The 72,089-nt window shown below is 35.9% G+C and overlaps 1 long non-coding RNA gene and 3 pseudogenes across 2 annotated transcripts; 1 reads left to right on the top strand and 3 right to left on the bottom strand.

Moving 5' to 3' along the window:
• Nucleotides 1-17,085: 17,085 nt before the first annotated feature.
• LOC114275340 (beta-galactosidase 9-like) lies at nucleotides 17,086-35,156 on the bottom strand (annotated as a pseudogene). Its single transcript, XR_014333921.1, has 15 exons — nucleotides 35,035-35,156; nucleotides 34,306-34,382; nucleotides 34,092-34,191; nucleotides 33,035-33,101; nucleotides 32,679-32,771; nucleotides 32,198-32,351; nucleotides 31,943-32,027; nucleotides 29,890-29,995; nucleotides 29,131-29,218; nucleotides 28,843-28,964; nucleotides 27,952-28,155; nucleotides 27,266-27,499; nucleotides 27,008-27,119; nucleotides 26,679-26,771; nucleotides 17,086-17,363 (listed from the first exon to the last, which is right to left on the bottom strand). The product of XR_014333921.1 is annotated as a beta-galactosidase 9-like (transcript).
• Nucleotides 35,157-48,703: 13,547 nt separating this feature from the next.
• LOC114275375 (uncharacterized) lies at nucleotides 48,704-50,683 on the bottom strand. The gene is made up of 3 exons (XR_003633701.2): nucleotides 50,596-50,683; nucleotides 50,001-50,149; nucleotides 48,704-49,051 (listed from the first exon to the last, which is right to left on the bottom strand). It is a non-coding gene; the product is annotated as an uncharacterized LOC114275375 (long non-coding RNA).
• Nucleotides 50,684-51,041: 358 nt separating this feature from the next.
• Nucleotides 51,042-58,092, top strand: LOC145793725 (UPF0481 protein At3g47200-like; annotated as a pseudogene).
• A 502-nt stretch (nucleotides 58,093-58,594) lies between these two features.
• On the bottom strand, nucleotides 58,595-59,924 carry LOC114275365 (UPF0481 protein At3g47200-like; annotated as a pseudogene).
• Between the last annotated feature and the right edge of the window lie 12,165 nt (nucleotides 59,925-72,089).

The raw sequence follows: 72,089 nt of genomic DNA, 5'->3' as shown, positions 1-72,089 counted from the left end.
ATACACAATTTCAACACAAATAAGTTTTCACGAACTTATAAAAGTGATACCAAATATCAACTTTTAATTTTTCTATTTTTTTTATTTTTCTTTTATTTTATTTTTTTGTTCTTTTACTTTTATATGTGTAAGTGTAACTCTATAGGAACCATCCCAATGATGAACTTTTCTAATTCCTAGGTTGTTCATATATGCATCTTTCTTGATACTCTGATTGTTTTTATACAAGCTAATGGTGCATGTTTTCGTAAATTTGTCTGATAAATGCTAGATTGTTCGCATAATTTTGTTTCTTGAGAATGTAAGGGATGTTGGTTGAGGCTATATAATATATGATGGTTTGATCTTGCAAGATTAAATTTTTGTGGGTTGTTGGTTGAGGCTAATTTTGTTTCTTGAGAATGTAAGGGATGAAACTCTGATTAAATGACAATGGAATGGGAATTTGGGAAATTGCTTCATGCCATATAACTTATGATGACATAAAGACATGATGATATAAAGAAATTGGCATGGCATGAGAATCAGGGAATCTGTAACATAATATTGATTCAAAAAAAAAAAAAATCATTTTTTGAAAGAGAATTGAACTGACGGAATGTAATTCGGACCCTGAATGGAATGGGAATTGAACTGACGTAGCTTGGGAGTTAGGGCCGAAAACGCCTTAAACTTAGTCGAAAAAGGGCATTCCGGGGATGAAAATTCAAAACAGCTCCCGAACCATCGTGTCGCTCTCACGGACAACTTTCCCATGACAAATAGGACTTTTGACAACTGACGGAATGTAATTCGGACCTGTAGGTTGGAAGTTATAGTCGAATATGCCTTAAACTTAGTCGAAAAAGGGCGTTGAGGGAGCGAAAATTCAAAACAGCCCCCGAACCACCGTGTGGCACACACGGACAATTTTCCCATGACAAATAGAACTTGTGAGAACTGACGGAATGTAATTCAGACCTGTAGGTTGGGAGTTAGAGCCCAATACGCCCTAAACTTAGTCGAAAAATGGCATTTCGGAGGCGAAAATTGAGAACAGCCGTCCGAACCACTGTGTGACTCTCACGGACACCTTCCCTGTGATGAATAGAACCTGTGACAACAGATGAAATATAATTAGCATGTGTAGGATGGGAGTTAGAGCCGAAAATGCCTTAACTTAATCGAAAAAGGGCGTTAAGAGGGCGAAAATGCGAAACAACCCCCGAACCACCGTACGGATGTCACAGCCACCTTCCCTGTCACAAATAGAACATGTAACAATTGACGGAATGTAATTAGCACACGTAGTTTGGGAGTTAGAGCCGAAAACGCCTTGAACTTAACTGAAAAAGGGCATTAAGGGGGCGAAAATGTGAAACAGCTTCCGAACTAGCATACAGATGTCATGGCCACCTTCCCCGTGAAAAATAGGACCTGTGACAGTAGACGAAATGTAATTAGCACGTTTAGGTTGGGAGTTAGAGCCGAAAACGCCTTAAACTTAACTGAAAAAGGGTGTTAAGGGGGCAAAAATGCGAATCAGCCCCCGAACCAGCGTACGGATGTCACGGCCACCTTTTCTGTGACAAATAGGACCCGTGACAACAAACGGAATGTAATTAGCACATGTAGGTTGGGAGTTAGAGCCAAAAATGCCTTAAGCTTAACCGAAAAAGGGCGTTAAGGGAGCGAAAAATCAAAACAGCCCCGAAACCACCGTAGGGATGTCACGGCCAGCTTTCCCGTGACATATAGGACTTGTGACAACAGACAGAATGTCATTAGAACTCGTAGTTTGCGAGTAAGAGCCGGAAACGACTTAAACTTATTCAAAAAAGGAAGAGTTTGATATCCAATAAATGTTCAAGGTTTGTAATGTAGAGGTTCAAAAATGTTTTTATTGGAATATGGGCATTAAATCTCAAAAAAAACCTACTCTACGGGCATTCTCTTTCCCGTTGTGAATAGCATATGATTAACTGGAAAGCAAACAAAGAAGGTGGTTGGAGGGTGGCAGAGTTGTTAGCCCTAGTAAGGTGGCAAGGAAAGCTATGCATTCTAAAGCTATGATTGATGAGGGAAATTGTGCTTCAAATTTTCTTGGAAGAGCAGATTGACCTTATTCTTTGTATGACTATTAGCTCCCTAATCATGAGGACCATTTGACATGGTGTTATTTAGCCAATGGATGCTACTCAGTGAAATTAGGCTATCTATTGGCCCTTGAGGTGCTCAATCGCAAGGGAAGGGTGGCGGCTGGAGAGAGATCTAGTGACAACCCCGGAAAGGTCAAATCTTCTTATCACGTGTGTAATGGTGCTCTCCCTATGGTTCAACGCTTCTAGTTGCTAGGAAATTTCCCATTGTCTGCCCTTGCTGTAGGTATGGATATGCAGTTGAATGCTTTGATGGTTTGTGAGTCTGGGTTGAAGGGGAGTGGTGGTCTGTACTTGGCCGGCATTCTCAACTTTCACTGTAGTTGATTTTGGGGCTAAGTTCAGGAAGTGGTCTGCAAACTGGAAGAGAACAATAATAATTTGTTTGTAATGGCTGCATGGTCTGGTTGGAACAATAATAATACATATTTCATGGGAGAAAGAATCAGAGCTTGCTGGTACATTCAATTGTGGACTACCTCAACCTTTATCATAGTGCGACAGCTTCTGCTCCTCGCGTTGCTGTACAATATCATCGGAAGCCTCCACTGATAGATACATACAAAGTGAATGTAGATGGGTGGCCTTAATCCTAAAGGTAAATGTATATTGGAGTAGGGGTAGTGATAGGTTGCTTATTGCAATTTCTGTGAAAGTGGTTGAGGATGGCAGTCAGGCAAGGTGTCATCTTCGCCGCTGAGGTCGAGCTGTGAAACATCATATTGGAGAGCGATTCTTTGGGGAGAAATGAAATGGAGAGAAATAGATTTTCAATCACTTGTTTGAATTACCAAATAAGAGAGAAATGAAAATAAATACCTATTTGGAATCTCTAGAGTGGAGAGATTGTGAGAGAAATGAAACTAACTAATTAATACTAGTTGGCACCATAAAATATTATTATTATTATTATTATTATTATTATTATTATTATTATTATTATTATTTTCAAGACACGTGGTATCCTCTTATTCATTTGGAAGTTAAAAGAAGTTATAGAGATGATGGAGAATATGAAGGACAAAGTGGATGAGTGGAAGGACACATGGCAAGACAAGAATGAAGATGGAAGAAATGGGTAGTTACTAAGTAGTTATTACTGTATGTTTTCCTCTATAAATAGCCATTAATGGCTGCATTGTAAAGACCTAGAATTAAAATCAAAGACAATTGATTTCAGTATTTCTTGTTATTTTCCTTATCTTAGGAGTAGTTTAACATATATTTATATTTCGAAGCATTTATTTTCAGTATTTCCATTTCGAAGCATTTTATGTACTTTCTTTTCGAAGCATAGGAGTAGAGGTAAGTAATTATTACTTTGATTGTTCACTCAATCATCTTTTTTCGTCCCTCTTTCTTCTTTTACTTTTTCTTTTCTCTACACTTGACAATTTTGAAGTCCTCTTCGTTTTAACGCAAAGAACCGTCAACACAATCGCTTGATAATTGGTTTGAATTTAATCTGTAAGGATTTTTCAATCCTTGCCGGCACGCTCGCATTTATGATATTTTCCTTCGTAGGAAAAATAAGCCAACAATTTTTGGTACGCCCAGTGAGACGTCAAGTGTAATAAATGAAAAATGAATTGGATTTGTCCATTTCAAATAGCCTAGATGAAATTTATTGGCGTAAACAAGAAATTTTAGATCTTCAAGAAGAGATCCATTTTCTTGATGAAATAAATTTTCATCCCTTACAATATTATTTGGTGGAAGAAAAAAGACGCCATTTAATTGGAGAAATTCATCAACTTGATATGGAAATTCGCCAATGGAATGATGAGTTATCAACTCTCACTACCAAGTCTTTAACTGAGGCCTTAATGGCCGGAATTGGTGAACTTTTTCAGAATTTTTCCATGGTTAAAAATAGAAAAAGCAAAGAATTGTTTTCATCAATAGCTCAGGGGGTTCAAGAATCTGTTTGTAAAGAGCCAAATTATGAAATTAACATAACGAAAGAGCATGTTTATGAGCCAAATTTGGCTAAGAATGATGTTCCATGCATGGCTCAGGGGGTCTCAAAACTAATTTTTAGAGAGTCAAGTCATGAAAATAACATATCTATAAGTGATTTTCATAAGCCATTAATGGCTAACATGGAAAAACAACCCACTTTGCCAAATAATCACGAAAATCTATTCGGCAAAAGTCATATTTTTAAAACAAACATGGTCAAAAATAATGAACAAGCCACTGTTCATGAATTCAAATTTTTTGATATTTTTCAAAATGTCAAAAAGTATGAATTTTCATGATTACACTATACCATGACTTTTGTTGTTCAAAACCTACTTTGGATTTGTGGATCACACCAAAATATAATTCTGATGATGTGGCTAATAAAATTAACAAATTGTTCTTATGAGTTTGAAGCACTAAGAACAAGGAATGACCATTTAAAATGCATGAACTTGGCTAGGAAAAGCCTATGCATTTAAATAAGTGGTTGAGAATGGCTTATCTTTTCAAATTGATGGCCAGTTATTTGTATGTACACAATCAAAGCATCGAAGATACATTCGAAGCATCAAGAGTTGTTTCGAAGGTTGATTACTTCACCTTCGAAGCAGTGAGTTCGAAGCACTAAGAACAAGGGATGACCATTTAAAATGCATGAACTTGGCTAGGAAAAGCCTATGCATTTAAATAAGTGGTTGAGAATGGCTTATCTTTTCAAATTGATGGCCAGTTATTTGTATGTACACAATCAAAGCATCGAAGATACATTCGAAGCATCAAGAGTTGTTTTGAAGGTTGATTACTTCACCTTCGAAGCTGTATAAAGCTTTGAAGATACATTCGAAGCATCAAGAGTTGTTTTGAAGGTTGATTACTTCACCTTCGAAACTGTATAAAGCTTCGAAGATACATTTGAAGCGTTAAGCCTGTAACGCCCTCAAAATAGTAATATTAAACCCATCAAATAGGACATTCATTGACATATGAGATAACCACAATCTTTATTACAACAGAGTTTCATTACAAAAGTATTACATGTTAACAACAAAAGCAAAATGCCCTACGGGCTTACAGCTTTCCAAGTTAATACTTGGTTACAACAAAAGAGTACTAACTCATACACGTTAAGCCCTTGGCTTGAGTTTACATGTAATACATCAAAAGTAAATCAACAAAAGTGTGCCTGCCTCTAGCCTCCCAAGCTATGTCCTTGGAGGTGGCATGCTACCTGTACATGTAAATGATATTCCCATATAGGGTGAGCCACAGCCTAGTAGAAATACACTAAACCAACCATGAACAATGACTAAAATATTAGCAATTGATAGATGGCCAACACTGATACATTCACATAAATCACATATTTATGTCATACGACTAATGAGTCCAAGTTACGTTTCATTTTCCCTTTTTCATCAGATAAGCATATAAGCTATATCCACATTCTCAACAGATATGTATAACAACAATATCCACATTCACAGATACGCAAATAAGCTATATCCACATTCTACAACAGATATGTATATCAACAATATCCATAGATAAGCATATAAGCTATATCCCCACTTCACAAAGATAAGCATATGAGCTCTATCTTCACTTTACTAGACAAGCATAAGAGCTGTATCTACGGAGTTCATCCCCTATCTTCTCCCGTCACTATCCGGTTTAGAGGTACATCCCATATCTTCCCCTAAACCGCGGAGTACATCCCCCATCTCCTTCTCTACACATAACGTATACAAACACAATGGTTCTATATACAATCACTCAATACATACAGTTAATGTATTCTATCAACCGTCAAGTTCCATGACACATTCCATTGATTAGTTTCCGTTTGCCTAATCATCATGCATTGTCTACAACAATCACGACTATCCTCCACCGATAGCCCAAAGCAGTTATTTCTAAACAGAAAATAAATGCACAATGGATAATCAATCAACATTTCATTTCCTCATTCCTCACAATTAATTATCCCAATTAATTAAACAATGTAATTAGGTCGATTCCCATAATTAACATTTCAACCCTTAGGTCCCATTTTCATCAATGATTCAACATTTATTCCATTTCTCTATGCTAAACATGCATCTAGGTTTATTATGAATAAAACCCCAACTTTTGTAAAATTACACAAAAGCCCCAACATCTCACAAAATTACCAAACCAAGCCCAACATCTCAAAATACTAAAATTTAAAGACAAAATCCATAGAGAGGAGTAGGATATCCCTACCACGAAGTTTGAGCCAAAAAGGAGATGAAGACTCGAAGACCAACGTGCTCCAAATCCAAACTTTTTCAGATTAAATCAAAGCTCTCAACGCCCTTTATCTTTTTAACAAAGGCCCTAGGCTAGATTCACACTCTAGGGAGATCAATTCTTAGAGAGAGTGTAAGTTTAGAGAGAGTGTGTCTCGGATCAAGGGTTTGAAAGAAAAATAAAGTGAAAAAGTGATGTTTCAAAACGCTACTGTCCGCTGATATAAAACACTCTCGCTCGAGCGAAGACTTGGTCGCTCGAGCGACTAGACACAGAAAACTCTCGCTCGAGCCAAGAAGTTCTCGCTCGAGCCAAAAACTCAGAAGTGTGCTCGAGCGAAAGAACGCTCGCTCGAGCCAACAACTCAAACCCTCAGGTCTGCAACCAGCATGCTCGCTCGAGCGACAAAACGCTCGCTCGAGCGAAGAACAAACCAGACCGCTCGAGCCAAGAAAAGCTCGCTCGAGCCAAGAAATACAACTCTCAGGTCCAGAACCAGACGCCATCACTCGCTCGAGCGAAGCTACTCTGGCTCAATCCACCAGACACAAACTCAACTCTCGCTTGAGCGACCAACTCCTCGCTCGAGCGAAGGTCCAAAAATCTGGGCAGCAACACTAGGCTCCCAAACACAACCAACCTGAAACAAACCTGCCCAACACATCCTATAACTCAATATACAAAGTAAAGAGGATGCAAACAAGCTAATAAATAAATACCAACATCCACGGACACATGTCCGGATCACTGTACAACAAGGGTAAACCTGGGGTTATAAACTTTATTGTAAGTATCATCATCCTATATCAATGCTTCCAACCTTCGAGGGGTGATGTTGTTCCTTCAAAATTGTGTCGCAAGACCTTCGAACGATGAATTTGGTCTTTTATACCACCTTCGAAGCTTGTTATTGATCATCTAGTCATAATTTCATACTTATTCGAAGCACTTTATTAGTGTTATTATATCATTCGAAGTATTTTATTGGTGCTATTACATCATTCGAAGCACTTTATTGGTGCTATTATATCATTCGAAGCACTTTGTTGATATTATTCGAAGCATTTTATTGCTTAGATTAGTCATGTGCTTGGTTCGGCTCTTAAAAAATTCAAGTAAATATCATTTTTAAGGGCCGCGGGGGGTAATGTTGGCACCATAAAATATTATTATTATTATTATTATTATTATTATTATTATTATTATTATTATTATTATTATTATTATTTTCAAGACATGTGGCATCCTTTTATTCATTTGGAAGTTAAAAGAAGTTATAGAGAAGATGGAGAATATGAAGGACAAAATGGATAAGTGGAAAGACACATGGCAAGACAAGAATGAAGATGGAAGAAATGGGTAGTTACTAAGTAGTTATTATTGTATTTTTTCCTCTATAAATAGCCATTAATGGCTGCATTGTAAAGACCCAGAATTAAAATCAAAGACAATTGATTTCAGTATTTCTTGTCATTTTCCTTATCTTAGGAGTAGTTTAACATAGATTTATATTTCGAAGCATTTATTTTCAGTATTTCCATTTCGAAGCATTTTATGCACTTTCTTTTCGAAGTATAGGAGTAGAGGTAAGTAATTATTACTTTGATTGTTCACTCAATCATCTTTTTCCGTCCCTCTTTCTTCTTTTACTTTTTCTTTTCTCTACACTTGACAATTTTGAAGTCCTCTTCGTTGAGGCAAAAGAACCGTCAACACAATCGGTTGATAATTGGCTTGAATTTAATCTGTAAGGATTTTTCAATCCTTGCTGGCACGCTCGCATTTATGATATTTTCCTTCGTAGGAAAAATAAGCCAACAATACTATTTTGTTTATAATACTTAAACTAGCCTTTTAGATATAGAATAAACTAGATTTTATTTTGTGACCGAATTATTTGGATGTGGCCTGCCATTTGGATGAAATGTAATAATAATGATAATTTATCATAAGGATAATTTTATAATTTACTAATATAAATTTTTTTTTGATTCTTAATAAGGTCTGAATAATTCACATTACAAAATTTAAATTATTTTTGTAGATTCTTAAAAAGGAGTAATGTTATGGTGATCATGATTTACTAAAATGGAACTAATTATTATATTACAGATAGATAGATACATATTGCTATAGATATAATAGATAGTTTTTTTAATTAAATATGAATCAAATTCCATGTTTAACTTAGCATTTGAAGATTTTTTTTTTTTTTAATTCCAAATTTGATATGGCTTAGGTACTATTACAATTTTACTTATTATTAGTTCAATGTTCCATTCTCTACTTCTTTTGGAGTATAAAATATTGGAAGAAATGATGATATCACATAACAATATCATTATTCAAAATACATTATAAGCGATGCAAACATTTGAATTCACAGAACCCCAGCCCTAACCCTCTCAAAATCACAATTTGAATTCACAGAATTCTATTCTACCCACATTGGTATCAATTTGAATTCACAAAACAATTTGAATTCACAAAACTATTCTATCTTCCAAATTGTATTCAATCTATTCTATTCTATCTTCCAAACTGTATTCAAACTATTCTATCTTCCAAACTTCCTCAATTTGAATTCACAAAACCCCACATTGGTATCTTCCAAACTTCATCCCTCACTATTCTACCCACATTCGCATTTTCACAAACAAATCAACATAAATAAAATTCAAACTGAGAGAGAGAGAGAGAGAGCCAACATACCTATGAGAGAGACAAGCTCAAAAAGAGAGAGAGAGCAGAGAGCGACCCACAAAGAGAGAGAGAGAGAGAGAGAGAGAGAGAGAGAGGGCAGAGAGTGACAGAGAGAGGAAGGAACTGGTTCGGGTTTTGGGGAAAAGAAAGAGAGGTCTTTAAAAGCGTGGTTGCAAATGAGGGGGGGTGAGCCATTTTATAACGGCTTTCTATTAAAAGCGTGGTTACAAATCACGCTTTCTGTGAAAAACGTGTTTCCAAATCGCGCTATTACGCTTAAAAGCATGTTTCCAAATCGCGCTACTATTTAAGCCTGAAAAACGCTAATAGCATCAGCGGTTTCTTAATTGAAGTCGTGTTTTCTAATCATGCTTTCATAATTTTGTTTATTTTGTATGCCTGGGTCAGAAACATGCTGAAAGCATGTTTTGTAAACACACTTCAACTTAGTTTAGGAAATTCGGCCAAACTAGGCTTAGTTTGGGAAATAGTTTAGTATAGGGGCTTAGTTTAGGAAAAGCCCCAAAAAAGGGCAAAAAGTAAAAGCACAAAAAAGAAAAGAAAATAGAGGTTTTTTTAAGGGCCATTGATGTGTTTGATTTGAAAGACATTTTTGCTTCGAATACAGAAGTAGTGTGCACATGTTTACGCAATGTTTAGCATGAAAGATAAGTGTGTCTTGGAACCAGATTGGATGATTGTTTGGTTAAAGCGAAAAGAGGATAGAAAGGAATGGAAGAGGGTATAAAATTGGTTTACACTTGTACCATTACAAATTCATACATTTAGGGTTACTTTGGGAAATTTCGCTTTTCAGTGTTTTTTTAATTTTTTTTTATTAAAATATAAAGTGAAAAAAATTAAAGTGTTTAATACTGTTATGATCATACTTGATTTGCAATGTTCAAAAAAAAAAAAAAAATACCCAATTTGTAAACCTTAAGGGATTTAACTTAGTGGGAGGAGAAAACGACTAAAAAGTTTATCATTCAAGAAGTTACATGTTCAAATCTCACAAACGTCAACATACATCCCATACCTTGGGACCACAATAGGTTTGCCTGCCTATTAATTTCAGGGCTCCATTAAAATACAAATTACTCTTATAATTTGGAAAATTACAAATATTTCCTTGTAATTTTTTTTATTTAATAGAAGTAACTAAAAAAATAAAATTCGTAATTACTCTCATATACAATAATAAAATTATCTAAATTATTAATTAAAAAATATTTATAATATCATTAAAATTATTAATTGACTTGATAATTTATTAAGCTCTATTAAAAATGTTTCTCTTCCTCATATAAGTTTGGATAAAATTAGGGTAAATTACAAATACATTTCCTGAGATTTACTTAAAATATAAATTGTCTTCTGTGATTTGGAAATTAATTATCAGATTTTTTTTATTTAACAAAATTAATTAAAAAAATGAAATTCTTAAGTGCTCTCTTATACAATAACAAAATTACCTAAATTATTAATGAAAAAATATTTATAACATCATTAAAAATTATTAATTGACTGATAATTTATTAATAAAATGAGTGATTTGTTATGAAATTAGAAAACTCAAGGGATGGAATGTAATTTTCAAAACCACAAAAACGACTCATATTTTAAGCAAATCTTTTAATTACCCATAAAATTATTGACCATGAAAATGTGATAACAAATTTACATTTGGCCTTCTTGTTTTTTTAATTAAAAACTGAGTAAGCCCTGTTGTACTTTATTAAAATTAAATTTATAACCCAAGACTCTGTTGGAATAATCTTTTGTATAAAATAAATAACTTGAAACTAAATCAAACAAATAAGAAATAAATTACTTACAGAATTTATTTACCGAAATAAATAAGTACAAAATTGATCAAGTCGAGTGTGTAACACTCTGTCCTTAAGACAAATTTGCCCCCATTCTGGTGCTTACGGATAAATAGTGTCTATCTCCTAAGATACAATGATCTACACAAATTGTAGCAACACTCCAAACAATCTGTACGGCGAACTAGAACCTGTGTTCTATACTCTCAAAATTTTCTCTAAAAAACTAGTATGAAGAATATACGTATGCAAGAGAGCAAAATGGAAGGAAACAAGAAAATTTCGGATGCCCAAACTGCTAGAAAAGTTGTAGTATTTATAGCATAAATGATGAGCTTTAGGAAAGGGCTGAACAGGTACAAATTGAAGTGAACGGGTGCAAAATTCAAACTGAACAGGTGCAGAAATTCAAATTTGTTTGAAATAGATTTGAATCTGTTTGGGAAGAAATAAAACTGTCCGGTGTAAATCTGTTTAAACGGGTTGAAAGAACTGTTTAAACTTGCTCGAAAATGGACCTGGAAGAGGCACTGTTTGGACAGGAAAATCGAATTCAAATTTGGCGCAAAATTTGAATTAATTTTGTTTAGGAAAAATAATTTTCCTGCAAGAATTTTCAAGAAAAAATTAATATTATGACCGACCCGACCCACAACCGTGCCCGGACCGTGGCGGCGTGCACGTGTGGTGGTTTGAGCCAATGCCCACTTTGTCCATAACTCCCCCCTTCTACAAACTTAGGGTGCCCCTTGGGGCCCAACTCAAGTTTGTCCACCCAGAGCTTATATACTCACACAGGCTTTCTTTAAGTTTCAATGTGGGACAATCAATTTTAAGGAAAATCATATTTTACTTCTTTAATTGTCCATTCCACGAACCTAAAAACAACGTCAACTTCCCATTCACTCATAAATGGTTTTGATGAACCGTCTTCATTGTGTGACTTGCCATGAGGTAAGAAACACGTCACCTTTTTGGACCCACCCCAAAAGACGTATGGGACCTACTCAAATTTGAGCTCAAAGTTGACTAAAAATAAATCTACAAAAATCATAATTCCAACCGACTCCTCTTTTTATCAATTTATAATTTTCCTTTTAAAATTTCTATAAATTTTCAATATTTCCTTCAAACATTAAAAAAAATAAACAAATAAATTACACTAACCGTTCTTATAATTTGAGATTGTGTCATTTTAGTCTTTGTTTTTTTAATTATAATATATTTAATCCTGAATTTTGAATCTTATTCCAAATAAGGACAATCAAAGTTTTTTTTTTTTTTTTTTTTAAGGGGCAAAGTTGTCATACAACTTATTTTGTGTTAGTTAACTTCTATGTTGTTTGAAATGTAATGGTCTTTTTTTAATGAATAATGTTAAAACTTTCTTGGTTAAAATATTTTTTTGAATATTTATTTTTGTTAAATTATTTTCAATTTTTTCAAAAGTCAAACATGGTTATAACTTTAATGTTATTATTAAATCAATTCATTAAATCAAAAAATTCAAAACTAAAGTTATTTCATATATTAAACATATCGATTACATATTAAAAACTTAATAACTATCCATTATATGATAATCATCCAAAAATACATGTTAACAACATATACAACCATCTATTACATGATAACTATGAAAAACATCAATAAAAATAATCACACATTACATTATCATTATCCAAACACATATTAAAAATTAATTTGATAAAAAAATAAAAATGTAAAAAATTTATCATTTTTATATAATTTTATCTTTGGTGGATAAAAATAATTTTTTAAAATTCAAAAATAATTTTGATATTTGTATTTATCAAACTAATTTATATTTTATCAAACAGTGGTGCTACATGCACCAATTAATGTACACACTAGTGTACTGACTAATGTTATACCATTATTACTGATCTCACCTATCATATAAATTACAAATATCCAAAACCTCTAAATTTATGTCACCTCATCTGTTAGTATACTAATTAGTACATATGACATTATTCTTTATCAAATTGACGACTTTGCTTTTGAAATGAAATAATAGTGTCTTCAATTGTCATTATTTGGAACAAGATTCAAAATTTATGGTCAAATATATTACAATTGAAATGTGAGGGACCAAAGTGACACAACCTCAAACTACAGGAACCATTAGTATAATTCGCTCAAAAAAAAAAAAAAAAAAAAAAAATCTATCCTCTAAGGTATGTTTTGGGAAGTGCAAAAAAAGAATAGTCTTATTGACTTATTTGAGTCATATTACCTCTCTATTTTTTGTACGTCTTTATAATAAATAAAAAAAACTAAATTTTATATATATATATTTTTAGCACTTCTCAAAATAAGCTTAAAATAAAAAATAAAAAAATTATTTGGCATCTAAAATAACACACTTTTTATCTTTTTGAAGTCGCACCAACTTCTAATTTTTTTACATATTTTTTTTTATTATAAAAAATCAAAAAATACAATTACTTAAATCATTAAAACAACCCTAGAAATAGGTTTGAAGAAACATAAAACGACAAAGAAGTACACAGACAGATTTTGGGAAAAAATTAAGTGCTACTTTCATTACACAAAAAAGAAAGCTTACTAATGTATGAATAGACCTTCTTTTCCAAATCAGAAAAACATAAGAGCCATAATGGAATGATTTTAATGAAAATTTTCAAATCCCGATATTATTTTCCTTTCCCGGAAAAAGAATAATCGAAAGGCAGCAATTGATTGAAAATGGTTACAAAAATTATATCAAATTGGGAAGGAAGTCCAAGCGTGCATTTCCCTTCCAAACTAACATTTTCGTAGGGAAGCGTGCTTCTTTTTTTCTTCTACTTATAAGTAAAGTAATCTCTTTTTGTTTTCTCACTTCATACATAATGCATTTATTCGATCATTGCGAGTCTTAATCATCTTTCGTGAAAACCTAGAGGTATGATATGATCTTCTCTCTCTTGATTCATTGATACGAAGCGTATTTCAGTTTTTTGTTTTGATTTGATTTGACAAATCAATTAATCTGTTGGAATTGCTTGTGATTGTTTGTGGCTTGTTGAGTGATTTTGATTTTATAGTTTTTTTTTTAATTAATTTTTTTTTTGATGATTGATTGTGGATTTGATCAGTTTGTTTTGATCGTTCGACTTTAGTTCTAGCTATGTGCGGTAGTTTCTAATCTCTCTCTCTCTCTCTCATGTGTTTGTGGTTTTTCAAATCTGTTTGTGTGTTTGTGTTTGAGAGAGATTTTAATTTAATTTTGTGATATGGTGTTAATCAAGTGGGTAAATTACAGAGAATTGGTGGAAAGTGAGAAAAGATTATGTTTTATAATATTGAATCTTTATTTTTAAAAACTCTTTTTCACTCTCTGTCTAGAAGAGGAAAATGAAAATGAAAAAATGATTCTACATACATCAGAAGTTTTTATTTTTTTATTCTTTTAAATTTTATTTTAAACAGTGTTTCCATAAATTTTTCTGCAAAACTTCGAGATTACTTTTATTTATTTGTTTATTTTTTTGGAATTTAATTTGAAATTTAAAAAATGAAAAATGTTCACTGTTTTCTTTAAATCCAGAACCTAATTTTTCTATTATATTCTCTCTTTCTCTGTGTTGGTTCACTAAATTTGAGAACTCAACTCCTTGAGCTGAAGAGTCGCAGGATCTTATGAATTTTATTTAGCTCAGGTGTAGGATAATGCAAACCCAATCAGAGCTTAGTTGGATGCTTTAGAGTTCCTTGCTTTTGCTAATACTTCTCTTTTAAAACCTTCTAAAAATATTTAAACAACATAATGATTGGGTTCTAGTAAAAAATACTGATTTAACACAAGACAAATCCCATTTGATGAAGTTCATGATGGAAACAACTGGTATGGTCTTACTTTTTCAAAAATGTTAAACATGCATCCAACATGTCTTTATTATTATTATTAATATTTTCAGAAACCTAACATATTCGCTTAGAAAAACACGAAACATGTACCTTATAAGTTTGAAGAAATTGATTTTGGAATCTGACAATAAAATAAAATTAATGAAGATTTATATCTATTAACATTATCTCATCCATTAGACTTTTTAAATTTAAGAGCCCTAAAGCCCAAGTCTTATGATTTGTTTATAAAAGCAGTTTTTAAAATAGATATTATGATTAGTTCACACTTATTTTCTAAAACGTAGGGAATGGTAAATGACTTCTTTAGTATTGTCATGCAATAATATGTAAATGTACTGGCAATGGAGAAAATTAATAGATAATATTTTATTGTATAAATATAAAAATATATACGTATTTGTTTTGTGTCCTTTCTATGTCATGTCAATATAAGAATATATATATTGTTGTGTCGACATGTCCGTATTATGCCATATTTGTGTCTTGAAAGGTTTCAAAATGCGGCGTTACGTAACGGTTGCGACGGCAAGTACCACACATTACCCCCGCTTTTGCGATGTAATTGAAATTCACAGGTGTGTCATAACGGCCCATTAAGCACCATTACGTAACGATTCTAACTGCATCTTTTAAAAAAAAATAAAATAAAATAAAAAACTAAAAATAGGGGATGAGAGATTGAGAGAGAAAAATGAAGAGGAAATATGACGAAATCAGAGATAGAGAGAGAGAAGGACGATGAAGAATCTGTTACTGATTTGTTAAAACTGTAAGACTTATGCTATTCTAATCGACTGCTATTACTCAACCACTTTGTTTGTGTTTGTCTATCTATAACTCTTACTTATTCTTACTTTTGTCATCATTTATTTTATATATAATATTTAGTGATTGATTTTTTTGTAAAATATTTGGAAAGCATAACACCTATAATTATATATTAATATATATTTTATACATGCCAATTTTTGTTGATTAATTTATTTTATTTTTATTTACAGGTTATCCAAAAGGATTATTCAAGTGATCCAAGCTTAAAATTTATTTTTCTTTATAATTTATTTTTCAATTTTTATATTATTACATTAACAGGTATAATTTAATTTTTAAAACTATTCAAGTTAAAATTTGCTTTGTATATACTTTTACAAGTATAATAATTAAAAAAATAATTTTATACATCCAAGTCCAATAGTGATTTAAAAATAGAAAATATATTGAATCATATTTAAAAATTTACAAAAATTGATCAAAATTTATTTTAAAACCCAATAAATATGATTATGGGAAAAAAAAATATACGTATTGGTAATTTTTTTCAAATTGTGCAAAAAATAAAAAAAAATCACGATTCCAATTACCGCAATCATTACACTACGGCATTCATATCCTGCAACCGCAATTACACCACCGCTACCGTTACAGCGACCTTAACCGCTTTTTAGAATCTTGCTTCTTAGTAAAGTTGATGCAGAGTTACCAGTGTGCCATGTGGATGGTGAGTTTATCAAAATGGTATAAATTTTCTTGAACTCACCCTTGAGCCCAACTTGAAGCAAAAAGTAATACTATTCTGGACATAAATAATCAAGTAGGAGGGCTTGGCCACGCTCATGATGATATAAAGTTATCCCCTTTACAAAAGCTAAAGTCAAGATATGAGAACAAATAGGAGGTTAGTAATTGTTGTGGGGTAAAGTCATGATGGTTTTTTCTGGAGCTAAGGCATTTTAAGTTCATCATCTATAGCCATGCGTAAATGACAGTTAAAGGCATGACGAATGCAGTGTGAACACTAAATTGATATGATATGAAAGTGGAGTAAGTTTTAATATGGTCTCCAGGATTAACCAAAAAGAGATCTAACCTTTGCCACAAGGATGCATTTGAAACCACTACTTTTCAGATCTAGGACAGGTTAAGAAACTTAATTATGTTTGCAATTATTTTATCAATTTATTTTTTGTGGAGGGTAGTGTTACTAAAAGTTTCTAGGTTTAGGATTCTATTCAACGCTCACAACATTGGCCAAGATGTCACAAAATCACCGTAATTGCATTGTTCTTCGCATCTGGCATGCCAATATTGCAACATGATAAAGAGAGAATGCAAGATTATCATGACTAGCAAGATAAATATTGGTCCATATATCATAATACGGTAAAATACTGCAATGTGTCTTGATGCTTCAGTCTTATTCCTGCATATTTGTCATTTCGAGCAAGTCACTAAAACATATTTTGCAAGGTTCATTCTCTAGCAAACTGGAAGTCAACATGGAAACAAGCATGCTTGCTGATAAAAACTTACGTTTACTAATTCATTGGAAATCTACTAAAAAGATACCCTATACACACAGGTATCTAATAGACTGATTGCATATTGGAAAATTTTTAGACCAAAATACAGAATAGAAAATTGCAATAATATAATAAAAAAGAAGTACCTAATAGGTCCATAATGAGTTAGAGAGGTCAATATCCCCATTTCTAAACCCAGTAAGCTTAATTGGACACTTAAATCCTACCCAATCTTTCTCAAGGAAAGCACCATAATTCTGTATAATAAATGAAAGAGAATGAACAAAAAAGATGGAATTAGTATCTCTCGGAGGACTATATCACTGCAAAAAAAATGCATCAAAGTAATTTCCAATTCATGAAAAGAGATAAGACTCTGAAGAGAATTGGCCCAGCAATAAGCATACAACCAGCTCAAGCTAATGACAAGAAGCATGGCAGAGCTACATGTCCCTGAGTGGGGTCATGAAACCCCACTGAAATTGTAAAATCATTTTGGGTAACTCAATATTCTTTCCATTTTTTGACCTTTAACATCACTTATGCTTCCATTTTGGCTCCGGGAAAATTTTTGTGAATCATCTTTTAGACATTTCTTTTACTTCAAATTACTCATGCCAAGCCATAAGAACAATAATTGTTAACACAAGTTTACATATTTGTGGTGTTCTCTTTTGGGTTTTAATCTATTCAATTTTTTGTTTATTCGGGAAAAAGTAATATCGTGTAGACTCAAATTGTTAGAATAGTTCTATTAGTTATTTTTGTTCTGTTGTTAATATTTACTTAAGTTGAGGGTACGATGGTCATATTGCTACTTTAGGTTTAAAATTCACCCACTATCACCTACCACACTTCACCTACTCTCCACCTACCACTACCACCTACCACACTTCACCTACTCTCCACCTACTCCCAAACACACTCCTATATAATAGGAATCCTTGTAATTGTAATATAGTACAACAACATATATCAATCAATAATACATATATTTTTTTACATGGTATCAGAGCAAGGTTGACAACCTAGTAATTCCGCTTCACCGGCGGGTGGCAGCCTCACTTTGGCCGCCCGCCGGACCTCAACCTATTCCGCTTATTTTCTACACATACTCAAACGTTCATCCCTTTGCTACATCTGCATACTCTCTCTCTTTCTTTCTCTCTCTAAAACCTCTCTCTGGCATTTTGTCTGTAAGACGCCATTTTGTCTCTCTCTGATCTCCGGCAACTAAGAAAGATACGCATTTTTTAGCACTCAAAATGGTTATGGAGCAGTATCTTCAAGAGGCTGAAGCACAAAATGAATCCGTTGAATATGGGGCTTCTGTAGAGAAGTGGAATTCTGTCTCAGCCACAGTTGATGAGTCAGAAGATAATCCTTCCATTGGTTTTGACTGCAACATTTGCCTAGACTCTGTGCAGGACCCAGTTGTCACGCTTTGCGGTCACCTCTATTGTTGGCCTTGCATTTACAAATGGATCCATTTCCAGAGTGTCTCTGCTGAAAACCCTGACCAGCAAAAACCACAATGCCCTGTATGCAAAGCCGAAGTTTCACAAAGATCCTTAGTCCCACTTTATGGCCGTGGCCAAACTGCAAAATCCTCTGAAACCAAATCCCCACATCTGGGTATAGTTGTACCACGAAGACCTCCTAGCCCTACTAGTTGCGGAGTCCACACACTGATAACAACTGCAGACACCACTAATTCTCATCCAGCACAGCAACTTCGTCATCGTAGGTCTCCGCCATATCCTTTTATATATATATATATATATGAGTTTCTTATATTTATATATTATGTATGTGTTTTCAAACACATGGGTATTTATTGTTTTGTTTTAAACTTGAGCTGATTAGCACGTGGGGCAGATCAATATGGTGGCTGGTTTTCTAAATTGGTGGACTGAATTTCAGTTTTGTCTGCCATACAATATACACACAGCTGTATGATTCTTTTCTTTATTCTCCACCCACACAGCCCAACACTCTCTCTCCTCACTTTGCATCCACCGCCCAAACTTTTGTTTATAAAATTTATGGTGCACTCCTTGTTCCCCACTTTCGTTATTGTATATATATATATATATATTTTTTTTTTTAATATATTTTTCGTTATTCAAATCTATTTTTATTATTTCTTTCTTTATTTTTCTTTCACATTATTTTTAATCTTTTTCCAATTCCATTCATACCCATATAGCTTTACACACCAAACCATCTTTTATTCTTCTCACCGATCAACCCCGATCACAATTTTACATCATAAAAAAAAAAAACAAAACAAAACAAAACCACCAACACAACAACCACACCCACAGTGGGATTTTTTCTCTACTCTGCCGCCGGTCTTTTCTTCTTGCCTCCGTCCTGGCCGGCCCTTGATGGTGTTGCCTCCGTGTTTCCTAGACCACCAAGCACGTTCACTCCTCCCTGCTCCTCCACTACAGCATATGGTGGACCTCCAAATCGGAACATCACGGTGGCCTTCCGCTTCAGCTCCTTGTTTTCCGTTTTCAGCACATTTATCTCTGCTCGCGCATCCTTATACATGCGTTGGAGCAGAGCCAGCTGGGAGTTTAACTGTTGCACCTCATTTGTCCTGCTCTGCAGCCGGTGCGACAAGTTTGTGACCGCAGTCATGGTTTCCACACATGACTTCAATGTATACTGATTGGCCTCCACATCCGACTGCACCGCCAGTTTTTGCTCCACCGACCGCATCGGAAAGTTCAAAGGAGCAAACCCAGAAGTGTTTGGTTGGGGTTCACTGGCCACCGCACCAGTTATTTCTCTTGTGGACTCGTTCAGTTCTGGAAAGAGCGTAAGCAGACCACGGGAAGAGGAGGCCATGTTCTGGGTAGCTGGACGGAAAGAAGAGGCCATGTTATGGTTGCTGAGTGTTTCAGAGATGGGTTAGTTACAGATTGTTTACAGAGTATTACCAGTGTATCTCTCTCAGCCCACGAAGAGTTTTTCAGAGGTTTCAGACTGGTTTGATTTCCACATGTTCTCTCAGCCTCCGCCTTCATTTATATAGCACATGACGAAGAGGCCGACACGCGCACTGTCGATCACGTGCATCGCCGCGTGTCGGGCACGCCTTTTGATGGCACGCCTTTTTATGGATTGGGCACGCCTTTTGATGGCACGGCTTTTTAAAAAATTGGGCACACCTTTTGAGGGTGCGACTTTTTAAGGGTCCGACAAGACTCTGTAAACTGTCCCGACATTGATTCCGGTTAGTTTCTACAAAGGTCCGACAAGACTCTGTAAACTGTCCCGACATTGATTCCGGTTAGCTCCTTCATGGGTCCGACAAGACTTTGTAAACTGTCCCGACATTGATTCCGGTTAGTTTCTACAAGGGTCCAGCAAGACTCCGTAAACTGTCACAACATTGTCTGCTACAACGGTCCGACATGACCCCATAAACTGTCTTCTACAACGGTCCGACATGACCCCATAAACTGTCTTCTACAACGGTCCGACATGACCCCATAAACTGTCTTCTACATCGGTCTGACACCCCCATACAGTGTCCTCTACAACGTTATGACACCACCATCCAGTGTCTTCACCAATGGTCTGACACGACCATACAGTGTCTCCTATCCTTTTTTATTTTTATGTATTTTCTTGTTTTGTTCCTCTCTTCAAACTCAAGTTGGTTAGTTTCTATCCTCCTTGAGTTTGCGGGGGCTATTAAAATTCACCCACTATCACCTACCACACTTCACCTACTCTCCACCTACCACTACCACCTACCACACTTCACCTACTCTCCACCTACTCCCAAACACACTCCTATATAATAGGAATCCTTGTAATTGTAATATAGTACAACAACATATATCAATCAATAATACATATATTTTTTTACATTTTTTATATATATTTGAGTGATGTACAGTTGAGGGAATTAATTGGTTTTTAATATATACAAAGTTCTCTCTTCTTCTTCTTCTTCCTCCTAACTTTCAACCCTAATTTCTCCATTTTACATTCTCACTTGGTATCAGAGCCATCTCTTCTTCATTAGAAAGGGTTCTACAGATTCTAAAGATCGATCTGAGGTGACCGAGACGTGCTGATGTCATCAGCCGTACGATGACGTCAGCATGACGTCAGCAGTGTACGGACGGGTCCTTCACCCCTAGACTCGAAATTGCCTCCTGAGATTTATGGTGATTTTTGTGGAATTTTTTGATCATCCCTGATGTGAGTTTTCGATTTTTGAAACTATTTCGTGTTTTTGGGACTGTTTTTTTGAATCTGCCTTTGGGACTATTTTTTTCTGGTTTTTCTTGCTGGGCTCACTTCCCTAGGAGCCGAAAATCACCCCTCTAAGGGTCCTTGATCTTAATTTGTTGTTTTACTCCTGTGGGGTTGATATTCTGTTCAATTTGTGGCTGTTTCTGGAGCCGAAAATCACTTGTGGCTGTTTCTGGAGACGAAAATCACCCCTCTAAGGGCTGACACCCTTCTAGCAAGGGATATTTGTCCTCTCTTTATTGATTGCTACTGTTGAGTTGATGTGTTGGTCTCATTTGGGTCCAAACTTGGTTGTTGAGCTAGTTCTGTGTTTATAGTGGTGATTGTGGGTATTGACTGTTTGCAAGTCTGGTTGATCATTATGGTTGAGATTGAGGCTAAGGCTATAACTATGGGTAAAGATGATGATATGCCTAAATCTATCACTACAAAGAAATTGAATGGTGCTAATTATTTGGCTTGGGCCCATGCTGTCAAGATTTTCTTACGAGGTAAGAAGAAGTCCCGCTATCTTAGTGACCTCCCTCCTTCTACTGATGATAAGGATTATGATGATTGGTGTTGTGAGGATTCTTGTGTGATGGGTTGGATTTGGCATAGTCTGGAACCACAGGTTGCTACTACCGTGGAATTTTGTGATACCTCTAAGGCCATTTGGGACTCCCTTGCTGAGTCTTTTTCAACTCAAAGTAATGTCTCTCGAGTCTACGAGTTATATGAACAGATTTTTGCTATGCGTCAATCTGGCCGGTCTCTTCCTGATTATTATAGTAGTTTCAAGACTTTGTGAGATCAGTTACTGCAGCATCGACCTTTCACAACTGATGTGACCACCCAGAAACAACATTGGGAGGCGTTTATGATGGCTTCTTTACTTTCTGGCTTAGATCCTGAGTTGCGAGGGTTCAAAGATCAGATTCTTGCCAGTGACACTCTACCTTCGGCTGCCAATGCCTATTCTAGGCTGTTACGCTCTTCATTGGGACAAGCACAATCCACTGTTGGGTCTTCTTTATCATCTTCTGCATTGGTTTCCAGTAGTAGTGATCATGGGTCTACTCGCGGGGGTTTGAATAGTTCTTTTGGTTCCCGGAGCTCTTCTTCTGGTTTCCGGGGCTCTCGTGGAGGTGGTTCTCGTAGTGGTGGCTCACGTGGTGGTTTCCGTGGTGGCAGTTGTAGTGGACCTGGTTCTCGTACACGTGGTGATCGCAAGTGTACTCATTGTGGTTCCCAAGGTCATACTGAACCTTGGTGTTGGCAAAAGCATGGCAGACCTGATCATATCCATCAGGTTATGGATGTCCCCTCCTCACAGTCTTCCTTGTTGTCCACTGGCTCGGATGCTTCTCCTGTTACTTCGCATGAGACACTCACTACTCAAATTAGTGAGCTTACTGCCCTTGTCCAGTCTCTCCGGCCTAGTCTACCTTCTTCCTCTACTACCATGGCTAGTTCAGGTAATATTGCATGTGTGGCTAAGTCCTCTCAGCCTTGGCTCCTAGACTCTGGTGCTAGTTCTCATGTCTCTGGTAATTCCTCTCTTTTTGATACTCTTAGACCTGTTGATCATACCATTATACTTGCTGATGGATCTTCTCGGCCTGTCTGTGGTCAAGGTCCTCTTCATCCCACTCCATCCATGTCCTTACCTTCTGGTCTTTATGTTCCTAAATTTCCATTTAATTTGCTTTCTGTTAGCCAATTGACTCAAGCTCTCCATTGTTCAATAACCTTTTCTCCTACTTCATGTGTTTTGCAGGACCTCCAGACCAAGAGGATGATTGGTTCGGGGCATGAGAAGGATGGCTTATACTTTTTGGACGCTGAGACGTCTCCTCCTTTATCTGCTGTGTTGAGTGCTAGTGTATCTCCTCTTCAGTGGCATTTTCGCTTGGGTCATCCCTCCTTGGCCAAGCTCAAGTTAGCTGTTCCGGGTTTGAGTCATGTTTCTCAAATTGAGTGTGAAGCCTGTCAATTTGGGAAGCATCATCGTAGTTCTTTTCCTCGTCGTAGTGTTAGTCGTGTGTCTAAGTCTTTTGCTCTTGTCCATACAGATATTTGGGGTCCTTCTAGAACTCCTACTGTTAATGGGTTCTTTTATTTTGTTATTTTTGTGGATGATTACTCTCGGATGACTTGGTTGTTTTTAATGAAACAAAGATCTGATTTGCCTTCCATCATCTCTAAGTTTTATAATGAAATCTTTACTCAATTTGGCAAATGTATTAAGATATTTCGGTCTGATAATGCCTTAGAATATGTGCAATCTATTGTAACTACCTTTTGTGATGCTCATGGTATTATTCATCAAACTAGTTGTCCTCATACATCCCAACAAAATGGTGTTGCAGAACGGAAACACCGCCATTTGCTAGATGTTGCTCGCACCCTGATGTTTAATATGCATGTCCCCAAACAGTTTTGGGGCGATGCTGTTCTCACTGCTTGTTTGCTTATCAATCGCATGCCCTCTAGTGTTGTACACACATCTCCTTATTCTCTGCTATATCCCACCACATCTCCTTTTCCCTTGCCTCCTCGCATTTTCGAGTGTGTGGCCTTTGTCCATGTTCTTGACCCTGGGTTGGATAAGTTATCTCCTCGTGCACGCAAGTGTGTGTTCTTAGGTTATTCTCGCACTCAAAAAGGGTACCGGTGTTATCATCTTGAGTCTCGTCGCTACTTTGTCAGTGCTGATGTAACGTTTTTTGAGTCTACTCCGTTTTTTTCTTCCTCTGGGCAACAGTTATCTACTGATCTTCTCTCTTCTCGTGAGGGGGAGCCAGCCTCTCTCGCTCCTACTCTTCCCTCTTATGCTCCTTCCACATCCACTCCTCTATCCTCTCTCTCTCCTCTCACTTCTACCCCTCCTTTGCAGGTTTATCAACGGTCTCAAGCTCGTCGCATTGTGTCTTATGGCCCGGCCAGTTCATCTCCTTCGTCTGAGGCCCCTGTTCCACCTGCTGCTCTACCATCTGATGACCTTCCTATTGCCCTCCGCAAAGGTAAACGCACTTGCACTCAACATCCTATTGCTCATTTCGTTTCTTATGATCGCCTCTCTCCTGGTCTTCACTCTTTTGCTTGTAGCTTGTCGAGTATTTCCATTCCTCGCACCTATCTTGAGGCTATGTCCATCTCTAGTTGGAAGTTTGCCATGGATGAGGAAATGCATGCTCTTCATCAAAATCAGACCTGGGACCTTACCCCTCTGCCCTCTGGCAAATCTATTGTGGGTTGTCGTTGGATTTATACTGTTAAGTATCTTCCTGATGGAACTGTTGAGCGCCTTAAGGCTCACCTGGTAGCTAAAGGCTACACCCAAACCTATGGTGTTGATTACTTGGAGACTTTTTCTCCTGTGGCCCGTCTTAACTCTGTTCGGATTCTTCTCTCTGTTGCAGTTAATCAGTCTTGGCCTTTATATCAACTGGATATCAAGAATGCTTTTCTCCATGGTGATCTCCACGAGGAGGTCTATATGGATCAGCCCCTTGGCTATGTTGTTCCCGGCCAAGAGCATCTTGTTTGTCGATTGAGGAAGGCCTTGTATGGTCTTAAGCAGTCCCCTCGTGCCTGGTTTGATCGCTTCAGTGCTGTTGTGCTTGCCTATGGCTTTCACCGTTCCACTTTTGATCACTCTGTTTTTGTTCGCCACTCGTCTACTGGGAGTATTGTTCTTATTGTCTATGTGGATGACATCATCATTTCAGGGAGTGACTCCAATGGTATTGCTGCTTTGAAGCAGTATTTGGGACAACAATTTCACACCAAAGACTTGGGCCATCTTCGGTATTTTCTTGGGATTGAAGTTGCCCGTTCTTCTCAGGGCTTGTTTCTTTCTCAACGGAAGTATGTTCTTGATCTTCTTACTGAGACTGGTCTCTTAGGCACTCGCCCCAGTGATACTCCCATGGATTCTAGTGTCAAGCTTGCTGGTGACACTGGCGACTTCTTTCCTAATATTGGTCGTTATCGTCGGTTGGTTGGCAAGTTAATATATCTCACTGTCACTCGTCCAGATATTACCTATGCTGTGGGTGTGGTCAGTCAGTTTATGCATGCTCCCCGCCAACCCCATTTTGTGGCTGTATGTCGTATCTTGCAATACTTAAAGCGTGCTCCAGGTCGGGGGTTGCTCTACCGCCCCTCTTCCTCCTTGTCTGTCGCTGGCTTCAGTGATGCTGATTGGGCTGGTAATACGACTGACCGCCGTTCCACCTCAGGCTATTGTACTTTTGTTGGTGGTAATCTTGTCACTAGGCGTAGCAAGAAACAGACCGTCATTGCTCGTTCTAGTGCCGAGGCTGAATATCGCGCCATGGCTCATTCTGCTTCTGAGATGCTCTGGGTTCAGTCTCTTCTCCAAGATTTTGGCTTTTCTGTTTCCACTCCTATGCGCATGTTTTGTGACAATCAGGCTGCTATCTTCATTGCCAATAACCCTGTGTTTCATGAACGCACCAAACATATCGAAGTTGATTGCCATTTTATTCGTGATCTCTTACTCCGCAAGCAACTGGTGACTCCTTATGTTCGTTCTGAGGATCAATTGGGTGATATTCTCACCAAACCTTTGGCTCGGCCTTCATTTCTTCGTTTGTCTGCCAAGCTGGGCATGTTCGATCTCTATGCTCCAGCTTGAGGGGGAGTGTTAGAATAGTTCTTTTAGTTATTTTTGTTCTCTTGTTAATATTTACTTAAGTTGAGGGTACGATGGTCATATTGCTACTTTAGGTTTTTTATATATATTTGAGTGATGTACAGTTGAGGGAATTAATTGGTTTTTAATATATACAAAGTTCTCTCTTCTTCTTCTTCTTCCTCCTAACTTTCAACCCTAATTTCTCCATTTTACATTCTCACTCAAATGTTTAGTTTCTATTTCTAGTAAATCAAATTGGTGGTTCTGGTTCAAGATTTTAGTTTGATTATTGTGAATTGTGATGAAGGTACACAATTAGACATTTGGGTAATCAATTGGTTGTTGCCTGACTCTACGAAAGGAAAATCCTGGCTCCACCCTGATGATTAGATAGTATACTTTTCGGGAAGAAGCAAATGCAAGAATCTGCTCAAACCCAATAAATACAAAATCAGAGTTGACATTCCTAAATATTTAACTCGACAGGTACATGCAAAAATTCCATCTAAGAATATTTTACACATCATAACCTAGTTTCAAAAGATGACAAAGAATTTAACACTGTAAGCCTTCTTGGAAAGAAGAGTCATGAATATATTTTATTTAGAAAGTGGCTTGGGATACAACCCACTCTAAGAAATATTACCTGCAAGCCAATTGTCTCAGATAATAACATCAAATCATTGTATCCTTGCTTAAGTTGAACAGGTTGGTCCACCTTTACCCAATGGCCAGCCGCACTGCCATCACTTTCAAAAGACAGATCACATAGTCAGAGAAAAAATCTTGTCTATAAGTATATATAGACACACACATACAAAGGCACAAAGTGATCATAAAACAAGAGAAGACAAGGGAAGGGAATGACGTATAGAAAGTAAAATAAATTAAAAGAGAAGCCTATTGCATAAGTGAACTTCTGTCCCAGAACGAAGAGAATTCTGAAAGGGATACACAAATAAAATTAAATGTACCTATAAGCTTCCCATTAATAAATATGCGCACCAAGTCACGCATGCTATCAATTGTAAGTGCTGGCTCAACTGAATTTTCATCCCAAAATGAGATTTCATCATCAGAATATATTCTGCAGTTAGATATTGAATAGGCATCGGCTAAAATAAGTTGTACTAGAAAATGAGTTGTAAAAAATTTGTCAATACAAAAATGATATTTCTACTTATACAGCTTGATCTTAATGTACCAAGCTGTAAGACTTGGATAAAGATGTACCTGGTCGTATACCACAAATAATCAGAACGATCCTTTGTCACATTTAAATGCTCCAAAATGCCTTGGGACAGCGAAATTGTCCTCACCCCATGCACCAATTGGCTCTTTAACAGTCAACCAAGTTTTTGAGATATAGGTAACTTCATCCTGACTCGGTAATTGTCGAAGTACAAAAACATTTGTAGAAAGAAGAGAACTGAACTCTGTTGTCTTAATGGAAGTCTGAGCCCCACCCTGCTCGAAATATTGAAAGGACGAGAGGTGTCTCAGAAACTGGATTAGAAAATAAATATTTACAATTCCTATGGTAAGAACCACAAGCAGGACTATTAGATAGCTTATTATAATATGGAAATCTGATAATGTATTTACAGTTAATAATATACTATGCAAATAATTAAATTAGCTAATAATATACTATGCAAATAATTAAATTAGCTATAGCATATTATATCGCTAATTCACTGCCTTCACATGAATATTGAATGTCCAATTACATATAACCACTCTATCAACTATCAAGTAAATATAACTGCCAAATTTTTTGCATGAACATATGTAGACATATGATACGTCAAAGGTTATCTTTTTTTTTTGAACTGACATCAAAGGTCATCTGACATGCTGCTTGTTGATCAGTAAACAGTATAATTTTCATACATACAATATAACAAATACTAACATACCTTGGCAGTGTTAAAAACTGTGTTCCTGCAGTCTAGCAATATACTCACTGACCATGGTGGTAAAGTATATACTTGACCAAAGAATGTCACAGCAGCCGCATTATGTTCATCAATATTTGTAAGAAATGCTAAGCAGGTGCTTTTATTTCCTGACAAAGTTAAGGTCTGGCCTTCACTATGAACATTTGTACCATACAAATGCGCCTGAAGTTAGTCCTATCAACTGTGTTAATTTCTAAAATGAAGTACATTGAAAGGGTAAAAGAGGACAGGAAGAATAAGACATCTAATGGCAATTTTTACGAAAAAAATAAATTGCGACGAAGAAAACAAAGTTCCCTCTGCCCAAAGCAACTGAAAAAATTCTAGTATATCTGCAAAACAAATGGCATAACTACATAGCTATTTTAGGTTAAGCACTACAAAACCAGGTTGTAAATTTATTGCAAATTTGAATGTCCTAGGGGAATTAAATTATTCATTTGCAGTATACAACAAGCACTAAGAGGCCTGCTTGCTTTTAAATTGCCCATACTAATGATAAGTTCAGATACTTATCATTTCATCTCAAGAGCTTTACACATTTACACTACCAACAAACTGCAGTGAAACACTGTCACCTCAATGCCACGAGCATGGAAACAGTTTCTTTTCAGATATCATTACGTGAGAAACACAGTCAACAATGAAAATTCCAATCCTAGAACTTCAAAAATTGGGTCTTGCTTGATGCTGAACTCTACAGTATGCTAGTAGGAAAAACATCAGAGGCTACAACTTGACATCATAGAAATTGCAATATATCTTTTGATACTTCTAGCTAACGAAAATAACGAAGCTAAGATAACTTTGCCATTAATAGTTAAAGTAGATCGTGCAGTTAAGACAAACCTCCTGCTTTGGTCCCAATTTCATATACTGAGGTGAATCAACAGCAACTAGAGCAGGTTCACAAAGCTTTGTAGCATCATGCAGATCCTTTAAGTGCCCCCATCTTGGCTGTCTTAGTAATCCTGTATGAAAAATAAAGAGATAAAAAGTGAGATTGGTGAACAACCATTTCAATGAGAATGCCGATAGTGATATGAATAAGCAACTAAACCATATAATTGTATCCAAGTTATACATCAGTTGTTAACCCAAAAAAAAATTATCTTATTTAAGTAAAGTTTAACTTACCATATTCATCAATTGGAGCATCATAATCATAACTAGTAATATAGTTTGGGCCCCCTGCAGTCCGGCCAAAATTCGTCCCACCGACAAACTGCAAGCAGAAACCAGGGAAACCATGCATTTGGTGGTCAATATGCAGCATATGCGTCATCACCCCTTCAAAAGATAGGTCTTTTTGGAGGTTGTGCTTGAATTGTGCCTTAGTGTCCTTAACTCTACTGTTTTGACTTTCTGCCTTTCCATCATGTTAATACTTAGCTGGAAAAACTGTGGCCTTGTCCCACATTGTCGCTGATACAAGGCTGCCATGAGTATATAGATGCCATCATCCATTCAAAAGTTGTGCTCTTTCAAAGGTGGTGCTTGGACTTTTCCATAGTGCTCTTGGCTCCACTGTGTCCACTATCCTCATTCCCCCTTGTGTTAAAGCTTAGCAGGGGTGAGGAGAAATACATATATACATAAAAATATGTATATCATACATTGGTAACCCATGATTACCAAAATAAAATATGGTGCTCATAATTTAAAAGGTTCACTTGCCCTTTAGGGTGTCTTGTATCTTCTGAGCAAACCACGGAAATCATGCAAGTTTTGATGGTAACTAATATAAAATATTCTAGCAAAGGAAATTTGTTTTAACCCTAACAATTATTGAATATCAATTAGCCAAAAGATTTTTTTTTTTTTTTTTTTAAATTCACAGCTCAATGATCTGATTCTATTATTAATTGTATTGCATCTTAGAATGCATTAATTTACCATATAATAATTCTGAAAGCTCCCTCCACGTTCAAAAAGCCGAGCGACTGCAAATGCAAGGTCTTCAGCAGGTCTATGGGGCCATGTTCCACCCCACTCCGTGTACCTTCAAAAAGAACCCATGTAGATGAATCAATTTCCTATCAACTTGTATGAAAAAACCCTCAGCCTAAATTTTAACCTTGAGAGATGAAATTGCCTTAATTTGAACAGCAGGAAGCAAAAAAGAAGGCAGTGGAGGGATAACAATGGTATTTCATCAAGAAGAGACTCGGCATTCAATAGAGCCTCATGTAATATGAACAACTAGCACTGAAAAAGAATATTGATTGCCAAATCAAGTTTATTGGATACAAAGATACTCATAATTGAGTTTGATTTTGTTTCACAAATAACTGAATGCTTGAAACATGTTTTACAGTCCCCCAGCCCAAGTTGCCTTTTCTCTTTCTTCTCTTACACGCAATAATCAATACCTTATGATCAATCTTAATTCAAAAGATACATGACTTGCTGACTTCAACCTCTTTAATTTGCCATGTGAATAGGATATTTCACAAATGAGAGGCAATGTAATCGTGTCTTGATGCCTTATGACTCTTGTCAAGATGTCCTATAAAATTTAATTACCAAATAGATTTACATTCTATAAAAATATTCTCATATGTGATCAGATTTCAGCCCATCATTATACAAATAACGCAATTTATATAATGTGAAAATGTCATATCAAGAACAAGAAATGGGAAACTTGACCAGAATACAGGCAGGAAATGCTGCAAGAAACCATTCAAATGACACCTGATAAAGCCAATTACTAAACTAATATAGAAAAGAAAAAGTAAGCAACATATATGAAGAACCTCAATGGATAACGGGTTTCATGTAATATCTACAAAACATTGGAGATTTTATTTTCTAGATGGTTACGAAACATGCTTCATAATGGCTATCTTGAAGTGATTTAAAATATTTCCAAAGAAAATAAGTAAAGTTCTGAAAAGCGGTTGCGGTCGCCGTAACGGTGACAGTGGCACGGTTGCGGTTGCGGGGTGTAAAGCCCATAGCGTAACGGTTGCGGTAACGGTTGCAATAACCGGAACTGTGAATTTTTTTATTTTTTGCACAATTTGAAAAAAACTTACCGATACGCATATTTTTTTTCCATGATCATATTTATTGGGTTTAAAATAAATATTGATCAATTTTTGTAAATTTTTAAGTATGATCCAATATATTTCATATTTTTAAATCACTATAAAATGAGTTTTTTACATTTTATTTTAATAATTAATGACTTTATATTATACAAAAAATCAATCACTAACTATTATATATGATATAAACAATTACAAAAGTAAGAGAATAAATAAGAGCCTAAATTTATATATATATATATACATATTTTAACCTAACCAAATAGAGAATGACCACACTTATTATTATTATTATTATTATTATTATTATTATTATTTTCAAACAATATATAGATAGACACACACAAACAAAATGGTTAAGTGATAGCAACTGAATAGAATAACATAGGTCTTACAGTTTCAACAAATCAATAACATGTTCTTCATCTTCTCTCTTCTCTCTATCTCTTGCTCCTCCATCTTCTCTCTTTATCTTCCTTCTTCTCTCTATCCCTCTTTCTCCATTTTCAGTTTTTTTTTTGTGTTTTTTTGAAAGAAGCAGTTCAAAACCATTACGTAACGGTGCGTAACAGGCCGTTACGGTTGTTCCTGTTACGCACTGTTACGACCGCTACGGCTGACACATCTCGCAAGTTAAAGAGGCATTCCACAATGGCTTGGAAGAAAACTATTATTTGACAATTTTGCTTCATTCTACAGTTTAACCTTCTATGTAAACTCCACTCATTTGAGACAAGATTCCAATAGATAGCCTAGTGGAAAAGATCCAGCCTATTTATTATTGCAAAAATCTTTTGGTGACAAAATTTTCAAAGAAATCATGCAACATGTAGGCTCAAAATTAACACAAATAGAATGATCAGGAACCCAATGACATTGTAAGAAATTGATCATACCATCCATCCCAATCCTCCGTCCAAATTGTCGGTTTCTTGTAGGAATTTGGCTTGTAACCATCACAATAGTATTCATTGCAGGTATCTGTGAGAGAGCATAAATGGAAAATAAAAAAATAAAACGGACCGAAGCACCATTCAATTTTTGTTGATAAAACCTAACAATCAAATCAGGAAGCTGTCTATCGACTGCTTTATGAAAATTAAATGTATTACGATAACAAGAAGAAACTGAAATGCCAAATGAAAGGAAACAAGTATTTACAACATCTCCCGGAGCATCGACTGGCTTGCACATGACCCATGCTACACCAGCACCAAGCCCAGTAGCCATTTTAGGAGCCCATTTAACGTAGGCCTTCCCTTTTTGACCATAAGAGCTTTACATATTCCCATATTCATTCTCAATCTAATACAATTTCATGTCAGCAAGGGCATGTCAATTAACAGAAGATATTATTATTTATCTATTCCCCAGTTGGCAGGGGGGCACTGATTGGGAAAAGGGTATTAGAAAGAAAAAATGAAAGTATTGAGCAGCAGTACCCTGGTCATTATGTTCATATCCTTTTCATATAATTGGGAGAAAATCAATAAATAAGTCAAGGAACTCATAATCTTGTCCATTAGATTACAATGTCATAGGAGTATATCAAGCTAGGTTTATCTAGGTGCCTCAAATATATTTAATTATATTAACAAACTTCAATCTGTAAGTTAAGAATTATCCTACAACCTGCAACATAATGATCGGACCACCTTGCCAAGAGAAGAGCATCTCTTCTCGCATCAGATCCACAATCTTCCTAACAAACCGCTGCATCTCATCCTGCAAAAAAATGAGGTATTGCCAATCTGTTAAGCAAAACCACCAATACAAAGTAAAGGTACCTCTGAAGCAAAGGTACTCTGCATGACTACAATCACACAACTCATTTATCACCAAACTCTATATATTTTAACCTCCTTTTCTTTTAACAGTATCACATCAACTTTAAATCATACAAAAAGTTTTAGCACAGACAATCAAAAAGCATCAAGCAACAAACTTTGTGAATGTGAAAAAGAACAAAGCTCTTGATGATGCTTTACCTTGAAGGGTGCATTGTCTGTTTGAAATACTATGCCAGGCATATCACGTAGCCACACAGGGAAGCCCCTGCAAGTTTATTCATCTAATATAAGGAAATATTGACCTAAAAGTACTTGTTGATAATATAACTCTTTATAAACCTCATCAGGACAATGATGTCATCTCAAATATTCTTTCATAATATCAAAAATGACAGATAATCTTTTTAAGTATCATTACCACAAAATATAAAACTTTTAATTTTTGCTACACCATCTATGCAAAAGTTTACTTGGCAAGTTATGGCCTGTAGTGAGATCAACTCTGGTTAATAGCCTCAAAGTCATCAAATGAATAAATCAATTATGGCATATTGCCATTTTTTCCCTAGTTTACCTATAATAGCACAATCTAGAATGCTTTAAAATGTATACATTTTTTCATTTCTTTTAAATTTGTCTATAACATATTGCATGCATATTTTATACTCCCAACCATCAGCTGCTACCATAAGTGGTCTCTCCCCACCCCAAAGGTAAAGGTGCAAGGTTTGATTTCTATATTCAGTACTTTTTATAAATGCACCAAGGGCAATACCCCCAGCCATCTATAACCTGTAACCATTAGGTTAAATGCCCAAGACTCTAACAACATAGCTAGATACCCAAAAATAGATGTAGAGTGGTTAATAAGGATCGTATGGAAAAGAAAAGAAGGTCCCTTCTTCCTGTCATCATATAAAGGGATGAGGCTTGGTATGGTACTTGGCTCAACTTATTTGTATAAAGAATTAAAGTCAAGAGGCACAAGTGATTCGCACCATTAAACAGAATTTATTGCTTTTCACATCCGAACCAGACTATTGTCACAACATAGCACACATAATAGCAATAGACCATCATCTAAGTACCTAACAGTTATTGCATTCATTAGTTTACGATGCTGAACTTTCTTGGCCAGACAACAATTTGTTGAATTGTAACAAAATGAAAAGGTATCATCTTTCACGGTTTAAATTGTAAGTTTAAGAAGAAAAAAAATAATGAACTGGTATAATCATAATAAGGAAGGTGAGACCCAAAATTCCACTCGGCACAGACGTAAGGATCTATTCGAAGGTGAAGATAGAGTCCACTGGATCCCACTAGCTTCACAAACTTGACAAGATCATATCTCCCTTCAAAATTATACCCGAGCAGACAAGTCAAAAATAAAAGAAACCAACAAATCTAATTTGTTGAACTCAACCATGCAAGGCTATTACCTCAAATAGGATGGCAAAAACAATTACCGCACCTGTCCTCTGACTGGTTCATGTCCATTCCAAAATGTATAAGTTTGGATGACATCTGCCCCACCTTCCTTGCTCTTAGCAATCAGATCAGGCCACATCTAACACCATTTGAGATATATCAGTTGGGCTTTCTAATGATTTCACAACCAAACATGCAGAAGAAACCTTAAAGAATCTTGAGGGAAGCATAATATTTTCCAAGGAAAAGAAGTGCAGAACATATTATATGAACTACAAAAGGATGGCGTAAAAAAGAACAATAAAAGATAAGACTAACAGATGGTACAGATAAAGATAATTAAAATAGACTAAAACTGTTAGAATTTACCATAAACCTACCACCACTACCACCTCACCTACTCCACTAAACCTAACCCACTACACCACTACCACCTCCACTTCACCTACTCTCCACCTACTCCCAAACACACTCCTATATAATAGGAATCCTTGTAATTGTAATATGTACACAACAACAATCAATAAATACATAAATTCTTTCATGGTATCAGAGCAAGGTTAAAGAAGCTAGTAATTCTGCTTCCCCGGCGGGCGGCAGCCTCGCCTTGGCCGCCCGCCGGACCTCTACACACTAACCGTCTCTCTTGAATACTGCCTTGATGCTTTTCTCCAATCCGTCCCGCCCTTCATCATTGATGCAAACTCTTCATGACTTATACGTCCATCCTTGTCGGTGTCCACATCCTGCATGATGGCATTAATGACTTCTTCATTGTTGGTCTCGACTTCATCAGCCAAGAAATAGCAACAAACTCCCCGTAATCCAAATGTTCATCCTTATCCACATCACCAGCTTCCATAAGAATCTGGAGATCTGATTCAGGCATCTGACTGCCAAGCTTCTTGCGTGTATTCATCAAGATCCGTGGGCGATAGTTTCTTGTCGGCAGACTCTTCCTTGCGTGGCTCCTCCCGATACGTCGGTGGCGTAGATCCGCTGGGAGGATCGGCATCCATGCTATTCAGTCAAAGCGATGCCCTCAGGTTCTCCGCCTCTGATTACTCGGCCGCCAGAATTTCCACGTCCGCATCTTCTCACTCTCGGCACCAACCCAGTTCCAAACAAGCCTTTCTCTGCTTCTTGCCTTCTTCATTATTATCAAGATTAGTGGGGGGGAACAAACCCAGAAAGTACATAGTCCACATGGACCCTTCAAGACTAGAGAAATTTGAGCTGTCGTGAGAATTGCTGCCCATACCTCATCCTTTAAAATAATAATTCTCCACACACACTCCCACTTTGTCCCATTCTTTTTATTATTATAATTATTATTATTATTATTATATATATTTTTTTAGACCCATTAACTTGTCGAACAGTCTGTTCCCCACCTTTATTCTTTTTCTTCATCATTTCATCACCATCCCCTTATTTCTTTATTTATTTTATTTTTCGATTCCCTTCTTTTCAAAAAAAACAAAAAAAACAAAAAAAACAAAAAACAAAAAAAGAGGCCTGGAGCCATAATCCAGCGCACTTTCTTTTATTTTACTATATATATATGTTTGTTATAATATATTATTTTGACACATAATTTTTCCATTCAAAAAAAAAATAATAATAATAATAATAATAATTTACAAATTTGCACAACAAACCATATTTTATTCATCTCAGGGATCAACCCCGATCACATTTTTTACATAAAAAAAAAAAAAACAAAACAAAACAAAACAAAACAAAACAAACAACACATCCACAGGCGGGATTTTTTCTTATCTACTCTGTCGCCGGTCTCTTCTTCTTGCCTCCGTCCTGCGCGGCCCTTGACGGTGTTGCCTCCGTGCTTCCTAGACCACCAAGCAAGTTGCCTCCTCCCTGCTCCTCCACTGCAGCATATGGTGGCCCTCCGAATCGGAACATCACGGTGGCCTTCCGCTTCAGCTCCTTGTTTTCTGCCTTTAGCACACTGATCTCTGCTCGCGCATCCTTATACATGCGTTGGAGCAGAGCCAGCTGGGCATTTAAATGCTGCACCTCATTTGTCCTACTCTGCAGCCGGTTTGACAAATTTGTAACCGCAGTCATGGTTTCCACACATGACTTCAATGTATACTGATTGGCCTCCACATCCGTTTGCACTGCCATTCTTTGCTCCACAGACCGCATCGGAAAGTTCAACGGAGCAAACTCCGGGGCGCTTGGTTGAGGTTCCAGTGCCACCGCACCAGTTATCTCTCTTGTTGACTCGTTGAGGTCGGGAAAGAGAGTGAGCAGACTACGGGAAGACGAAGCCATTTTTTTCTGGGTTACAGAGTGTTTACCGAGTCTTTCAGAATGCAAATTTTCAGAGGTTTCTCTCAGTTTCTTGTCTCAGCCTCTGCCTCGGCCTCAGCCTTCGTCTTGGTTAAATAGCCAAGGCAGCCACGCGTATCGCGCGCCCCTTGACGCCAGACGACAAACGGACGCGCCAGCCAAGACACTCACGTGCCTCGCCATCATGTCCGGCACACCTTTTTATGGATTGGGCACGCCTTTTGATGGCACGCCTCTTAAAAAAAAATAGGGCACACCTTTTGAGGGTGCGACTTTTTAAGGGTCCGACAAGACTCTGTAAACTGTCCCGACATTGATTCCGGTTAGCTCCTTCATGGGTCCGACAAGACTCTGTAAACTGTCCCGACATTGATTCCGGTTAGTTTCTACAAGGGTCCAGCAAGACTCCGTAAACTGTCCCAACAACTGTCACAACATTGTCTGCTACAACGGTCCGACATGACCCCATAAACTGTCTTCTACATCGGTCTACCATAACCATACAGTCTTCTACAACGGTCTGACACGACCATACAGTGTCTCCTATCCATTTTTTATTTTATTTTATTTTTCTGTTTTGTTACTCTCTCCAAACTCAAGTTGGTTAGTTCCTATTCCCCTTGAGTTTGCGGGGGGCTGTTAGAATTTACCATAAACCTACCACCACTACCACCTCACCTACTCCACTAAACCTAACCCACTACACCACTACCACCTCCACTTCACCTACTCTCCACCTACTCCCAAACACACTCCTATATAATAGGAATCCTTGTAATTGTAATATGTACACAACAACAATCAATAAATACATAAATTCTTTCAAAAACAATCAAACAAATTGGTTCAACAATTGGCCGGTTAACACAAACCAACCTCAGACATGTATACCTTTGCCACAATGCATAACCTTAGGGCTAGCATTAGATAGGGGTGCAACTCGGGAGCACTCAACCCGAACAACCCGTGCCCAACCCGAGTTTTTTTAGGACTTGGGCAACAATATCTTGTAATCTAGACGGGCCTAGGTAGATTTTTTATGCCCGAATTGTAATTCGGGCCGGGCCTGGGCAGAGTCAATCGCTAACCTGAGTAACCCGAACCCGAATTGCATTTAATATATTATATAAATTATATAATATATGTATAAAATAAATTAAATAGCTGGCCCTTAATTTTTTTTTTTTTTTTTGGGTGGTCTTTGGCCCTTGGATTAGCATCTTTTATTTGGACCATTAGATTAAAACTAAAAACAAAATCCTACCTTAACTATTCTTTCTTCCCTCTCTTTGAGACTCTTGTGGCTGGGATGATGTTTAAATTTGTTGTATAGACTAATGGACTTATATATATAATAAAGCACAGCTTGTTGTATGGAAAAATTCAGAAGCTGTTTCTTGCCTCGTGAAATTCGGACAATTCGAGCTAACCCGAGTTCGAATTATGAATCTTGGTCCGGGCTTGGGCAGCAATGCTCGGGTTGATGGTCGGGCTTGGGCACTGCCAAATACAATTCAGGTTAGGCTTAGGTAAACCTCCAATCCGACCGACCCCGTCCGAGTTGCACCCTTAGCATTAGATGTGCATCTCATTCCTCTCTTGGGGTTGGTGATAGCAAAATCACAACACAAAGTTCTATCCTTGGACATGCTGCCAATGACCTTATTCATAATGAGTATTTAAAATATATTATATATTTTCCCAAATATATAAAGGTTGGAAAAAAGCTTGTGAGCGAAGAGAATCACAAGAGCATGCACGGTTACAATGTCACCTGCAGATGGTATTAGAGTAGTTAAATGCTGTGACTTCTGATGATATTAGAACAGTTCCATTGCATTTAAGACTACTTTTTAAAGTTGAAGAAGTAATAAACACACCTTTGCCTATTCAAGAATAATGTTCATTTTTAATTGGTGAGTTTCTAGGAGAGGGTTGATTTCTTATTTGTTCTCAATTGGCAAACTTATTATTATTATGCTGTCTATTCAAATTTGTCACAAATATTTTCCTATCCCGAAACTGAAAAAAACCCAAAATGCTGAGCTCCTTTCAAATTTCTGTCCAATTTCAACCAATTTTTTTCTCCCAGAAACAACCCAAGTTTTACTCGAGCGTCTACATCGAGATTGAACATTCAGATAAACAACAGACAAATCAAAACATAAAAAATAAAAATAAATTGAAATTGAATTAAACATAAACAAGACATATGATCATTATTAGAAACTCACCACGAAGATTGAAATTTAAAAAGTTGAATTTTTTTTTTTCCTGGGTACCTCAGGAGTGGCGCGAGGGTAGTGAATTCCAGCGGAGTTAAGCATCCGACGCTTGCCATCGATGATCAGAGCACGGTGGTCGTAGGTGACATTGAATGGCTTGAAGAACTCGCCGGCGATGACTGCGATGTGTAATGTCAACGCAAAGGCCAGACATTGAAGCGACGATCGTCGAGTCCCAAACATTTGTTCTCCACGGAGAGAGACAGAGAAGTTGAATCCTTGAAGAAGAATTGATTCGGATTACGAACAGATGAGTAGGAGAGAGTCAGAGAGATTGGAGACTAATGCTGTGTTTGGATTGAATGTTTTAGAGAGAAAAGAAAAGAAAAGAAATAGAAATAGAAATAGAAATAGACATAGACATATGTATTTTTCTTATTTGTTTAAATAAATTAAATAGAGAAAAATAGAGAAAAATTCATTTATCTTATGAGCCTCATTTCTAATTTTTCTAAAAGTGAAGAGATTGTAAGAGAAAAGAAACTATTATTTTTATAATACTAATCACTATGTTTGGTTGTGGGTTTTTGAACACGATTTTTAGAAAATTTTATACAACTTGTTTGGTTATTCTAAAAATTGAGTTATGTTTTTTTAAAAAAAAATGTAAGATGTTATTCCTCACATGATGTGAATAGCCTAGTGTCACGGACTTGGTTGTTTCCAAGCTAATCGTGCGGCACTTAGACAATATCAAGTTGTTTCCAAGCTAATCGTGCGGCACTTAGACAATATCAAGCCTCATTTGATGATGCTAAGTCAGCCTAACTTACACACTTGTAGGAAAGAGAAGTTTAGAAGAACACAAAGAGAGTTTCAGAGAATGCTTTTGTATTCACACTTGAGAGAAAGCTTACAACTCTTGGTGGTTGGATCTACTTGGGTGGTTTGGCCAAATGAGGGCCTCCCCTTTTATAGGCTACAAATGAACATTCTAGAACTACTAAGGTGGAGAGTGTTCTAGACACTTCCTCCTCCTACATCTACTAGACTATTCTAGATCTACATGGATGGAGGGGATTCTAGATCCTTCCCTCATCCTCTCAAAAAACCTATTCTAAAATATACAAGTAGTATGTACAAGCTTCTAGAACTATGTACAAGATCTACCATTCTCTTGAATGTTCTAGAGAATTCCAGCATCCTCCATGGTTTCCATACTTTCTCAAGTTCTTCCAGGAGCCTCTAGAGTATTCCATTGGCCACTCTTCCTTGAGAATTCCTTTTTGTAGACCATTTTGCCTTGGTATTTCGGCGGGACGTGACATTCTCCCCTATTTATGCTCACGACGCCCTCGTCGCGTCTTCTCTCTTGAAGTCGCAGGTTTGCTACTTGACTTGTGCCTTCTTTGATTTCCTTTGTCCACTGTTGGCACCATGTAAGGACCCCCGTCCATAATGCACCTAGTGTTGTTGCGAGGTAACTGTGCCACGTTGAACTCTCGCAATAACTCCATCTCCAGCACCACGCCACAGTCATTGACTTTTTCGCGCCACTCACCAAGGTGCAGCTCAACCCCTTGAGCCATGCCATCTTCGGGCTTTACCTTGGTGTTTTTCACTTTCATCAATCCTTGACCCCCGTCAAGGTTCAGACCAACCCTCTTGGCCTCTTCCGCATTAATGAAGTTGTGCGACGCTCCGGTGTCGACCATGACTTGGGTTGCCTCCCCATCGACCTTGTCATCCCTGTACATTAAACCCTCATCCCCTTGGGTTAATGTAGTAGGCTTTAACTCGGTGGCACCAAATTGCTGTAGAGATCCCATGCATGCCTGCTCTTCCCTTTCTTGCTCCTCCAGCATTGCAATGAGACTCCTCCTCTTAGGACAATCCCTTGCCCAATGTAGCTCATTGCAAAAAAAGCAGTTATGCCTGGGCTTCATATCCTTCCTCCAATCTTTGCCCAATGTTGGCTGGCCTCCAACTTCTCTGCTTCTTGGAACCTTAGAATCCTTAGCCTCCTTGGCCCATTTGCCCAAATCAGCATCAATCTCCCTTCCGCGGTTCTCTTCGGTGTGAGTTACTTCCGACATAGTGCCCTTCCTTCCTTAGTTACGACGCCTTCGCAACCTGCTCTGATACCAACTGTCACGGACTTGGTTGTTTCCAAGCTAACCGTGCAGCACTTAGACAATATCAAGCCTCATTTGATGATGCTAAGTCAGCCTAACTTACACACTTGCAGGAAAGAGAAGTTTAGAAGAACACAAAGAGAGTTTGAGAGAATGCTTTTGTATTCACACTTGAGAGAAAGCTTACAACTCTTGGTGGTTGGATCTACTTGGGTGGTTTGGCCAAATGAGGGCCTCCCCTTTTATAGGCTACAAATGAACATTCTAGAACTATTAAGGTGGAGAGTGTTCTAGACACTTCTTCCTCCTACATCTACTAGACTATTCTAGATCTACATGGATGGAGGGGATTCCAGATCCTTCCCTCATCCTCTCAAAGAACCTATTCTAAAATATACAAGTAGTATGTACAAGCTTTTAGAACTATGTACAAGATCTACCATTCTCTTGAATGTTCTAGAGAATTCCAGCATCCTCCATGGTTTCCATACTTTCTCAAGTTCTTCCAGGTGCCTCTAGAGTATTCCATTGGCCACTCTTCCTTGAGAATTCCTTTTTGTAGACCATTCTGCCTTGGTATTTCAGCGGGACGTGACACTAGGTTTTAGTACAATCTACTTGTACTCCTCTGCATAGCCTTGCCTTGCCTCTTTATTACCTTTACATATAGGTGCATTTTTTGTTTTTTATTATTTACGCAGACAACTCAGAACTATTTTTCAGTTTGACTATTTATTATGAAAATTCTACGATTTCGAAAATAAATATAAACATAAATATATGATGTTTTAAATCATGAACTTGTAAAAAAAATGTATGATTTCATAAATAAATGGGAAAATTGGTCTAAGGTCCCTGTCCAACTTTTAGTATGAGGAGAGATCCACAATAATATTTTCTGGTGTCTAAGGTCCCTCAATGTTAGTTTAGTTTATAAAATACCTATTTTACCCTTTTGTATATTATACGTGGTTTTCAATTTTGGAATCTGAAGATTACGTTACTATTTTTGTGAAAGATTACTTTGGGATGAACTTGGTGATCGATGGAGATTTCGATGATGCAGATTTTGTGGAAATTTTATAGGAATTTTGTAGTCGTATAGTAGTTGAGTTTCGTTGATCGTGTAGAAGTTGAAGTCGTGTTAAAGCTCGAATTTCCAGTAGAGCTGAATCAGGTAAGTTTAATAATCAGTTTAAGTTTTTTATTTTTCATTTGATTTGTATATATGGACTCCGATTTCAAATAAGTTTTTGTAGTTTATTTTGAATTAGGTTTTTATTTTCAGTTTTGATCAAAGTGATAGAAAAGCCAGCTTAGTGAATTATTTTTTGATTTTTGAAGTTGATTTTTCATTCTTTGTTATTGACAATGGAGTTGTTTTTCATTCAGTGTTACATGTTTATCAATGATAAGTTTTGTTCTTCGTGTTTGGAGACCGACTCTGTTTTTCTTCACTGTCTTAAGTTTTGTGCTCTGTTTTTTTCATTTATTCTGTACTTTTCATTTTTCTACACTTTGCTTTGTATTCCAGAGAAAATTATATGTTCATATTCCAGAGAAAATTGTATGTTTATATTCCAGAGAATTTCTCTGCATTCTGATTTGAGTCAAATAATGCACAATCACACAGAGAAAATTATAAACTTGTAGTCCAGTGAAAATCACAGAGAAGCTTATAATTTGATAACTGATCTTCTGTGTGATTTTTGTCTATGATTGTGTTTAATAGTTAGCATTAAATATCTCTGTGATTTTCTCTAGATTCATTAATTCTTCTGTAATTTTGTTTTTGTTATCTTGAAGGTGAATTTAAGTTTGTAAATTTCTCTGGACTTTTATTTGAGTCCAGAGAACATTATAAGGTAGGTATTATAATCCAGAGAAAATTATAATTATTAGAAATTTCTCTAGACTTTTATGTTGTTCTTGTGAAATATTTTTATATTGAACAAGTTATTTTTGGTATTTTTTGTTTTAGTTTAGATGGATAGTGCAGTGTTGTTGCTGTGTAAATATGGGAATGATACTATTATCATTAATGTTTCATGCGAATTGAATTGATGATGCTATGATTTTACTTGCATTGAGTAAGAGACCAGCTGGGAGGCCAAAAAAGAACAAAATTGCTTCTACTGAAGAGTTTAAAAGGGTGATTAAATGTAGTCGATGTGATAGGATTGATCGCCATAATAAGAGGACATGCAAGGAACCTTTGTTAAATAGTTGAGGATATTACATTTATTGATTGAATAATACATTTGAGAATTACTTTGTGTATTTTGTTTTGTGAAATGTACTTTTTGGACAGTGCATATATAATACCAATCAAATTCATCCAGAGAAATTTTTTAATAGAAGTGAAAATTACTTTTTGTGTTGCGTTTTTAGAAACATACTTTGGGAGTGCCTTTATAATACCAATCAAATTGATCCAGAGAAATTTTCCTATAGCAGAGAAATTTGCTATGTGCATTGTGTTTGTTGAAATGTGCATTGCGTTTTGTGAGGTCAAATTCATCCAGTGAAATTTGTCAATAGTAGAGAAATTTGTGAGGTCAAATTCATCCAAAGAAATTTACTATGTGCATTGTGACAAATTTATCCAGAGAAATTTGCCAGTAACAGAGAAAATTACTTTGTGCACTATGTTTTGTAAGGTCAAATTCATCTAGAGAAATTTGTGAGGTGAAATTCATTCTGAGAAATTTACTATGTGCATTGTGGCAAATTCATCTAGAGAAATTTGCCACTAGCAGAGAAAATTACTTTCTGCACTATGTTTTGTGGGGTCAAATTCATCCAGAGAAATTTGCTAATAGTGCACTGTGTTTTGTGTGCTCAAATTCATCCAGAGAAATTTACCAATAGCAGAGAAAACTACAATGTGCATTGTGTTTTTTAAATTTGATGATTGTTTCGTACCAACACAGTGCATTACAAATTACATGATCATATAGGCACCCTTTTGGCACGATACGAGTTAAATTTTTTTGTGAAATTCTGGTAACTTCATACAAGAAAATTTTCTTTAGACAATTTTCTTTGCGTGGATTGTGTTGATAATCACCACTAAATATGCATTATAAAAAAAATATTTAACCATTGATAGTTATGAAATTTACATTAGTTAAAACAATATATATACATATATGTCAAAAACATCATTTCTTCAATGTACGGGAAAAAAAAAATTTGAAGGGTCATTCCTAATTACATTGTGTACATTGTCTTCATTTCACTAGTATACTTTCACTATTATACTTTTAGTTCTTCTTTTGGTGATATTTCAATTGGTTCTGTCCATGACCGGCCAATTTCGGTCGCAAATCTCTCTATGATTTTCTGTCCTCGTGAACCTTACGTCTTGTTTTGACAATGTTGAGCTGATAGGTTCATGGTTGCTATATTGTCTCATTATGTAGCAAACGAAGAGGTCACAATCCACACTGCATACAAATTATAGGTATAGTTAGTTTTAAGAAATATTCAAATTAGATTATCTTATTTATAGAGTTTTTGTTTCTTACTTGGTGTTTATGGTGTTTTGTTGCTTTTACGTTTCGTCATTTTTAGACAATGAAAACATAAAGATGTCAACATTAAATCCCAGAGAAATTTACAGACAACAAGAGAAAATGGAACATGACAAACACACACAAAGGAGAAAAGTGATGTGGCCGGAGAAAATTCAAGAATGGAACAAACTAAACATATATCAGAGAAAATTACACATGGCAAGCCAGGAGAAATTACATATATGCCAAAGAAAATTAACAAGGCAAGCTAGAGAAAATATGCATTCCATAATATAAAAATCCCAGAGAAATTTACAGACAACCAAAGAAAATAGAACATGACAGACACACACAAAGGAGAAAAATGATGTGGCCATAGAAAATTCAAGTGTGGAACAAAATGAACATATCAGAGAAAATTACACATGGTAAGCCAGAAAATATTACACATATGCCAAAGAAAATTAAACAAGGCAAACTAGAGAAAATGTTCATTCCATAATATGAAAATGCCAGAGAAATTTATAGACAACCAGAGAAAATTGAACATAACAGACACACACAAATGAGAAAAGTGATGTGGCCAGAGAAAATTCAAGAATGGAACAAAATAAACATACCAGAGAAAATTACACATGGTAAGCTAGAGAAAATTAAACACGTGTGTATTCCATAATATGAAAATGCCAGAGAAATTTACAAACAACTAGAGAAAATGGAACATGACAGAACCACACAAAAGAGAAAAGTGATGTGGCCATAGAAAATTTAAGAATGGAACAAAATAAACATACCACAGAAAATTACACATGGCAAGCCAAAGAAAATTACATATATGACAGAGAAAATTAAACATGTCAAGCCAAAAAAAATATGAATTCCATAATATGAAAATGCCAGAGAAATTTACAGAAAACCGGAGAAAAATATGGAATAACCAGAAACAAATGGGGGAATAAACATGCCAGAGAAAATTCAAAGAAAACACATAGATCAAGCAAATACCAGAGAAATTCAAATGACAGAGAAATTTACAGACAAAATCACACAAACATCTTCAAGAATAAGTTCGAAACTTAGAGAAATAACATTTTTCAAATTCATGTAGGTTTTTATTACGAAATTGAAATCCTAATTAATGGAAGGCTAGTCAACTGTGTTTCGGAGAAAAACTAGTTGGATTGGAGAAAACTTACCAGAGTGATGATGAAAACCCTAATTTCGAACTGAAATGGCTTGAGATGAAGATGCAATGAGATGAAGATGAACTGAGATGACGATGAACAATGAAAACGGGTCAGAGAAATTTGTGAGGAACGAATTGAAAAGAGTTTGGCAGAAGATAATGAAACCGTAATGGCGACAGTGAAGATGATAGTGAAACCCTAATTCTCATGTTCTCTTACTCATGAAAATGGTTGGATGTTTGGAATGAATTGAGTTGTCGGAATGCAATCGAGTTGAGCATTCTATGTTGATCTGTGAAGGGTATTTTGATCCAAAAAAAAATTAAAAACGCGCCTGTCGTTAGTGAGGGACCTGAGACATCATTCCTATTTTTGGTGTCCTTTATGCTGTAAATTACTCTTATTAGGGACCTTAAAAAAAATTCCCCTAAATAAATTTACACATCGGTTCACATTTTTTTTAATGCCAATTTGAAATAATTGGGCGTTTTTCTAAAATTGCGGTTTCCAGAAATTTGTACATAAATTCACTGTGTTTTTTAGAATCTTGTATAAATTTATGTTTTTTGGAAATTTGTATAAATTTACCATTTAAGCAAATTTGTAAATAAATTTTGGTTATTCTGAAAATTTTGTACATAAATTTGCCAAGCGTACGATTTTGTGAATACGAATTTATGATTTCATTTTGTGCATAACATTTATGAAAATTTGATTATACGAAATAAAATTTTGAATGCCAATTTAGGAAAAAAAGTTCACTTTTCTATGGTTGCAGTGAGTGGAAATTTTATAAAAAAGTGATACAGTTAATGTTGAGATATATACCCATAAATGGATACATGTCACATTATATTTTCATACAACCAAGCATGTATATATATATATATATATATATATATATATAATGTACGTGAGAGAATGTTTTGATGTAAACTTTTTGTGTTTTTTTGACTTTGTTTGGCAAGTGGGTTGGGGCTAAAATAGCCACAAAAGACAAAACAGGCTATTTTAGCCATAACAAACAAAACATCACATCTAACCCATAATCATTACACTTTTCTCTCACAAAAAAAGTCAAAAAAGCCAAAAAGCCAAAAAATCCATCCCAAACCAAGCTTTTTAGCCCAGGCTAAAATAGCCAAAAAAGCCAAAAAGCCAAAAAGCCAACTCACTTCCCAAACGGAGGCTTTAATTGTTTCAATCATTAACTTGGAGGGAAATTTGAAATTTTAATGATGTATTGTTTGGAAAACCAAACAAGGATTTTTTTTCAAAAAAGAGTTTTCAAATCATTTTTTCAAAAAAAGTTTCAAAAAAATGCAACCAAGCATAGTGAATTTTATCTTTATAAAAATAAAAGAAATAAAATGATTGAAAATATAAAAAAATTATTTTGGTAATATAAAATAAAATAATTTTTTTTTCTTTTCTCTTAATAAAATCTAACTAAAGAAAAATGAGAGAAATTACAATCATTTTTTTCTTTTTATTTTATTTTTATCTAAATAAAAAGGAGAAAAATTACAATATTTTTTTTCTTTTTCTAATCTTATAACTTAAGTAATAATTTTTTTCCTTTTCTGTCTTAGATTTTCTAACTTAGTGTAAGAGGAAGAGCGAATAAAAAATTAATTAAAAGTAGATAAGAACAAACAGAGAGAGAGAGAGGGAGAGAAAAAAAAAAGAAAGAAGTGTGGCCTGATGGTGCAACGTCACGAACTGAGACGAACTTGGGAGTGAAGGGATGCTTGGATTGTGACTGTTTACCGGTTGGTTTTGGGTGTTTGGTGTAGTAGTTGAACTGGTGGAGTCAATCGGAGAAAGTCGAGGTCACTTCGAATATTTTAATATTAAGAATTAGTTTGGCAAGATACAAAAAAAAATTTAAAAAGTTTAAAAGTCACTATCCTATTTAAGTCACATCATTTCATTTAAATCATATCATCTCTTTACCACATCACTTCAATCCCAACTCGTATTTCATGTTTTTTCATAAAAAATCAAAAAATATACTTATCTAGATCATCTCAAACAACCCCTTAAATGCACATTTAAAACATTTTATGAGCATCTCCCATTCTTTATACTTCCTTTCATCAAAAAAAAAAAAAATATATATATATATATATCTATATATATTAAGGGAAAAAAAAAGGTTTCTAACCCTTAAAAAAAAAATCAGTATTTATTAATTTGGTCAAAATCTTTTAATTATTATTTATTAACTTTTTTCAATTCACATATCTTTCCACATACTTGTATTTATTGATTTGTTCAAAATTTCCTGATCAGCATTTAAAATTCCCTCATATAAATAATTATAGATTCAACCCGTGCATAATTATTATAGTACCCTTTTCAACTTCTCTTATACAGTATGGTTAATGATAAGATTGTTAAATTATTTTTATAAAAAATCTTAAAAAACATAATTTATATATTTAAAAAAAATCTAAAACATATATAAATATTTATAATTATCTCGTGCATAGTACGAGTGATAAACTAGTTAAACAATTATTTCCAATCCTTTTATCAATTGTTAATCAAATTAATGGTGGATTATTTTTTTCATTAAATCTTTTATCAAATTTAGATTTGATGAAAATTTTAAAAAATGAAGTATTGGAGATGACTTTTTTTCATCAAATTTGATGGAAAGGGGATTTTGGAATAAAAGAAGAAATTTTAAAAAAATATTTTAATGAAAATATTGGAATAGTTCATATCAAATCAAAAATTTTACTTAAATTAAATGAAAAAAATTGGTGAAAATGTTGGAGATTGTCTTTATTTTGATACTAGTTATAATTTTGTCAAAAAAATGTTAAATAGAGTTCATTTTAAACATTTATCCAAAAACACTTCAACTCGAATTGTTGAATCTGAATTTAATTTATTAAGGTCAGCCATGTTTGTGCAAATAAATTTGAATTGAAGATTGAGAAAGAGGGGTGAGAGACAAAGGAAAGTAAAATTTTGCTTCATTTCTTTCTTCCATCATTTACTCATTTTTTTTTTAGCTTCATAAAAAAGATAGGAGAGGCGATGAACCATAACAACAATAATATGTCAAACTAATTACTAAAGAAGAGACAATACTTCTCAGGTATAATATAGGTCACAAATTTCTATTCCATATTTACATTTCAATGTTTGTTTTGGTATATTCAAAGTTGAAATTATTTTTTGTTTCTTCCTTGTTAGTTGTTGGGTTGATGATTGGTTAGCTGGGAACCCAACAGTTCAAGTACATGATTTTCTTTATAGACTCCTCCGATTGCTCCTTCGCCTTCTCTTCCCTGGTTGTTGTGTTCGCAATCATGGCTGATGATGAAGAGAGCTTCTTTCTTTGAAAAACTGCACTGGGCGTGCATATGATTGAGCACAATGCCACCTTAAACAACATTCCCAAATAAATAAAAAGCTATAGATACACATAAATAAAAGTGGTGATAATCTCTTTTAACAAACCATAAATCTTGGGATAATGTAGACGATTTAAAATTTTCAAGTTTTGGAGCTCCAAAAACTTTTTGTTCTTGGAACTTTATTTTTGCTCAGTCCGTCATCAGATTGGAACGTGCTGTTAGGTTGTGAGGCTCATCACGAGTACCGTTTCGATAATTTGAACTGTTCAATGTGTAAAACTCGTCAAGTACTTTATCCTTGTAAAAAATCACGTTGATCGAATATCGATAGCTACTTGATCGAATCAGATTTCTGTCAACAGTAAATATAATTTTCAAAATAAATTGTTGACAAAAATCTGATCCGATCAAGTAGCTATCGATATCCAGTCAACGTCATTTTCATAAGGATAAAGTACTCGACAAGTTCTACATATTAAACTATTCGGATCTTTGAAATGGGACTCGTTGTGAGCCTCACAAGCCCAATAACGCCATCCAGTCCACAAAGTGAACAGGAGACCAACAATAATTCTATGAATAAAAAAAATTAGTAAGTTCTATTTTTCTAATGAAATTTTCCTTAAATGTTGTTAACACTGGTGTGTTAATAAAACTCAGTGAAAATTTCATTCAAAAAATAAAACTTATTTGATATTTTCCCTTTTACCAAGCATGCTGTTAACTTTTCTTTATAGCATTCATTCACAATAGAGATTCTCCTAACTTCAATGTCCCTACACTTTGTTCTTGAAAAATGTTGCATTTTAATTTCTGACAGAACAATAACATTACAACTTGACTTAAATGAAATTGATTATCGCAATTATAAAAATAAAAATAAAAAAGTCCAAATTTTTTTTTTAATAAAAGTATAAGAATGTTAAATATAATTAACCATGTGAATAGTAGAAAAAGAAAAAGATTGTAACTTACATGGAGCTTAATCATATCATCAAACATCCTCTGTCTAGTTGTTCTGAAAAATGAAGGGCAGATTGATACCATCGACCTAGTAGCTGTTGGTGATTGAGCTTCTTGTACTTCATAAATTCCTTCACCATCATCAATCTTGCAACCATGAACTTATTTATTTATTTGTTTTGAAATTAGAAACAATTGAACAATAAATTAGACTTTTAACCATTGTAATTTGATCCAAGTTTTAGTTTGGTTTTTATTGTTTTAAATGAAACAATTTGGTCTCTACATTTTAAATCTACTTACAATTTGATTCTTCCATTTAAACTAAAAGTTAAATTTTTATTTTAGAACACTTGTTTTTTATTTCAGAACACTTGTCACTTTTCTAAGGTAGTACACACATGGAAATATTAACGAAAATTTAGATGGAATAATGAAATTAAAACAGGATTTAAAGTGCAAAGACTAAATTATTTAAATTAAAACAATAAAAACCAAATTGAAATTTGAATCAAATTATAAGAGTAGAAGTTTAGTTTATCCACACACAAATAAATAAATAAATAAATAATAGAAATCTGAAAACCTATGAAGAATCTTCACTGACCTTAGTGTTGACCTCCATGCTTTCCTTTCCTGTCCTCCAAAATCAATAGGTTTACGGCCGAGAATGGAGGGAAGATGATCGATGATCCATTTTCCATTGGTATTTCTAGTTGGGAAAAGGAGTGCATTTTCTCGGGAAAGAAAATAGCGAGAAACTTCACTGAAGTTTCCAGGAACTGGAGACTAAAAAACACTTGGCCCATTGAATAGAAGTCTGGGTGGGAAAGATCTGAGTTTTTTCCTTGGAAAGTAAAGAGGGAGAAGCTTCACCAAAGTTTTTTAAGAACTATACAGTAATTCCAACACTTGACCCATTCAAAAAAATTGTGGGTGGGTAAAAGGAAGGCACTTCCCTTGATATTGTTAAGTGGAAAAGAGTATGCTTTTTGTTGAATCTCACCATATTGGGATGGCTTTCATTGGATAGATACTTTAAAAAATTCTCAAATGGGTTGATTGGCACCATAATGATGTAGTTGATTGAGCGATTTAGAAATAGATTTGGAAAGAAAATGAAAAATGTATGTGAAATTAGGTAAAATGTAAGTATATTTTATTCATATTTTACCTCTCTTTTCTCTTTTTCTTTCCAAATCCCCAACCAAATACAGTTTAAGGGAAAAAGAAAAGAAAAATAATGCTCTCTTTCAATTTAATTGCGAAGATATAAGATCCTAAACAACTAATTGTCGATCAAGAAAATAGAAAATAAAAGTCGACCAAGACTTGGTGGGGGCGACATTGACCCACCTTAAGCAGCCATCATATATTCATATTAATTTGATTTTGGAGCATTAAAATTAATTTTTTTAACAAGTTCTTTGTAGTTTGTTTGGAACAAGGTGGGTACTGTGTTGCTTTCTTACATAAAAATGGAACCCAATATTAGAGCAGATTTCTGTTAGCATTGTTGAAAAGCTTGCTTGTCTTGTCTCTCCCATCAGAGTGTTACATATTTAAAGTACATAAATGACTGTCGGGGTAAATGAGAAGGCCTATGAACAGAGATTGTTGCAATAGGCCCTTATCATCATGGTAAAGAGAGCCTACAGATGATGGAGGAGCAAAAGTTACGGTATTTGCAATTACTTCTTAAAAGTAAAAATGAGAATAGTGCAGATAAGTATGTCACTGCTATTAGATTGCTAGAACAAGAAGCATGTAGATGTTATGCTGAACCAATAAGCCCAACTGTAAATGAAATGATTGAAATGATGCTACTGGAAGGTTGCTTTATCATTGAATTGATGCAGAAGTTTGAGATGGAATTCTTGAGAGACAAGAATGATTCTATTTTTGAAATGGACTGGATGGTTAATAGCTTGCAGGGTGATTTGATGTTATTTGAAAGCCAACTTCCATTCTTCGTACTCTGCAAGGTACTCGCTGTTGGAAAATGAAATATTGTATATTTAATTTTGGAATTTAATTTTAGGATTTGATTGTGTAATTATTTAATTCCCTTTTTCATGTATTTTGTATTGATTATATATAAACATTGTCTCATCCAAATTAGGGTAAGCCAATATTTTACAACGCTCTTCTTGGTATCAAAGCCAAACCCTAGCTACCCACCCAAACCCTAGCCACCCACCACCCTTATCTTCTATTGCCAGCAGCCCTAAACCACCTACCTAGCCACCCGACAACCCTTTTTCTTCCCTCCACCCAGCCAAAAGTTTTCCTCTTTCTTCTCAGCCGCTCGACTATCCCTTTTCCTCACTGTCGCGGCTTCCTTAGGTGCTGACTAGACCCTCCTTGCCTTGGGTCTAGTGCTGCTTCCCCTCCTGGGCGTTATTCTTCTCTCTTTACCCTTCTAGGGTTCATGTGCTGATGTGGTAAGCACTTTCTAGTTTGATTTTCTGTTGTGTTGGGCTACTGGTGTGTTCGGTAGCATCTCTTTTGTGTAACGCCACTACTCCGGCTTCGTGGTGTTTCAGTATGTCTAACTTTGTTACACAAACTCAGAGTATTATGCCTCGTTCAGATGTTTCCTTGGCTTTCCATGTTCCGGTTAATCGGATTACTAGTGTGTTGCTCACTGGTTGCAACTTTGCGGCTTGGAGTCAGTCTGTACGTCTTTACCTTGAGGGTAGAGGCAAATCTGGATGGCTTTTGGAAACCGAGATATAACCTCTCGTTGATAATCCCAAGCGAGTTCAATGGGATATTGACAATTGCACCTTACTTGGTTGGATGTTCAACTCTATGGAAGAACGCATCTACAATATGTTTATGTACTGTGATATAGTTCCTCGGTTGTGGAGTGCTCTTACCCAGATGTATGAGCATGCCCACAATGATGCTAGGATTTTCAAGTTCTATCAGGATATTTCTCATGCCTCTCAGGAAGCTTTGGGTTTTACCGTTGCTAAATTTTTTGGGTATCTTCAGTCTTGCTAGGAGGAGTTAGCCCAATATGAGCCATTGAATGATTTTCCAGCTGTTGCCGCTTTTATTGTGTCTACTTGTCTTGCTCACCAACACACTTATCAATTTCTGATGGGTTTAAAACCTGAATTCGAGTCTCTTCGTATTCAGATTTTGAATGCATCTCATATGCCATCCTTATATGAGGCTTTTGCTACTATTAATAGTGAGGAGTGTCGTCGTCAATTGATTCAACCAGTGGCTCTGTTTTCTTCCTCTGTTCTTGCATCATCTTCCGTTTTAGATCAAATGGCTCTTGTTGCCAAGTTTAGTTCTCGTGCTTCTAGTAGCAAGGTTATTTGTCACCATTGTGGTGTAGTTGGTCATGTCCAAGCACGGTGCTTCAAACTTTATCCTGAGTTGAAGCAACGCTTTGCAAGGGCACGCCCTTCAAGCTCTCCCCATACTGCTATTATTGCAGACACCTCTAGTACTTCTCATCCAACTCATCATATTGATCTTCATCAGCTTCAATCTCAGATCAGTCACCTTCAAAAGCAACTTGGTTCATTCACTACCATGTCTTCAAATGTTCCTTCCACTGTAACACTCGCTATAGGTACTCCTACAGCCTTTCATGTTCGCACTGCACCTACTTGGGCATTGGATTCTGGGGCCAATAATCATATGACCAGTGAATTTTCTTGTTTATCATCTCCTGTCTCTACTATTGCTCAAACTGTATGTCTTGCTAATGGGTCTATTTCACATGTCCAACATAAGGGTGATGTGTCTTTGTCGTTTGCTGTTACATTTACTTCTGTCTTACATGTGCCCCATTTTGCTTATAATCTTCTCTTTGTGAGTCGCTTTGCTAAAAACCTTCATTGTGCTGTTATTTTCTTACCTACTATTGCTTATTACAGGACCTGACTTTGAAGAAGATTTTTGGCAGAGGGTTTGAGCGCAACAGGCTATACTACTTCGGCGACCCACCACTTTCTCATCCTACCACTTCTGGCCTGCAAACAGCTGTGTTACCTGAGTTGTCTTTCTATGTGTTTTCTTTTCAAACTTTAGCCTTGTGGCATGCTCGTTTAGGACATGCAAACTCTAATTATTTATATTTACTTTTTTCGTCACTTAATAAAGCTTGCAAGGATCATCAGTTTCATTGTATTGTTTGTGAACTATCTAAACATACTCGTACTTCTTATATTCCTCACATGCATCGTGCCTCCTGTATGTTTGACCTTATTCACTCTAAAATTTGGGGTCCTTCTCCTCTTTTGGATTTTTTTGGGCATCGCTATTATGTAACTTTCATAGATGACCATTCTAGGTGTACATGGGTTTATTGGCTTAAAAAAAAGTTTGATGTGCTTGCACTTTTTATTCAATTTCTCCAAATGGTCAAAACCCAATTCCACACCGTTGTACGCAATGTTCATTCTGATAATGAGAGGGAGTACATCTCTAATGCATTTAGCTCCCAACTTAATCAGTAGAGAATTTTGTAGCAACTCACTTGTACTTACATCCCTGAACAAAATGGGATTGCTAAACGTAAAAACTGTCATTTTATGTCTGTTGTCCGGTGTCTTCTTTGTGGGATGAATGTCCATAAGTCCTACTGGCATATGGTTGTGCTTACTGTTGTTTACCTCATTAATCGGACACCTAGTCGAATTCTTCATGGGTTGACCCCTTTTCAATTACTTTAACTAGATACCATGTTATTTCCTCTTGTGCCTCGTGTGTTTGGTTGTACTTGTTTTGTTCAGGATCGTAGTCCTACTCAGACTAAGTTATCTTTTAAATACATCTTCTTGGGGCTATTCCGTTCTCTTTAAAGGCTATAGGTGTTATAATCCATTGTCTCGTCGTTTTTATCATTCTATGGATGTCATATTTTGCGAAGATGTGCCATTTTTTTGTTCTAACCCTATATTTCAGGATACCGCCTCGCGTGCACCACCTCCTGCTGTGTCACCGAGTGCTCACCCTGTTCCTATCATTGATTCCTTTACTCCTTCCTCATCGCCTGTCTCTGCACCTACTAGTCCACCGCCATTGCAAACATACTCTTGTCGCCCTCGTGCTCCGCCCCCTTTAACATCTTCTTCACCCTCAGGCCAAGGTACTCCCTCTACTATTCCTTCCCCCAGCTCCTTCTTGGTATCCAACTTGTGAACACCGTCTCCCTAATCAGTTTGGTTGGTTTAGTAGTACTAATCACCCTATTTCCTCATTTTTATGTTATGATGCCCTTTCAGCTTCTCATCAGTGTTTTCTTGGCCAACTTCTATCCCGCGGTTTGTGTCTGAGGCTCTCCAAAATCCCCAATGGGTTGCCGCTCTGCAAACTGAAATGGCTGCTTTAGAGCATAATCACACTTGGGATCTTGTCTCTTTGCCTTTTGGTAAGACGACTGTTAGGTGCAAGTGGGTTTTTACTGTCAAATACTTGGCTGATGGCATAATGGACCACTATAAGGCTTGTCTTGTTGCTAAGGGCTTTACATAGGTTCTTGGCAAGGACTTTGGGGCTACATTTGTACCAGTTGCTAAATTAACCACTGTTCGTTTACTTATTTCCTTGGCTGCCTCTTCTTCTTGGTACCTTCATCAACTTGATGTCAAGAATGCTTTTCTTTATGGGGACTTACTTGAGACGATTTACATGGATCCTCTACCCGGGTTTTGGGCTGAGGGGGAGTATGCTGGCAAGGTCTGTCGTCTGTGTAAGTCTCTCTATGGCTTGAAGCAATCTCCTCGTGCATAGTTCCATCATTTTAACTCTGTTATCCTATCCATGGATTTTACTCAGTGTCATTCTGACCATATATTCTTCATTCATCGCCAGCCCACTGGTCAATGTATTATTTTGTTGGTCTATATGGATGATATCATCCTTACAGGAGATAACACCATTGGTATTGCTAAGGTAAAATAGGAGCTTAGTCGAGTTTTTGATATCAAGGACTTAGGTCCTCTCAAATATTTCTTGGGGATTGAAGTAGCTAGTTCTCGCAGTGGGATATCATTGTCCCAACGGAAGTATACTTTGGATCTTTTTCGGGACACTAGTATGATGGGGTGCAAGCCTGCATCTACTCCTATGGATCCGAATTTGAAACTTTCGGCTGAGTCTGGTGAGTTGCTTTCTGATCCAACTCGTTACCAAAGATTGGTAGGACGTTTGATCTATTTGACTAATACACCACCAGATTTGACATTTGCTGTAAGTGTGGTTAGTCAGTTTATGTATTCACCTCGTACTGCTCATCTTGATGTTGTTCACCACATCTTGAGATATCTCAAGTCATGTCCAGGTTTGGGTTTATTCTTCAATGGTGGGATTCAGACAGGATTGTCATGTTTTACTGATATAGTCTATGCAGGCTCATTGACTGATAGACTTTCCACTTCTGGGGTATGCACCTTCTTTGGTACCCATCTTCTGTCATGGAAAAACAAAAAACAAGCAGTTGTTTCTCGATTATCTACTGAAGTTGAATACCGCACCATGGCTCATAGGACATGTGAGTTACTATGGCTTCAGCCCATTCTTACTGAGTTAGGCTTTGAGGAGAATAATCTCTCCAAGCTATTTGTGACAATAAATCTGTCATCTTACTTGCCTCTGACTCTGTGCTTCATAAGCGTACTAAGCATATTGAGGTTGATATTCATTTTATCCCGAAAAAGGTTCGAGCTGGCATTGTATATCCTTCGTTTGTTCTATCTTTTGATCAGACTGCCGGCATCGTCATCAAATCTGTAGGACCATCCCTACTTCGATCTTCCATTGGCAAGCTGGGGTTGGTTGACATCTTTGATCCAGCTTGAGGGGGAGTGTTGGAATATGGAATATTGTATATTTAATTTAGGAATTTAATTTTAGGGTATGATTGTGTAATTATTTAATTCCTTTTTTCATTTATCTTATATTGATTATATATAGACATGGTCTCACCCAAATTAGGGTAAGCCAATATTTTACAACTCTCTTCTCTTGCCATGCTTGAGGTTCCAAACCAACATAACAGGCTCATATGTCTTGCCTTGCGTTTTTTTCATTATCTTTTTCCAAGTTCAGGTTATAGAGAATGTGTCGATAGGAATTCAAACTTCAAACTGATGTTGCGTATTGAAGAAGATGCCTCAAATAGAAGAGGGAACTGGCCTTTCATTCTTAATACCACAGAGCTTCGAGAAGCTGAAGTCAAGGTAGAGAAGGTTGTTGAGGAAGGTAACTTGTTTGCTATCAAGTTCCAAACCGGTGTGCTGTAGATTCCTCCTCTAACCATTGAAGACATTACGGAGTCATTCTTTAGAAACCTCATTGCATACGAGCAATATTGTATTGATAATCATCTCAGTTATGTCCCTGATTATGTGAGGTTTGTGGATTGCCTTATTGACTCTCCTAAAGATGTTGAAATACCTTCTCAAAGCGGAATCATTAATAATTGGCTAGGTGATGATGACGTGGTTTCCAGGATATTTAACAAGATTAGTGACGCTGTCACCATGCCTAGTAACCATTTCCGGTACAGTGATATCTTCAACAAGGTGAATATACATTGCATCAAACGAGGGAATCGATGGATGGCTAAGTTGAACCGGAACTATTTAAATAGCCCGTGGTCATTAATTTCAATTCTTACTGCACAAACTACATGTACTATTTTTCCTTGCAAACATTAATTATTACTTTTTATACATCTTATCTTACTTTTCTCAGATCCCGTTTAATAGTAGCTTCATGGTTGTATCGTATGTATTATTTGTTAGAGACTATCAGTTTGGTCTTCATTCCCATTAATTTTTTTTCCCTTTCTTTTTAAGTATATCTATGTATATATTACATATTTTTATTCAGTGGATGGTTCTGCTTTCTTCCCTCTTTATTTTTGCACTCTTCTATTACTCCCTAAAAAGAATGGTTAACCATTCATTTATGCATTTGCAGTGCACATGATGTTTTACTTCTTACAGGTAAAAAAATGGTTTATGGTTTATAATGTGCTGCTCGTCAAATTGTTACAGGGAACCAAATTCCTCAATTAATTGGGAAAATTGCACTTTGTACATTATACTTGATATCCATTCTCACTTTCTAAGTTTTTGAAAATAGATTATCAATTTTTTTAGAGATATACATAGAAAGTCTTACAAAATGAACAATTCAGGTTATTGAAATGGAACTATAGTGGACTCGAGAAAATTCATATTTAGTATTACATCTCAAATCTAATATCATCATAATAATAATTCCATCAGTTAACCTCAACATGAATTACAATTTTACTTAATCAATATCATTTATCAAACATGGCCATTGTGGTGCCGGTTAATTATGAGGTAAATTGGTAGCATAACTTTGTTATTTGTAACGTGTTAACTTTTAATTTGTAACTTTTATCACAAAGTGACACAAAACACACTAAAAACATTCATATCTTTCACCATAAAAATCGTAACCTTCCTAAGATTGCACATTGTTAGAAGGAGAGACTGTTTATATGTTGTTGATTTGGTCCTTTCTAACAGTAATGAGGATGAGGAAGGGTTGAAAACTCTCCAATAAGAAGAAGAGACTGTTTATATGTTTTGCTGCCATAATTAATGTTTGATAGGAAAAACAGTAAATATAGTTTGTGTCAAAGTGAGTAGAAGTAATAGCAAGGCCGCCAGAATTGAAATAAATGCCCGAGGGCTATTTAAATAGTTCTGATTTAAGTTTGCCATCCATTGATTCCTGCGTGTGCTGCAATGTCTATTCACCTTGTTGAACACATCAGGGTATTGGAAATGTTCCCCTGGCCCCGTGACACCATCGCTAATCTTTTTAAATATCCTGGCAACCACTTCATCATCACCTTTCCAGTTATTGATGATTCCACGACGATGAAGTATTTCGACATCTTGTGGAGTCTCAATGAGGCAATCCAAAAATTTCACATAATCAGTGACATAGTTGAGTCGATTATCAGGACAATATTGCTCGTACGTAATGAGGTTTCTGAAGAATGACTCGGTCCTATCCTCAATGATTAAAGTTGGAATCTAAATTACCTCACTTTTGAACTTGATGCTAAACAACTTACCTCCCACATTCACTAGTTTGACTCCAGCTTCTTGAAGCTCTGTGGTATTAGGAATGAAATGCAATGCCTTTTTTTATTTGAGGCAAGGCCGTTAGACTCTAAATAGAGCTAGTTATTGTGTATCAACCCGAGCAAATGGCTGTTGTGTGAATTACCAAGAACAAGGTCTGAATGACCTCGATCTGGTAAAAGATCACTGAAAAAACACAAGGCAAGACGAATGAGCCTGTTATGGTTGTTTGGAATCTCGATCAAGTCAAATAACTCGCAGAGTATAGAGAAGGGCAGTTGGTTTTCAAATAACATTAAATCGCGTTGCAAGCTATTATCGATCCGGTCTATTTTAAAAATAGGATCATTTCTATCTCTAAGGCATGCAATCTCAAAGTTCCACACCAATTCAATGATAAAGCAACCATCCAATATCAACATTTCAATCATTTCATCAGGACTAAGGCTTATTGGTTCTGCATAACATCTACGTGCTTCTTGTTCTAGCGATCTAAATTTCAATCATTTCATCAGGATTATATTGGTTCTGCATAACATCTACATGCTTCTTGTTCTAGCGATCTAATAGCAAAGACGTATCTTTCTGGATCAGCCTCATTTTTTCGTTCAAGAAGTAATTGCAAATAGCGTAACTTATGCTCCTCCATTATCTGTAGGCGATCTTTACCACGGTGATAAGGACCTATTGCAACAATGTCTGGGTCATAGGCCTTCTCGTTTACTCCCCGAAGTTCTTCATGTATTCTAAATATACAACACTCTGATGGTGAAGAAGAGAGATGAGAAAGCTTCTGACAAATACTAATAGAAACACAATCTGGTCCGCCATTGTGTTAGCTCCAGCCATATGGTAAGATGACAGCCACATGATAGGGGTGGCACCAATCCACTATCCACATGGTAGGGTAGCATCCAACTCACTAAAGGTGTGGAGAAGGAGCTACCATGTGTTAGCCAAACTCTCCAGCTTGCTCCATCTTAGTGTATAAATGGAGAGGCTGAGAGAAGGGTAAAATAGAACTGAAGAGCAACAGACACTGAGTGTAATCTGTGAGTGAGAGTGCTATAAAAAGAGTTTGTGAGGTGTGAGTACTGTAATCTCCCTCCGGGATAATTCTATAGTGGATATCTCTCCCGTGGACGTAGGCAATTGCCGAACCACGTAAAATCTCGTGTTATTGTGTGTGATTGATTTATGGTGTCTCATAGTCCTAACAAGTGGTGTCAGAGCCGAGTTGGTAGCGTTTCAAAAAAACAGAGTGCCATTTTTCGAAACTGCCAGAAATCAAGTAGCTCACAATTCAGTTTTAAGCATACCAAGAGGAAGCTCTCGACGAGAGGAGTCCAAAATTGCAAAGCCAAGCCCCAGAAGAGCCCACACATGCCTCTTGAAGAAAGCGCGCGAGGCTCACTCTCAAGCACACACCTTATGCGCCGTGAAGAGAAGCAAGCGCGTTAGCCCAGTCTCAGCACGCGCCTGACGCACAGTTGAAGGAAGAAGGCGAGTGCAACGCTACGTGTTGCCACGCCAGCACCACGTGTTACCACGTGTTTGTAACGTGTCTACCACGTCAGCGACACGTCAGCACCACGCGTTGCCACGTGTCTGCCACGTCAGCGTGCCTCAATTGGCCGGTCAACCTATCGGAGGAGTTATCCAGTGCTGCGCGGCTAAGGTATACCTACAGATCTGAACCGTGCAAACTGTTTTGGCTTGATCTTAGCCATTTTGAGTCCGTTTTTGACAATCCAATAGTGCTTTCCAACTATTTGGAGTATTCCGGACACATCCGTATGGTCAGATTTTTTAATCAAAGTTTATGTAAAAAGTAAGAAGATGATGGAGGAATCCACATCAACTTCAGGATCTATGATCAAGTTGGCTCCTTCCAATTATGCAATTTAGAAGTCGAGGATGGAAGACATCCTATATTGTAAGGACCTATTTCACCATATTTTTCTAAAAAAGGTTAAACTGGAAGAAGTGAAGGATGATGATTGGATAAAGATAAACCACAAGACTATCAGTTGTATCAGACAATGGATAGACCACGGTATGTGCCATCATGTCACCCAAGAGACAGATACGTATGCTCTATGGACAATGTTAGACGACATGTACCAGTCAAAGACCGCTCAGAACAAAGTCTTGGTGATGAGAAGGCTTGTAAATCTAAAGTTGAAAAGTGGTGTGTCTGTCGCCGAGCACACTAGTGAATTCAAAAATCTGCTGAATCAGTTTACAACTGTCAAGATGCGCTTGGACGATGAAATACAAGTCGTACTACTACTCAGTTATTTACTGGATAGTTAGGAGACATTGATGGTTTCTCTCAGCAACTCTGCACTAGAAGGGAAGTTGACCATAAGCATGGTCACAGATGCCGTGTACAATGAAGAGACATGGAGGAAAGACATGGGAGGTAATCAGTCCCATGCTCTTGTCACAAAAGATAGAGGTAGAGACAGAGGTAAAGGAAAAGGCAGAGGAAGAAACAAGAGTAGAGGCAACTGGAACAACAAGAGTAAATCTAGAGACAACAAAGGTCGAGGTAACTTTAGCTTCACTTGCTTTTACTATGGCCAGGAGGGTTACATAAAGAGAAACTGCCCAAGCCAGAAAGATAAAAGCCAAAGCAGTAAGTTAAAGGGAGATAAGAACACGATAGCCACAACAACTGATGAAATACTTTTTGTAGTTGGTGAAGAGGAGGACTGCCTTCACGTGGCTGACCACAGCTACACAGAATGGGTGATAGACACAGCTGCATCCTATCACGCCATTTCTCACAGAGAACACTTCAGCTTGTACAATGTTGGAGATTTTGGCACTTTCGAATAGGGAATTCTAGCTATTCGAAGATTATGAGTATTGAAGACATTAGCATTCAGACTAATGTCGGGCACAAGCTGGTTCTCAAAGATGTAAGGCATGTTCTAGATTTGCGCCTCAATCTTATCTTCGGAAGCACCCTGGACCGACAGGGCTATACAAGTACATTCGAAAATGGCCGTTGGAAGCTGACAAAAGGAGCTTTGACAATCGCCAGAGAAGAGATGTCTTCAACACTGTATAAGACTCAAACGAAGATCTATCTGTAAAGTCTTAATGCAGCAGAAGACAAGGAGTCACCGGACTTATGACACAGAAGACTGGCTCACATGAGTAAGAAAGGATTGTATCTGTTGGCAAAGCAATCCAGGATACCCTTATCCAAAGAGAGTGCCTTGAAGTCGTGTGATCATTGCCTTTATGGCAAGCAACATCAAGTATCATTCAGTTAAACAAGTAAGAGAAAAACAGAAGTGCTCAGTATGGTATACTCGGATGTTTGTGGCCCAATCAAAGTAGAGTTACATAGAAGCCGCAAGTATTTTCTGACTTTCATTGATGATGCATCAAGGAAGTTGTGGGAGCATTTCCTGAAGACAAAGTATGAGGTATTTCAACACTTTCAGGAGTTCCATGCAATGGTGGAAAGTAGGGGTGTGCGCGGTGTGGGTCGGTGCGGTTTGAGAGAAAAATAGAAACCGTATGGCGGGTGGCGGATTGATAAAAGTGTCACTAGAATTTGCCATTTTTCTTATCAAAAATCGGCGGTTCGGTTGGCAAATAATGGCGGATTTGCCTTGGCGGTTTGGGCGAATTGGCGGTTTATAAAAAATATAATTCAAATTACAAAACTTAAATCAAAGAGTAAAAAAAAGACGAGAGATACCGTGATGTTAAGCATCTTGCGAAGCTTTCTTCTGATGCAGCTAGTGTAGCAACATGGCCAGAAAAAAAAAAAAAAAAAAGATTGAAAAGTGAATTGGAATCCAACTTTATTTTGGATTACTGACATCTTGAATTCCACTCAAGCAGTAATGTAATACTATATTCTAAAGTATAGAACAACAAGCAAACTTAAGTAAAAAAGAATTTTTAGAATCTTATAAAACATGATTTAATAGCAGTGCGGGTCGGTGCGGTTTGGAAGAAAAATAGAAACCGGCGGATTGATAAAAGTGTCACTAGAATTTGCCATTTTTCTTACCAAAAATCAGCGGTTTGATTGGCAAATAATAACAAATTTGCCTTGGCGGTGCGGTTCGGTGCGGTTTTGGCGGTTTCGACGGTTTCGGCGGTAATATGCACACCCCTAGTGGAAACAGAGACCGGGAAGAAGTTTAAGTGTCTTTGCACTGACAATGGAGGTGAGTACACTTCCACTGCTTTTGCAGCATACTGTGCCAGCAGAGGTATCTAGTACAAGACAACAGTTCCCGGTACCCCACAACACAATGGTGGCAGAGAGAATGAACCGAACTATTATTAAAAGAGTCAGATGCATGCTCGGAATGGCAAAGTTACCAAAGTCATTCTGGGCTTAAGTCGCCCGTATAGCCTGTTATCTCATCAATAGGTCACCTTCAGTCTCGTTGAATTTTACGATACCTAAGGAAGTCTGGTCCAGAAGAAAGGTATCATATTCTCACTTGAGAGTCTTCGGGTGTAAGGCATTTGCACACATCTCCAAGGAAAACAAACAGAAACTTGATGACAAGTCCACTCCATGCATATTTGTAGGCTATTCAAATGCAGCATTTGGGTACAAGTTGTGGGACCCAATGAACAAGAAGATGTTCAGGAGCAGAGATGTTGTGTTCTAGGAAGACCAGACAATAGCAAATTTAGAGAAGTCTACAAAGTCTAGAGATGTCATCACTCCAGACTTGTTCCCATCTCCCAAGCCATCACAAAATGCTAGATGTGATGATATGCAACAAGAAGTGCCAGAGTTGCAGGATCCTATGCTAGAAATTGAGGATCAAGAGAAAAGAGATGTAGACCGGGATGAAGAAGGTGTTGAGTAGGGGGATCAACCCCCTCAACCAGAGGCAATTGGGCCTCAGTTGCGGAAATCTAGAAGAGCTGTCGTGCCATCAACCAAATATCCCGCTTCTCAGTATATTCTGATTACTGACTAGAGGGAGCCCAAGAGTTTCTCAGAAGCAAAGAGTCATACAGAGAAAGACTGTTGGATACAAGCCATGAAGGAGGAGATGAGTTCTTTGTAGAAGAGCCACACTAATGAGCTTGTTCCACTTCCACGAGGTAGGAGAGCCTTGAAGAACAAATGGGTGTATAAGTTGAAGAAAGATGGCAACGGTAAACTATTGCAGCATAAAGCTCGTTTGGTGGTCAAAAGCTTTGGGCAGAAAAAAGGAATTGACTTTGATGAGATCTTCTCCCCAGTTGTGAAGATGACTTCTATTCGAGTAGCTCTTGGATTAGTAGCTTACTTGAATCTAGAGGTAGAACAGTTGGATGTCAAGACTGCCTTTCTCCATGGTGATTTGGAGGAAGAGATCTATATGGAGCAACTAGGAGGATTTGAAGTTAAAGGAAAACAGAATCTAGCTTGCAAACTGAAGAAAAGTCTCTACGGCCTGAAGCAAGCGCCGAGACAATGGTATAAGAAGTTTGATTCATTCATGGTGGATCACAAGTACACAAGAATGGTAGTAGACCAATGTGTATATTTCTGAAGGTTTTCGGATGGAAACTTCATCATCCTACTATTGTATGTCGACGATATGCTGATCATCGGACAAGATACTGTTATGATCAACAAGTTGAAAAAGAACTTCTCGTAGTATTTTGACATGAAGAATTTAGGCCCAGCACAACAGATTTTGGGCATAAAGATTGTTCGTGACAGGAAAGACAAAAAGATATGGCTGTCACAGGAGAAATATGTTGAACGGGTGGTTAAAAGGTTCAACATGAAAGATGCCAAGCCAGTCAGCACACCACTGGCCAACCATTTCAATGTGACAAAGCGTTCGCGTCCTACGACCAGCTTTGAAAGGAAAGAAATTGAGGCAATACCTTATTCTTCCGCTGTAGGAAGTTTGATATATACAATGGTATGTACCCGGCCAGATATAGCTTACGCAGTTGGCGTTGTGAGCAGATTCCTCGCCAATCCAGAAAAGGAGCATTGGGAGGTAGTCAAATGGATTCTTCGGTACTTGAAGGGAACTTCAAGGATGTGTTTATGTTTCGGAGGAGCTGAACCAATTCTAGAGGGTTTTACAGATGCCGATATGGCAGGTGATCTTGATGGTAGAAAGTCTACATCAGGATTTTTGTTCACTTTTGCAGGCAAAGCTGTTTCATGGAAGGCCAAACTACAAAAGTGTGTTGCTTTATCTACAACAGAGGCAGAGTACATTGCTGCCGCAGATGCTAGAAAGGAAATGTTGTGGTTAAAGCGGTTTCTCCAAGAATTGGGTCTACAGCAGAAAGAATACAAGGTACATTGTGATAGTTAGAGTGCAATTGATCTAAGTAAGAATTCCATGTACCATTCACGTACAAAGCACATTGATGTTCGGTGTCATTGGATACGAGAAGTGATGGAAAAGCAGCTAATGAAATTAGTAAAGATTTGTTGTCTACTTTGTGAATTTAAATACATAGATTCATGATAACATAAATTAAAACAAAAACACATGTTGGACATTACGACTAGATTAAACAGAAATACATGATACAACGAAATGGTAGAGAAATCAAACCGAAGCCTGCATGGAAGCAGTTTCCTTAAAACAGATTTTCGCTGCCTCACAGATTGAGTGCTTGAGGAATTCCGGCGTTTGTCTCCCAGGATACGACGGTCAAAACCCAGCTACAGCAAAAGCACTTTCTGTCTAACTTAGCGAACAAAACTGTGGCAGCACTCTCTCACTGTAGAAATTTCTAGCAAACTGACTAAAGAATGGAAGAAAACATTTTTTTTGTGTTTGAGACTTGACAGGAAGGTCTCAATTTATACATGTATAGGAGAGAAAAGAAGAGCCCCCAGCCTTTATGGCTGGTCACTAATGCACCATTAACCTCTGCAATAAAGGCAGGAGTTACAAACCCATTAATGCAGGAGTTACAAACCCCATTAATGCTCTATTAAACTCTGTAATAAAGGCAGAAGTTACAAACTCCATTGACTCTTTCATGAAGCTAACTTCATGAGGCAATTTCTCATTCAAATCTCAATGGTTTTTGGCCATTCTATTTGTGGTGTAAAGATCTCATTGCAACGTATCTAGACCCACTTGGACCCAACACAATAGATGGTTGGGACCCACTTTAATATTTAATTAAAGTCACCAAAAATCCTTTTTTTTTTTTTCCAACAAGATTCACACGAACAAGAATCCTTCTGACATGATGACCAAGGGTGTCACCAGAGACAAACTGGAAGTTTGCATGAATCTGACCGGGATGGACTTCAAGTGAGAAGTCAATTATCCATGTGGGTGTGGAGAGGGAGAATTGTTAGCTCTAGCCACATAGAAAGGGTGGCACCAACCCACTATTCACATGGTGGGGTAACATCCAACTCACTAAAGGTGTGGAGAAGGAGCTGGCCATGTGTTAGCCAAACTCTCCAGCTTGCTCCATCTTAGTGTATAAATGAAGAGACTGAGAGGAGGGTAAAATAGAGCTGAAGAGCAATAGATACATAGTGTAATCTGTGAGTGAGAGTGCTATAGAGAGAGTATGTGAGGTGTGAGTACTGTAATCTCCCTCCGAGATAATTCTATAGTGGATATCTCTCCTGTAGACGTAGGTAATTGCCAAACCACGTAAAATCTCGTGCTATTATGTGTGATTGATTTCTGGTATCTCATAGTCTTAACACATTGGGTTGCATCATGGGAGGAGAGAGATGTTGGCCAAGAAGTGCCATGGTCCCTCAATTTTTTTTTAAAATATCACGACGTTAAGTAAGAGTTTCATTAACATCTCATATAATATGAAAGTATTTCAAAATTCTAGCTCCGCCCTTGGTTGCATGTTTACTTTAAAGGAAACAATACATCGAGTGCAATAGCTCCGTTCCAAATAAACGCTAAGAGTTCGTTAAAAAAACTGAACTCCAGTGCACCGAAATCAAATAAGAATGTCATTGTCACCAACCTAGCATGGTCAATTTTTATTTTCAAGTTTTTATTTTTTGACGATTAGCTGTTTAGAATCTTATAAAACATGCATTTATCATACCCTTGCAAGGATTCAGCCAAAATCATTTGAAGAGAGACAACAACATTTTAGTGTGATTATAGTTATATTTCTAGTCGAATTTTCAAGTCGGATATCTGATTAGGCAGACATATATTGTATTTTCTAACTCTGCAGGGTTCAAATCTAGCCGATTTATGTCCATCTGTACCTTAACTACAAAGTGTATGGAGTGCCTAAATGACATGAGGTACCTCTTCCCTTTCCCCTCCATCCTGTGGGTCTGGCTAGAAGCTTCAATAATGTCTTGATTTTAGAATTTTTTTTTTTAATTTTTTAATTTGTATTTAATATTTTTTTAATTTATGAAAACTTTTCAATTTTTTTTTTACTTTTTCAATAAATCTAAATTAAGTGCATCTCTCTCTATATATATAGATTAAAATATAAAAAAATACAAAAAACTAAAAATCAGTTTTGAACGTTGTTAATTTATTAAATGCAAAGTTACGTTTACATTTCTGATGCCTAACTATATTATGGAAGACATCAAAATTAAAGATTTGAGTCAGAAATCTGTACATACACGAGAGTTATAAATAGGGAAATGCTAGGTTTTATGAAGAATTTTCATGAAAACTGTCATGAAAACTATCTGCACCGTTAGATCAGGTATGTGTCTCATGATCCAATGGTGCAGATGATTTTCATGACAGTTTTCATAACAATTTTCATGAAACGTAGCAGGACCCTATATATATATTTAGAAATCACTACAACATATAAGAATTTTAAAGATTAAATTTTTTAGTCTTTAAAAGTAAAAATTTTGTTACAAAAGACATTTAAGAATCAATTTTTATCCTCATAAGGATAGTCGCTAAAATGTCGTCCCGAAAAGTTAAAAATAAGACTTTTAGCGACAAAATTTTGAAAATGTCACTAATAAATACACTTTTAGGGATAAAATAATTCATCACTAATGTCCAATTTTTGTTGCCAAAAATATAATGACAACACTTTTCGCAACAAAAATATTTAACCCCTAAAAAATAATTTTGTCCCTAAATTTTGATTTCAAAAACTTAATTTTTGTAGTGGATGGTCATTTTAGTTTGACTTGTGACAGTTCATTCATACCCGCTCTAAATGGGGTAAATTTTACCCGATTTGACATTTATGTGGGGTGGGGATGGATTTTGGTGACCCGCGGTCGGGAATGAAATTAGGAGAAAATTATGAGGGCCATGACTCTCATGTTTTTGTGAAAAATACTATTTATCATAACACTTTAAATATATATATATATATATATATATCATTTTATACATAAAATGGCCCCTTTGTATAAGAAAACACATATCTTATTATTCTCCCATCTTGTCTTTTTTATTTTTTTTATTTTGCACTAGAAAAACTTCTTCATCCTATTAGAGATTGCTTCTATGGTATTTAATTTTTTTTCTATGTATATATAATTTATATATCGTATTATACATATATGTATGTTTGTGTATTTGGTGATTTTTTTTTCTCGCCCCTTCAGTAATGAAATCCTGCTTTCGTCCCTATCCGCAGGGAGGACAAGGACGAGGTAGGGCGAGTATCGCCTCCACAGATTGAAACCCGACCCGATATAATTAATGATATATATAAATAATATATATGTATATATAATATCTATATAATAAAGCATGAGGGTTTTTCAAAATGTATCAAAATATCTTAGAGATACATTTTGTTTCAAGGATTAAGATTAATTCCCAAATTCATTAAGAGTCAAGATTTCTTTAATTCTCACCCACCCACCTTATTTTTTCCCTCTTTTTTTTCACTCTGGCAATCTCTCTCTCTCTCTCTCTCTCTCCCTTACCCACCTTCCTTCCTCTTTCCTTTTTCTATTTTTATTTTTTATTTTTCCACTTTTTATTTTCCTTCCTATTTCTTTATTTTTTTTCCTCATTTTTTCTCACTTATTTTATTTACATTGTGCATTCAGGCACTGACATGCACTAGTAATTAGATATAAGAAAAGAATACTGAAAGTTTGTGACTCTATTTAAATAAAAATAAATAAGAAGCCAAACTGTCATCCCCTTATTTTGTTATAGGAAATTATTTATAAAGGTTTAAATGGTTCTCAATTTTTCTAACAATTGGAAATGTGATAAGGTATCTGGCATTCACAGGCGTGGGGGCGAAAACGGGGACGGGGGCAGAGGCAGGGATGTGATTGAAAAAATCCACTTGTAACGGGGTTGGGATGGGGACGGGATTTGAAAGCGGCGACAGGAAAGGGGGCGGTGGATGACAAACCCGTCCCGTGACCATCCATATATATATATATATCAGTTAATGTCCTTATTTGGGAAGTTGACTATTTTAGTTGGTTATTTAGGTTGCGTTTGGTAGAGTTTTGTAAATATAATTTGAGAGTATGAGTTATATTTTGAGTTTGTGAGTTGTTGAATTATAATTTGAGTGTAGAAAATTTGTTTACTTATAGTTTTTGAATAGAGTGTTGAATTGAGTTTTAAAAGTTTGATTTGACATGTGAAGTAATAAAATTTGTTTGGTTATGAGTTTTAGAAAGAGTTTTCAAAACTTAATTCAAATTGTTATAACTCATAACAAAACACACTACTTTCACACTATTGAAAATTCTGATCAACACTCATAACCAAACTTTTTTTAAAATTCAATTAAAAAAATTTATTATTAACAGAAATAACATTAATCAATTTTTTAATTGAAAATACTACAAAGGAAATAATTTTTTTTCAAAATAAATATTCAAAAAAATTAAATCATAAATATTTAAATAATTTAAATAATCTAAAAAATTTAATAAGCAAAAAATTAAAATAAATATTCAAAAAACTTAAATCGTAAAAATTTAAACAATTTAAATATTCAAAAAATTTAAATAATTTAAAATGTTAATATTTTAAATTTAAAAACAACTTTATACTCAAATAGTAACCAAACACGTAAAACAAAACGCAATTAAGAAATTATTTTTAAAACTCATTAACAAACACATAACTCAAAACTCCATACTATTTTCACAACTCTACACTCAAATTGCAACCAAATACATTACAACATAATTAAAATATTTAAAAATATTTTTATAAAATAGAGTTTAAATTTATTTTTATAAAATATTTTAAATTTTTAAAAATTAAAATCGTAATATTTTGAAATTAAAATATTTAAAAATATTCAAAAAATTAAAAAAAAAAAAAAAATCGTAACATATTTAAATATTAAAACATTTAAAATCTTAACAAAATTAAAATATTTTTAAAATATTTAAATATTTAAAATATTTAAAAAATTAAAATATTGATTTGAATTGAGTTTTGAAAAGAATTTTGAATTATGTGTTTGGTTATGAGTTTTGAAAAATAATGATTATGTTTTGAATTGAGTTTTGAGAAATGGGTGTAGAATTATGATTTGAAAGCTCAAAACAAACAACACACTCAAATCAATGGGTGGAATTATGATTCGAAACCAAATGGATTAGTTTTTTTAGCTATTTTAGACTGACTAAAATAATTGTGTTTGAGAAGTTAGTTGTCTTTTTTTTTTTACAGTTGTGAAAGGAAAAGTGAAATGATTATGAATTGGATGTGATATTTGTTTTATTGGCTATTTCAGCTTATTTTTATTTTTTAGTGGGCTATTTTAATTGACTATTTGATTTTTTTGACTATTTTAACCTGACTAAAATAATTGTATTTGAAATGTTAGTTAGTTTTTTTTTTTTTTTTTATAAATTGATTTAATAATTATGAGAGAAAAAGTAAAATGATTATAGATTATATTTGACATTTTTTCTTATTAATTATTTTAATCTATTTTATTTTTTGGTGAATTATTTTAACTCAACTTTCTTCCTAAACCCCCAATGTACCAGTAAATAGAAAAGCTGATATTTAAAACCCTTAGCTTACGATCTCCACCGAAACAAAAGTAGATTGAATGATAGATTACTAACCTGGCCTTTCTTTGATCCGAGAAGTGCTGGGAAGAACAGAATCAAGTCCGAGGAAGAAGATGAAGAAAACTGTGAGTTATGCGCACCGGTCACTAAGGTCAAGTTTGGCATGATTGAAAAAAGATAAAAAGTCAAAAAATCACTATTATATTTAAGTCACATCATCTTATTTAAGTCACATCACTTCTCTAACACATCACTTCAAACCCAACCCAAACCCAACATATATTTCATAAAAAATCAAAAAATACACTTATTTATTCTTCCTAAATAATAGATGTTTCCTTGAGGGAAACATCTCAGAAACTTCTTTCTTGCAATTTTTTATTTTTTTTAATCTCTTCATCGATGTTCGTTGATATTATTAATTGTGTAAGATTGCTTAACAAGAAACCACAATTGGCACCCATTACTTTAATCCCCTCTGTACAATTCATTGCATTCTTCTTGCAATTTCCTATGGTTACAGTAGTCTGATTTTCATATAGCACCCAAATTTTTGGGTGATTCTATTTAGGACGTGTTTGATTGGACGGACTAGATAAGGGGATTAGAATCTATCGGACTTAAATCTTGAAATTGTGAATCTTCCGGACTATTTGGTTAGATTGGATATGTGTACTGTGTTTGTTTAATTATGGGATTAGATGCTAGGACTGTGAATCCCCCAGATTATTTGGTTGGATTGGATATATATCATTTCTCATGAAATTAGATGTCTGAAAATGACTATTTTTAATAAATCTAATGTTTGGTTAGATAGATTGGATATGATAAATGAGCAAAAAACTATTTTATCCTTTTTTAATTGTTTACTAAATAATAGCAATATTAAACATATCTTTAATATTTTAATTATTTTTAGCTAGATTAAATAAAAATTTATTTTATTTTATTTTTTACACAATTAAATAAAATTATTTTTAAAAAATTAAATAAAGAAAATATCAATAAAAATATATGTTATCATTTTAATTAAAA

Source organism: Camellia sinensis, chromosome 6 (genome assembly GCF_055761805.1).
Source record: "Camellia sinensis isolate YWXY chromosome 6, ASM5576180v1, whole genome shotgun sequence".
NCBI lineage: Eukaryota > Viridiplantae > Streptophyta > Magnoliopsida > Ericales > Theaceae > Camellia > Camellia sinensis.
Note: the sequence above shows the minus strand (reverse complement) of the source record. Positions and strands in the feature narration are given on the sequence as shown.